The sequence below is a fragment of the Cupressus sempervirens genome, chromosome 2, assembly GCF_028749045.1.
Source record: "Cupressus sempervirens isolate cs-2001-9-10 chromosome 2, ASM2874904v1, whole genome shotgun sequence".
In the NCBI taxonomy this organism is placed as follows: Eukaryota; Viridiplantae; Streptophyta; class Pinopsida; order Cupressales; family Cupressaceae; genus Cupressus; species Cupressus sempervirens.
Genome location: NC_143119.1, coordinates 735,009,376 through 735,081,464, shown reverse-complemented (window position 1 = coordinate 735,081,464; position 72,089 = coordinate 735,009,376). Strand labels below are relative to the sequence as shown.

General features: G+C 34.3%; 2 pseudogenes; both read right to left on the bottom strand.

Moving 5' to 3' along the window:
- Positions 1–19,546: 19,546 nt before the first annotated feature.
- On the bottom strand, positions 19,547–26,309 carry LOC149575475 (26S proteasome regulatory subunit 4 homolog A pseudogene; annotated as a pseudogene).
- Positions 26,310–27,066: 757 nt separating this feature from the next.
- LOC149575474 (26S proteasome regulatory subunit 4 homolog A pseudogene) lies at positions 27,067–62,739 on the bottom strand (annotated as a pseudogene).
- Positions 62,740–72,089: the final 9,350 nt, after the last annotated feature.

Here is a 72,089-nt window from a genome sequence, read left to right as displayed (position 1 = left end):
TATCTGTATATTCCATACAACCTTAGAGAAACAATACTATTCTAGGAAATATAGTCACAACAATTTGTACAGAAGTGCATTAAACATGAAATGCAATCAAAACTTCCATTAACCTTCTCCAAATATCAAAATCATGATTATATCTCAATCATGGGTGGTTATAACCATTCTAACCAAAAAGTTGCTCTATACTTGCAAAGTTTTCAAAATTGCTTAGCAACTTTTGCACAATGAACATTTTCGCCCAATTTGACAACTCGATGGTTGAGTGTGAGCACCTTGACTCTAGAAAACATCCATAGAGTCCTATATCACCCCTCAAACTCATCCTAACTAAAAATAACAATATTCCTCTATTGTAAGCCAAAATGGCAACTTTTAGCAACTTTTTCCCTAGTGAGCACTATAGGCTCTTACAACATATGGTTGATCCATCATAAATCTCAACCCATTGTGATTTATTCAGCATAGCTAAACACACCGAAAAACATCTAAACCAACCCCCAAGAACACCTAAAAGCATAAAAAAAAGGGAAGTGCCTTGCACCAGTAATCAAAATAGCCCTTGAATCTATGAAATTAGATTATTTATGTTTGCTTGCCGATAGAGATTATATTCTTAAGGTTGTTGGAATATATGTTGATTAGTTGAATAGAGGAAATAATGAAATTATGGAACTCAACAAGGAGCTTAAGTATGCTCATAAGACATTGGATGAGACACAAATTGCTTTTCAAAAAGAAAAAAATTAGGTTAGGATCACAAACCATTCTCGAGAGCATGAGAGTGAAGAGAGGCGGGAATTTTTTCAAGAAGTAATTAATGAACTTGATAGCATTCAGCAGACTTATGACCTAGATAGTTGTTCCAAAAGACCAAGTACCAAAACTTCAGATCACATTCAACTTGTAGAGAACCCTTTGTTTGAAGTAGATGCTGATTGGATAATGGAGAACCCGCTAATCAAGTCCAACAAGGGTACACTCATTAATTTTGGTTAGGAGTTCTAGATTAAGAGTTGTTGCAACCAAGAGGTTGCTACCTTGACAGAGGGACATAACACTGATAACAAATCAACCTAAGATAGAGATGTAGAGAGCAATATAGCTAAAGTACAAATAGAGAGAGGGGCAACATTGTGATAGTTGTGCAGCTGGAGTACTCTACCCACTACGGGCACAAAGTAGCAACATAGTACAAATAGTTGGGAAGATGGATGGATCTTTTGTTTGTGGGATCCTAGAGGAACATTCCCATGGTTTTTAATGTTTTGAGGAGTTGGTTGGAACATAATTAAGTTCCCTCAATTATCTAACCACAGTGATGCTTGTGATCTCGATGAGAATACGATTCTCAACTAGATTGGGGATTTTCGTGTATATGATGGTAGCACATATCAGGTTGTTCTGATTGAACATGCACATGGGATGGTTTGGGATTAAAGTGTTGACCACATTTATCTATGGAATTTTGAGGATTTTTTTGTAGTTCTACACAGTTTGAGACTAGATGCAATGATAATCAAAGTTGTATGGCCTACAGATGTTGTGGTACTTCATAGATTAACAAGGGATCCAGGGATCTAGTTGATAGAAAGGTTGCATTTTGACACCTTGCTTTATAGTGTGGTAGGATTTTTTTATAGATTGGGATACAGAGCTACCTAAAAATTCATATGGGATTCTGGGACTGATTGCTTGAGGACAAGCAATCTTGAGGAGGGAAGATTTGTAATGTCCCCTTTTTGGGACATCAAAAAATTTTAAGATGTACTTATATAATATTACAATTGGCTATGAGAGCTTGAATTAAAACTATAATAGGTCAATTTGATATTATAAAGTAGGCTAGGTAACAAGGATGATGATGATTACAATGATCCCAAAGGGTGTATAAATACTTTTTGAAGAACTTTCCCGAAGGGGTCCGTTGGCTACATACAACATGTCGGCTACATAACAAGAATCTTCCCAAAGGGGCCTGTCGGCTACCTAATATTTACCAAGGACATACATTCTATCGGCTACACAAAATTTATTGACAATGAAGGAGGGATAAGAAAAAAGGATAGGATGGGATTCATAGAGTTATAGCTTTGAGGATTAAAAGGAGAGATACTCATTCATTCAGATATGTTCTTGATTTATGATTAAAACTTTAGTTCCTCTCTTGCAAGAGTTATTTGGAGAGCTTTAGCTTTCATTCAGCATGAGGATTTAAATCCTCATACTGGTAAATAATGGATGCAAACCCATTGTCCATGGAGATGTCACATCAAGTGTCTTGCGTGTGCTTACAGGTTCTTTCCTAGTATTCGAATCAGACTGTAAAACTGTGTTTAAGATTGGACCTTTGAATGCAAGTTATTATATTGCTATTGTATAATGAAATAACATATTTTAATGTTCTAAGAATTATCTTGAGGTAAAAATTGGGTAAATATCTATTGGGGATATTTCAAAGAGGCATTTTTTAGCAGGAATTATGGAGAGATGGATACTACTAAAAAAGAAGATCAAGTATTAATCACATCAACCTTCTGGAGACTGGTACCTTGTATTCAAAGAGATTGGTGTCTCTCATTCAATTGGTGCTTAGTTGTGGGATTGGAGGCTCTAGTTTCATCATGCCTACAAATCATCTAAAGAGGATTGATGTCTCGCACGGATTGGTGCTACAAAGATTGCAAGAGTTTCTAATACAAAAGTAATATTTTACAACGGTTTACTCTAGCAAGGGTTTCCACATAAATCATGTGTTCTTTTGTTCCTACTTGCCAGATATTGTATGTGTGGATGATAAAGTATTGAAGGAGTTTTGAAAAGTAAAAGTTTGATGTTATGCTAATTCATCCTAGTGCACCCCTGCCCTCTCAACATGACTAACTACTCTTCAATGCACTCCTGCTAATGGTACTCTGGACTAAGGAATAAACACAATGAGAATCCCCTTTCTATGGCACAAATGAAGTGTAGAAAAGGTCAAGTTTTAAAACTGAGTTATTTTTCTACACTTCCTTTAAACAAAAGTAAAATAAAATGAAACCAGATATTGGGCTGCACCCTCAAATGTCTAGAATTTTCACTGCCACCAAATCCAATCTCTGATAAACTGTCCTAGGTGTGTCAATACTACAAGCTGTGTAACTTGCAACTACCAATTCTATTTGCAAAAGATAGTGCCTATCCATCCCATAATGGATGGTAAGAAACTGGAGCTGATCTACACCTACATGAAATCAAGTCTTTTATCTCTAGGTCAAAAGAAAAATGATGAGCATACCCCACCATATAATGCCAGTAGGAACCCCCAAACTCTGCTATTGGTTCACCATCACTGAACTGGGCATCAATAGATGGCTCCAATCTCTGACTTCGAGTGGCTGTAGGCTAGATAGGACCCTGTGCAATCTGCTCAATAAACCCCACCTCAAAATCCCTGTGAGGTAGCATAGTAGAAAGGATCACTATAATCTCCCCAACCAATATGCGAATAACACTGGTACCTCAGATGTGAACACCTTTTGAAACTTTATGTGAGTCTAAATGAACACGTGCACTATCTAGCAAATACTCCATGAACGGTTCAATGCAGTAAAAATTATACGAGGAATCATCAACATAGTCCCCTGCACACCACAACTGATCCCTCTATAAAGGTGGCACAACCAACTGTACCACATTGTCATCTGTGTGAGAAGAATCAATCTGGAGACTCGACTCCACTGGTATCCCAAACTCATTAGGACTAGATACTTCCAAATCCTGAACATGTGTGTTAGCCCCAACAACATGTTCCTCAGTAACAACTATAGGGGTGTACTCACCACCAACCACCTCAATATACAAATGAACTGGGTCTGGGGTTGGTTTAGACCACAAATGCTCCAAATCCACAGTCACCTCCTTTAACTAAAACTGTGACTCCTATAGATCTCACTGTGTGTCCTCCAAATCCTTAGTAGTCGCTATGAGCTCCTGGGTAAGCTCACTCACCTCCTCCTCACGATCCAAGAGTGCCTCATAGGCTATACTCCCCCACTCAACTAGTTGATCACGGTTGGCTACCAATTGTAAGTAATCCTATCTCAAAACCCTGATAGCTTCATGCAAGGCATGAATCTCTGCCAAAGAAAAGTAACCACCACTAGACTCATCTGTCATAGAAGCACCCCAGCCAGTAATGGCCAACAACAGATGAGCGGTATCAAAATGCTCAAGAGTAATAGTGATTTCTCTCTCACCAAGTCTCAACTGGCTAGTCACATGGTGACTCTGCACTATGGGCCTCCTATGAACCATCTCGAATATGCTATCCACACTATGAGAGAAAGCTGAACCAAATGAACTCCCCTCAAGATCACCAACACTCAGTGTACTTACATTTGAGTACACCTCCACACCCTAAATGCAAGCATCGAACTCATCCTCATCTAACTTTGAAGAAGCTGCCACTAAAACTATCTCATCATCACAATCTCTAGCTCCCTCATCCTCTACAACTAACTGAGAGTCCAGATCCTAAAAAATATCATCAAGGGTCACTGACAAAGTAACTCCCTCAATGGACAAGGTAGCCCTAGCTAAAACAAACTCTTGCCACTCAAACTCTTCCTCATCCTCATTCATCTTTAGCTGGTTCCTCAAGCTGTATAAACCATGTGAAGTATCTCTAGCTTCATCCTTGAAGTCCTCTTGAAGTATTGTGTGCCCAAAATCTTCATCCAAGTTGGTCTAATTTTTTTCCTCCCTAGATTTAGCTATATGTTGGTCACCAACTGCTGCAAACTCCTTTTAGAGGTTTCTAAATACCTCACTTGTAGAGGCCTCTTGTTCCTCCTCCTCTTTGTTCTATGATGTAGTCCTCTTAAACATGGAAGCCATCAATTCATTCATCCTTTTCTACCTTTCATCCAAAATTTTCAAAAAAAAATTTAACTTCTTCATATCCTTGTCCCACTGCTTCTGGGTACTTGCAATAAACATGATTAACTAACTGATTCAATGTCCAATCTACCCAATAGGATGGTAGGTCAATAGCTCTGATACCACTGTAATGACCCTGCTCAAATCTGATTGAAAATTTTTGATTGAAGGCTCAAGAAATTTTGTCAAACAACTCACATGCAAAGGTCATATGACTGATATAGTATTTCAATTTTCTTTAATGACTCTTCTTCAATTTGCATCAATGAGAATCTTTTGCAAGAAGACTCAAAATTGACTACACAATGACCTAACATGAATGTGAAACTTATTTTGACAATATTCAATGCATATACATAACTAAAAACTACTTGCAATATGCTGTCACAACAAATAGTAATTTTGTCAAACACTTTTGATGCAACCTATGATGGTGTTAATGCACTTATAGCCAAGTGGTATTAACACAAACACTTGGTATGCAAAATTATAACATTATTTATGTCAAAAAGAGAACCTACAGCCAATTGACATTTTGTCAAACAATTGGTATGCAAACTAATAAGCTGATCATGAATGATAAACACATATTCAATTACAACTATATCAGACCTGCAACTTATGTCCCCTTTATTGCACATAAAATGTCAACTACAATGCTAGTATGAAATGGCCAAGACTCTTGGCTTACATCCACAAGAATAATGCTTAAATTTGTGACAAACTTTCACCTACAGCCATACCTTCTAATAGGCATCTAAATGATAAGAAAAAAATGCATGGAATATTCAAAGGAACCTGATTGTAGATGGCTGTAATAATTTTCTTTGCTTTTTCGAATTTTCTTTTTCAGATTGCTTTTCTCGGATTGCTTTTTTGGATTGCTTTTTTAGACTGCTTTTTTGGACTGCTTTTTTGAATTTCTTTTTTGGACTACTTTTTGTACTCAAATATTTTTTCTCAATGTAGTACAAATAGAAGACTGAAGTATCTTCCTCCCAACTGCAATAATTCAAGTGATATTTCACACCCTTAAAATTGTGTAACAATTGAGATTTTTCATTCTCGATGGCTAGTTCTGACTACTGTAGAAACCCTAGGCTCCATAACGCACATCAACATCAACAACAAACAAATCTACTTGGTGAGAATGAAGCCCAGGATGCCTATTTATTCTTTTTCCTCCACTTTCTCCAAAAACTTCTAGAACATTAATTTATTTATTAAGCGACTTTATAAAATATTTTATAATTCAAGTCACTTTATTAAATTAATTAAATATAAAGTTACCTTTTAATATTTGTTTATTTGATAACTTTATAAGTAATTAACTTAATACCACTTATTTATTTAATTAAAATAATTAATTAGTCATCCTCATAAAATATTCATTATTTTGGACAACTTAATTAATTAAATTAATTAAATCAAATTACCTCCAAAAATGGGACATGACAGGTGGTCTAAGGTCTTGAAGCTATTGAAGGCAAAAATAATGTTAATGCTCATAAATGCTAGTACTTCCATGGACAAATGTACCAGAACATGCAACCCATTGCCATGAAAATTTTATTAAGTTGCTAACTCTTAAGATTCTAATTTCTAAATTCTTATCAACAATTATATAAATTTATTTTAATATTTTTAATTTCAAAATTGTAAATCTTGATAGGTTCATAGTTCATCATCATCTAAGAGGAACTCGAGTACATACTCCATCCCCTCAGTTCATCATCATCTAAGAGGAACTCGAGTACATAATCCATCCGCTCAATTAAACACAATCAACCAAACTCCAAGAAGGTAGATAACTTGTTCTTTGTGCATTCAAACTTGAGGCTCACAACACACATAAGATACTTACCAAAACGATGAGGCAAAGCATTGGGATGTTGAAGAAGAGTCTGCGGAGTTCGAAGCACACTTTCATGCACTTGCAATTGATGATGGAAACCATGATATACTTAACAATGTTGAGGCCAATCCTAAGATTGGGCCTAAGGCTACTAGTACTAATGCTAGTGGAACTATTTGTGCTTCTAATCTGCAATAGCAAAATGATGACTCTTTATTTGATGATATGTGACTGACTTTTCTGAGAAACTATAGTCGGTAAGAATTCAAGGAAGTATCAATTAGCAAAATATATGTGTATGTGTGTTCATGCATATCAATTCACCATGTGAAGTGATATACATTCACACACATACACAATGACATGATCTACTATGCTATAAAACTCTTTGAGATTTTTCCTTGAAATTAATCTGATTGAATCAAGTATGAATATTTGATTATCTTTCTCTTAAAATCAGGTTGCAAATTCTTGATTATTTTGATCCTTAATGCATTTATATGGATCAAGAAAATGATCCTATTTTCTTATCAGATTGGGAGAGAGTGGGTGGGGCTAAATGATTATCTTATTGCACATTAACATGTCTAATAATCATAGGGCTTACTAGTTTAGTTGATGTATGCTCACATCTAATCAAATAGGTTCATTTGAATTAGTTAAGTTTAGACATTGTGCCTCTTCAATGAGACTCTTCATCAAACTATCATGTCTATTCGTGGTTAACCCCTTGAGTAATATATTTATGTTGACCGATTGTAAGAGGAAAGATATCAAAATTGATAAATGATTCTACCCTTGTAGATCAGGACATCAAGCCCAGTGATTGAATTGTATTTAGACTTAACTCACATATTTTAGTATTGATTTGATTCATATCCATTATGTTCTGATTATCACCTACAAGATAAATATAGATTACTATTCCCTAAATCTGCAAATAATCATTGCCATTACAGTCTTATCATAAGTTTAATTAACACAAAAATGGTATCAGAGCCTTGGTAAAAGAAGATCAAATTAAATTTGAGATATCAGGCTATTGTATGCTAACATTTCATTCAAAATAACTATAGAGAACTTCAATGGGTCACAAAGGATAAACATTGAGACCACAGATTATATATCCTATAATGTAGAAGATATATTAAGATTTTAGATTATAAAATATATAACAGAGATATACACAATGTAGACATTATAATAAACATTAAAGATTGCAGAGATTGAACTTTTGTGAATGGTCGTATAACTATTCATATTGATGATTATTGCTAAAAGAGGGAAATCTTATGGCTTTCTGATTATTGAATAAGCTGTGTGATCTATATTACTTTGTTATTTTGTTTGAACTCCTCTACTAAATATTACTTGGGAGAATAAATAATGGTATTTCTGACAGTGATTATTGATTGGTTTGGATAAAAGTGTTGACAACCTTATTCTTGATTGGCATGAATGGGAAACAGATATTTCTTGTCAGCAGGGAGCTGCATATTTTGATCACTCCAAGTAAAGATATTCTTCTGTAAAATTTGAATTTTAACTCTGAGTCATGCATAGCAATCCTCGAGATTGAAGAGGTGTAAGAGGCCCTTGCCATCCTACTGGAAATGATGTTGGAGGTAGAGGACAAGCGTCTTTCCTTAAAATGTGCAACTATTTCTAATAGACAAGGGTGGACATTTTTTCTCTCACATTTCATCCATTAGCTTTGAAAGGTTTTGGCTGCCGCTGCTTAAATAAACATTGTCTTGATTTGTCAAAATGGGTTGATGAAATAGATGGCTTGCCAGTGAGAGGCCATCATGGTGGGAATGAAGTGTAGAGCATGGACATAAAGATAAATTTTGATGTTATATGGATCCTGATCATGAAGGATGAAGGTAATAATGATCTTTATACTGGCAGTTTGGGGAGCTCATACTTGAAGGCTCTCTTCTTGAGAAGACCGTAGTTGTAATCAGATAATCTTAAAATTGGGTATTTGGGATCTTTATCATTGCTTATATCATAAGAGCCATACTAAACATAAAATTATCATGAATCCATACATTTGATTGTGAGGGGGAGTTGAATCCCATCACTGGTATGCATTAACAATGCTTGACACTTTTGTGTGATAGGAAGTTTCTTGCTAACTAAGTTTAATGCTAGGCTAAGCAGAGCCCCTGATGTTTAAATGATTCTTTGTAAAAGAGTCAATTTGAGTATGGGTTGGAAAGTTTGATCATTCCATGCTAGTCATTCGCAATACATTCCATACATGAATATTATCTATTTGAAGAGGTTGACTTCATATCAATATCTCCATGATGATTAAAAGTCTTGTGAAGTCTAATAATAAGGAATGCATAAGAAATAACATCTTCGCGAAGTATGACTGAGAAACTGCCACCATTTAAGTCAACATGAATTTTTGGATTTGATAGAGGCATGTCAGTCGACTGGATGGTCTCGACAGTGTTTCTATAGCCGACGAAATGATTGTCGTCAGTGTTTTGTATTTTGTAACCAACGGGTAAATAGTTTGTGGCGAACATAATGTTTGTGGCCGATGGACTCCTCTAGGAAGGTTTGACACATAATATTTATATCCCATCTGGGATCATTCTAAAGGATCTATCTATCATCTACTATTACGGATATTGTGAAGCATAACATATGTCTGGCATGTGCGAATATAATTCTGCTATTTTTTTCCATTGTCTGTATGCGTTGATTTCTTTACTAGTATGGTAAACATTTGGCGTCATTTCCTTATGAATCTGGAAGGTTGAAGGAATGAAGATTAATGCCAAATTAGCTTAACAAAGATTGAAATAAGGTCAAGGAAAAAAATGGAACCCATACTATGCAAGAGAATTTAATTCTAGCATAGCAAGCTGAACACCGACGAAGATTTTAGAAGATTTTCGACAGAAAATGGAGCGCCGAAGAATTGTTGGAGGAGACTCGGCAGTGGGTGGAATTGTTGGAAGAAGCACATGAGGAGTTCTTGAATTTGTGTTCACTATTGGAAGACAATTCAGATGGAAGAGCATCAACTCACAAGGCTTCCAGTGCCGAGGGAGCAGGAGCGTGGAGTGACCTCTTTGTTCGAGATAGACTTCCGTGGGAAACAACTTTAGAAGATCCTTCTTCTTCACCAAGGTTCATAGCTGTCAACACCTCTGGTGTGGGAGTTCAGACTGTCAGTGTGGGAGTGCCGATCGCTAGTGTGGGAGTGTCGACCGTTGGTGTGGGAGTGCAGACCTTCAGTGTGGGAGTGCAAACCTACGGTGTTGTGATGGCAGGACCCAAAGAAAAGCTGCCAAAGTTTGAGGGCAATGGTACAGTTGACCCCATCTGACATTGTAAGACATGTGAGATGATCTAGTGGGAAAATGGAATCATATATGCCAACAACTAGATCAGGCAATTTTTGGAAACCCTACGGGGTGTGGCGATTGATTGGTTTTTGGATATGGATCCACAAAAGATAAATAGATGGGATAACATTAAAAAAGAGTTCCTAGCAGAATGTAAACTCTTGAAGGATGATAATGAAATCATAGTAGAGATTTTCAATACTAAACAAGGGAAGCACAAAACTGTCCGCGTCTACATCAGAAGATTAAAATACTTAGTAAACAAAATGGAAAGCAAGTCAGTGGATAGATTGTAGAAAAGATGGTTTGTGGATGGCTTATGATCAAAATTGCAAAGGAAAATGAAAATTGTCCCATCGTCATCATATGTGGGTGCGTATAACAGAGCACTAGAACTTGAAAGTGAACAGAAGACAAAGAAGAAAACTAGCTCATGACGAGCTTGTCAAAGATGATAGCAGTGACGACGAAGGCAATAGCAAGAAGGTTCATGCCCTACAGAAGGATATGGTTCGCATGATGAAGGAGTTTAAAAACATGCAGAAGGAGCCAAAAGGCAGTGAACTGTGGTGCACAGAGTGTAAGACCAACGACCATACTAAAGGATCTTATCCAAAGAACCAATTTTGTGACATTTTTCAGATCATGGGCCATTCAACAAAGCATTGTCCCTTTAACATGAAGACAAGAGGATCTCTGCAGGTGCTTCTTACATAGTAGGCTTCCCCATCAGGCAGTAATGAAAATGCAAACATTGATGGTGCCACATCCGGAGGGTGCAAGAATAATAGCAGAGGGTAAAATAAAAACAATGCAGATAATATCAATAATAATGGGAACTAAAGTCAAACTCATTATGATGCAAATGGATGGCCAATCATTCAATTTCGTGCATGTAATTTGTGGGGTCATTTTGCATGGGATTGTACAACGAAAAACACACTGAAATTATTATGTAGATAGTGCAAACCCGGCGATCACAAAGATTCCAAGTGTCCAAAGTCTAGAGTAAACTTGATCACTATCGACATGGATGAAGTGGAGGTTCTGGAAATTACATGGAGGCAAGTGGAGTAAAAAAGAAAATTGGGGGAAGCACAGGAAGAAATTGCAAAGGCATCGTCGGCAGAGACATCTTGGTTGAAGGACATCACCGGCACCTTGGCAAGAACTTCGTCAAACGAAACATTGTACAATAGATCTTACAAACGAAGATATCGATCAAGATAAGTGACCTCCTTCTCACAATGCCCCAATTACGGATGGCCATTCTGAATCATACACCATTTCAGCAAGCAACGGAGGACACCGAAAGGGATAGTAGTCCGACAACAACAACCAACCCAATGCTTCTGGCACTCACAATAGGAAGGCATTCGACAGTCATCGAGATGGGGATTTTGCGAAAGGTTCTGACAAACACAATTTTTGATGGAGGATCCAGTATTAATGTGTTACCAAAGGATACTTGGAAGAAGTTGGGAAAGCTGACATTGTGGCCACCTACATTCCAATTGCTCACGACAGATCAACATGGAATCAAACCATTAGGAATCTTGAAGGCGCAATCGGTAACTATTGGAATGCAACCATTTTTATTGGACTTCATGGCCATTCCATTAAAAAGAAAAGGATATGATGCTATTCTAGGACAGGATTGGTTGGTGCAAGCAAAAGTAAAACATGATTGGAAATGAAATACCCTATCAATGGAGCATAGAGGAAAAAGATTCATAATTGACCTGCATACATAAATGGTCAATGAGGAGGTAGCATTGTTAGTTTCAAAAAGTAATGGTGAAAGTGATGACAAAATAAAGAGGAGAATGGAACTAGACAAAGAAGGAGTATTAAGACTTGACGAAGGATCGAATGACAATGACCTAGACTCGGTGAATGGCCTGTTCCACTGGTAGATAGAAGACTATGAACTATTTTCAAGTTGCAATATGTTAACAGTCGATGAACGTGAAAAAACACAAGAAAATGAATGTTTGGAGGAATGCAAGGAAGTGAAAGAAGGAAAAGTTGCCATGGTTGAAGCTGAGGGGAAGAACATATAGTCTGAACACAAAAAAATGAAAGATCCCACAGTCTAGTACATAGTGAATGGACCATGCGAAAAGAAAAGGTTACACTACAGCATAAAATTAGTGGAAGGGCACCAACAGCAAGGAAATAATCCAGTTATGCGATGACCATAGGCATTGTGGGCAACAGCGGTGGCACAAAATAGACGTAAGGCATACGACAGTCAGAATGAAATCAAAGTGAAAAAGTTTAAGGTCAGATGGGTTGGACCATATTAGATTTGAAAGGTCGGTGATAATGGAGCAATCAGATTATCAACTTTGGATGGGTAGAAAGTACCTCCGGTAGTCAACGGATCTAAATTCAAAATATAATGCCAAGCATACCCGAAAGTATGCGAAGCCAAAAAGTAACAATTTTTTATTTTTATTTTTGACTTTGTTTTACGTAAAATGCCCCCTTATTTTTTTCTCTTCACTCTATTTTCTCATCCTGCTCTTGCGATACGATTGTTGTAAACAATTGATACTTCTGTTATATCACTGTGTGTGAACAACTCTATTTTTCCTGTTATTGCAAATTTAAAGATATGGCATATGCATATTGTTTAGTTCATCTCTTTTAGTTCTTACATTACATATTCTATTCATTTGTGATTCTGCGATCTGTAATATCTGAGAATATATACCATTTGAATTATCCATTTTGTGGGACATTACTTGTAACATCTAAAAATTTAAACCATTTGAATTATCCATTTTGTGGGACATTACTTGTAACATCTAAAAATTTATACCATTTGAATTATCAGTTTTGTGAGACATTCCTTTTAACATCTAAAGTATGTGTTGATGGAAATAAAATTAGCTTGAGTTAGTACACAATTTAGAGAAAGTACACAGACTTTCTTCTCCACATTTTCATCAAGTAATGAAGTACTAAAACCAGTGGAAGTCAACTTCTAATCATCACTTTGTGCTTTCTAGTGACCACTAGAAGATAGCATAGGGAATTTTCCTTCTTCAACTATTTGGGTTAGCATTGATGCACATTCATATGTTTTTTGACTAACCTTAAATGTTGCCTCCAATTTACATCCATTCAACATAGCATTGATTTGATTTGAGGATCATAAGCCCCTAATTTTCATGCATATCATTGCTGCCCCCCAAGGCCACCTTCACTCCCAAATACCCACTAGTTGGTGGAATCTCTTGTTATATAAGAAAAATTTTCACAATGAGGGGGTCTAGTAGTGGATGGGGTCTGGGAGTGGATACCAAAATCAAGAACTTAGACAACTAAAATTATCACTATTAAATACCAATTGATAAAGATAAATATTAAATCCTTAGCTATCAATTATCGGGTGCCATAAAATATTATCTTAATTTCTACCATTTTGGCATTTGGCAATGATCAATGATGAAGTATCATGCTATTCAATGTATTTAGTTCTACTATTATGTACATTTGTTTAATATATATAATAAATAAAATTGTCTATATCCATGTATCTGGTTCTCATTTCCATCCATGCTTGTACCCATACTGGTGACTTAGATTTCAATGCATTTTTACTTTCCATAATTGGTTTGGCTCCAAGAGAAGGGTGGGTCACAACAAGAAAAATAATATTTTGCAATATTGAACCTAAAACTAAATATGCAATTTATCTCCTTCATGCTTGATGGCATCTCAATGGTAGTGCTGTAAATTTAGCACAAGCTAAGCTCCTTCAAATATGCAATGAAATGCTCTTTGACATCAATGAATACAATCCAACATGCATAAGGGACACCTTCATTCATTAAATTGTGGGCACATTGGGTGCAGTGAATGCTCATATGCAGGCATGGATTCATTCTTAGTTGGTACATTGGGATTAGCCTATGATTTGAGCTTCAAAGGCAACAATATTAGCCAATCGTTCTTGGTGGGGATGTTCAAAGTTGCCTGTGATCAGAGCTTCAATGGCAGCATTATGAACCATTCTTTTAGGTTGACTTTAGCATTTACATGGATGAATACCCTAATATCAGTGTGCTGGAACCTGCAAATCATTGTTTGACCGAGTGCATGACTTAAATGCCACTATGTAAGGAAAAATAAGCAATGAAGCTAGGACTTTTCTCTACCTTTCTATTGCATGGATAGATTGCACCATTTCATAGCTTAAAAAAATAACATTTAAATATCTTTGGACTGATCTTTATCTTAGAACTATAGTATTCACTATTGCATCTCAGATATTAAATATTCAAGGGTTTATATCTGCATATTGTTTCTTTACATCAGTGGTTTATCATATTGTACAGTTAATGAATGTAATTGATTGTATTTTATTCCCTGCAATAATTTTAGTTTGAGAATTGGAAAGTACATTACTGTTAAGAGCATATTTTATTTAAAATGCAATAACAAAAACTAAAAATTGCAAACAAAAAATACAGTGAAAGGAAACCATTGAATAAATTAGAAAATTATATAAACAAGATTTTACGGTCAATGGACAAGGGAAGAGAAATTTTTGGAAAAAGTGGAAAAAAATTGGGCTTTTGATTTTACGTTATAGTTTTAAAAGACTCTTGAACTGTGATTTTATCTTGAATTCTATCTTCTTCAAAGTTTTCTTAATACATGATCATTCCATTTTGGGGTCATGAGGTGACTTGATGACCTTAACAAGATATCCTTCTTTAATATCACTTTGTAAGTTATTGGTGGAGAGATCTTCTGATGTCAAATTCTACTACTTTTGGATGATAATGTCGATAACATCATTGTAATAAGCATTTTGTGATTTGCATACTTACTATATTTATTATCTCTAGTGTCTATATGTCTAGCAACATTGTGTGTGTTATTACATGCCTTATGGTAGTATCAATGGTGGTATTGATATCTGACTGGCATGTGTTGCTTGTTCTATAGTTTGACCGGAATTTATTGTTTTACTAAACTGCATGTGTATTTGCCTAGAAATATGTAATTTTAAGGCATTAGTCAATTTTATGATGCAAGTTTCTTCTCTTTGTTTTCAAGATTGCAATTGTACACTTTGGTGGTTTTATAAATATATTTTTATTTATTTTTTAAGCTTAGTGAGTCCTATAAACTTCTCCAATGTGGATGATTTTCTTTATTACATCCTTCTGAAGTGTTTCCAGTCTTCTATGTGCATCTATCTTTCAGGGGATGGATAGTTGATATGCAGAACATACTAAATACAAGAAAGCATGGTGATCTAGCTTTCCAAGATAAAGATTTTGGAGTTGCTATATTGTGGTATAATCGAGTATGTATATCCTCATTTGTTTAAAGTGATAGAGTAACAGAAAAAACTAGCTGCATTAGTATACCGATCAATGTGCTTTCATTTCAATAACATCTTAGGCTTTATTGAACTAAAATGTCTAACAATTAGGATTCTGTAACTAAGTTCATAAACTAGATGTTATAGAATTTATATTTAAATGCTAATAAGTAAATGGAGCCAGTATGTATCTTCTGTAAAATGAAAATCTGAACATATTGAAGCATGCAAACAAAACTACAATTGTGCACCTCATTGCTACTTATATAGTTGTCCTCATAGTAGCAAAAATCTTTCTTAGGAATAACTTGGAAAACCAAGAGATTAATTTTTTCTTTTAAACCAGCATTTAATCTGATAATGATTTGAGTTATGGAAATTGAAATTTGATTTGTTTTGGCAAAATAACTTGTGGAAAGTTTAAAAACACTGCAAAAGTGAGCAATATGACTGAAATGCATGTTTCATGGACAAAAATTGTAATCCCTTATTAAATTTATGGTTGTACAGGTACCAATGGTTTTTGATTTCATCACTGTGAAAAATGCATCCACAAATCAGGAAATGTGGCTATCCAAAATTTAGATTACTGCTTTGGATGAACTTGAATTAATTTTGATTATTTTATGATTTCTCCACCACAATACTTGTCACCATAGATATTCCCCCATTTTTGACAGCTTTTTTGTAAGATTTCTTTAGTGCTACACATTTTCTATTTCCTTCTCTTTTCGGACACCATTTTAAGGACACCTCGTCTAAGTTATCCCTCTTGGACTCTCTTGTTTGGCCAACTATTCTTTATGGCTTAGTGGTTTGGGGGCCTTCTCTCTTTGGATCTAACTAGGCCTCGATCATGTGGGTTCAAACATTGTTGTTATGTAGCATCAGTAGATGTCACAACCTCACTCCTCATAGTATCATATTTGCTGATTTTGGTGCCCATCACTTCACTCTTGCAACTATATTTGATTTGATCTAGTTTCTTCATCACCTATGTGGTTTTATGGACTTGGTTGGTGATCGTGATAGATACTCCTACCTAGCATATTATTCTTCTATTGCTACTGTGAGTTTAGATACTAGCTCTCATGCTCATTGCCGGTATGCTCAAGCATCTTCTCTACAAAGCTCTATAGAGATTGATATTGATTGTCTCCCTTCTTATTAGTTCTCATTGAATTCCCCTACTCATCTCCTCCCCTCTCGATAGGAGTTAAATGAGCATGTCAGACTTGATATCTACAAATAGTATATTACCACCACATGGACCAATCCTCAGGGTTTCTTATGCCCGAGGATGACCTTTTATGCGGAGCAAATTTCAGAGATCGAGATTGATCATCATAGAGGTGAACATATCTATAAGTCATGTAATCTTGCTAAGGTCGAGATGGAGACTCACTTTATTTTACATTGCCCTATCTTTTATGATATAAGAGGGAGATTCTATTGTTTGTTCCAAGACTGTTCTTCTCTTCAACCTTTTTCAACTATTCTGACTAGCGGTGTCTAGCGCTTTATCTTCAGGGGGCTACTTTGCTTTGTGACAATACTTTATAGTCACTACTTCCTCACTGGTATACCTGTTGGTGTTTGAAAATGTTACTCATTTCCAATTATCCCCATGAGAACCTGACATATCTAGGGGCAGCTAACTCCCATTTTAAACATATCATTTCAGGCACAGGGCCAACTATAAGGCATGACCCTTCTTCTTCTTCAGGCTCTACAAAACCTAGGTGGGTGGACCTATAGATTCTTTATAAGGTACCAGTTATCAAAGCATACACTGAATCTATTCAAAGCAGATAAAACCCTTATTTCTCCTAAGAACTCATGAAATAACACAGACCAACAAATGCTAGATGAAGATCTATGAACCTCATAAGCTGAGTGAGAGCATTCTATTTATAACTCTTCAACATGAAAGGGAAATTCATTTGATTAAAGATGTTGATTCAACAAAACCTCAAAAATGCAACAGTATAACTAGTGATCCTATAACTGATCAGTGCCTAATCCATTGGGCAATTTCATGAATTCAAAACATACATCTGTGACATTAGGACGTATCTCATGTACCCAGACATTAGATCTATCCAACCACCTTGTGATTCAGACATCAGTGTTCATTCAGGTCTCATTCTCAGAAAATATCCTTCTCAAACAACCAGTAACCTTGTTTGAACATATCGAGCATTTACTTGGCCCTTTGGTCCAATAGAAAAATACATCAAACATACAACCTGAAAGGGATGCAAATGGGTCTCAAATATTTGTTCCAAAACCACATAAGACTTACAGATTGCTGAGATAGGAGACAAGAACCAGAACAAAACTAGTGAAATTTTTGCTCATGTGTATTCATTTCCTTGAAACTATACATTCAGATGCATAAAATTAAAACATGAAACAACCTAATATCTCAGAACTATCTATGTTATCTCTACGATGCTGTTCACACGAGAGTTCTGCTGAAGAAAATGGTGTCACATTCATGGAAACATGTCAAAATACTAGAACCATTGGTCTCACAGTGCAAAAACTAGATTCCCTAATGGTATCACAGCAATGAACTTTTTCTTCCCCGAAACTGGAACCCAAAACTGGAAAGAAAGGGAAAGATATAGACAAGGAAGGGTTCCCAGATTGAATCTGAAACTGACATCTATCCACTGGGAATTCAATCTCTCTCAACTAAATCACCTTTTTTTATCTCTCTACCCATCTGATTTGATTTCATCATTGCCATGTAACTGATTTACAAAATATCCCCTCCTGAATGATGAAATCCCTTATTTGCTAAATATCTGATTTCCATCAAAATTCTAATAAAAATTTCTTTATCTCACTCAGAGATGCCCCCAATTGAATTCTCCTTGTCTTTTACACATATTCAAGCTATTTACCTTGCCAAAAATCAAATCTAAACTTCCTGATCTGAAAACGGTTGCAATCTGGAAACCTGGGACAAAACCCCCTGTAGCAGGAACACATTGCTACCTGTGCAAAAACTAACTTAGGAATTGAAAAGTTTGTCTTGTTCTGGTTCTGGTGATATATTTAAGTGCCCATTTTCGATATCAGAAACCCCCAGAATCTTCAATTGAAAAATGTCCTCTACTAGAAGTATTCAAATCTGCATCCTTAACATTTAAATTTTTTGAAAGATTTAAATGAGTCTAAAGTTTAAAACTTTAAAATATGACCCTTATGAATTTAAAATAGGTTGACATGCATTGTTTTGAGTATTAAAAGGAAAAAAATATATTTTTTATTCTTTCACATTTTCCTTTCCCCTTGGAATCTGGGGTCAACCTTCAGTTGACCAAGTGACACGTGTCACTCACTGATTCATCCACCTCTTCCTTATCTACCATGTCACCATCTACTCACTCTATCGCCACGCGTCAACTACCCACATTCTGCAATTCTTTAAACTGGGCGCAACTTCATATTGCAAGGAAGCGGGCACCCGTCGATCTCCGCCACCTAGCGTAATCTCGTGCATCTGCCCATCAGCTCGCCACATTAGCAAAATTATTTCTTTGTTCAAAATTATGCATTTTCACGATGATGTCACCTTCACTTCAATGGATTCGAGGATATCACACACGCATGAGCTTCCAAAAAATCTTTGTATTAAGACATTACTTAAGTCGTGTGCAATATTATTTAAACTTTTGAAAAAGTACCCACACTGTGCATATGGGATAAAACCTTTTTAAGGCTTTTCTCCTGTGTTTCGTATCTTTAAGCTATGGTTGCGAGTTTCATCAGATAGTGACCTCTAAACTTGACTCTCCCTGCTGCTTGTTTTCTTGCAGGTTCTCTCTCTTCAAAAGGTAGCTCCCTCATCAATGCATGAGGTGTTCTGTGCTGGTGTTATTCCTTCTTACTGTCTGAGTCAACTATATGCTGTGAATTCCTCTTACTGGTGTTGGCTGTTTCTCTGGAGCTTTGTGTGGAGTTCCTGTTGGGTGTGAGCTTTGAATGCATGGACTGTGGCTTGACTACTTCTTTTAAAAATGTGGCTTATGTCCCTCACACCTTCATACATCTTTCTCTCAATGCAAGCAATCCAGCTTCAGTGCTTATAGCTTTTATATCTGCCCCAGAAAATTCATCATTAGTCATAATGAATTCCTCTAGATTAACATCACCTGATAAGGTCATTCTTGAGGTATGTATCTGGAATATATGCCTCTTTTTTTTTATGTTTCGTAAGGGAAATTCAATCTTTCGATCTATTCGTCCAAGGTGCAACAAAGTAGGGTCAAGACTATCAATTCGATTTGTTGCCAGAATAACCTTCACATCACCTCTTGAATCAAAACCATCTAGCTGATTTAGTAACTCCAACATAGTCCGTTGAATTTCATGTTCACCACTTGAATGTGCATCATATCTCTTTGTTCCCACCACATCAATTTCATCAATGAAGACAATTGAAGGAGAAAGATCATCAGTAACTCGAAATAGTTCTCTGACCAACTTTGGACCATCACCTAGATACTTTTGTATAAGTTCACTTCCAACAACACACAAAAAGGTTGCTAAAGTCGAGTCAGCCATAGCCTGCACCAATTTTCAACTTGTCATTTTCATCCTTCTTGTCATTGCCATCGTATGGGACCGCCCCTTTCGAGTACTAAATCTTCTTTATCCAATGGAATCCCAACATACTGCGAGTTTTTTTTATAAAAGGAGGAAAGACCCTTCTTTTGAGATGAAACCACTACATTTGGCATGATAAAGAAGCAATAAAAAAAGTCCATATTTATAATCATGGAAATAGGAAGCCCTTGTATTTAGCAATTGCAATCTGAATGATTTCAACCCGCCACATAATTTCATCTGTCTAAAGTAATTAGTCGGACCCTAAAGTGGGTTCGACTAAAAAAAATTTCACATTCGAACAACTAAACTGCCAAATTAATCCATTGACCATCTCAAACTCATTCAAATTGATTTTGAGCATTAATTTGATCATTAAAAACTCATTTATCCACCTTTTGCAAGCTGTCAACCTGGTGCCAGGAGGTCCGTTGACTGGCCTTAAAAACTGACCAAATCATCTGATAAAGCTCTTAAAACTGGCATACTGAATCTTTGTTCCACACACTTGCACCCTATTAGATCTCGTTTTATGAAAAATTTGGAGTCAAAAGATATTGACCCTCAAAGTCGCCTTCTCAGATTTATCTGCAAACAAACATGTCAGAAAACAAAAAATTGGGCTCGAATTGACCTTGAAAACATGGGAAAGTGAAAAATGGGACACTCATTCTTTTTCATGAGGACATTATGGATCTATGATTTAGGCTCATGATGAATAACAAGGCACAAATGGCGATCAGTCAAAGTCGGCTACTCAAAATTTTGCAAACTGGACATGCTGACAGAAAGCATTTTTTGCGAATGGAATTGACTTGGAAAAGTGTGCAAATGGATTCTTCATAACTTGCAAACTAGCACACTTAAAGTAATTTCAGTATAGAACATAGGGAAACCAACCATTCAATCACACATATCACAAATCAAGAGATATGACATCCCGAACAGGGGTTACAATCAATCTACAATTACTGACACCAGTTAAAACTTATAAATTGTGTTTTGGAATCATTCTTGAAAAATTGACCAAACGGATTTGTCATAAGCTGAAGCTTGGAACATAACAAGTCTCTGATGTCTACAATACAATGCAAAAGGAATTTTTTCATTTGGGTCAACTAGTCAAAAGTTATTGCATGTCAAACAGGGCTTCCCAGAATTAGGTGCAAAGTGCAAAAGCATGAAAATAGTAACTAACCAACTTTGAAGGATTCAAAACCTATTCAAACGGACTAGAAACAACTCAAAATATGAAACATAGGTTCTCATGTATGGATATTAGATACTTCCAAAGCGGTGAATCACTAAACATTTTTGGGTGCAAGATATTCATTTACAAACAAAGCCTCTTGTCGCTGTTTGACACTTAGGTGAAAATGCAAAATTGATACTAGCTCAAAACAAAACTTTTCCAAATGACTCAGAAACTCAATTTAACTTCATGAAACACTTAGGCATGCTGGATGAAAGGTTCTAGAAGCATTAAACACCTTATGGGTCTCAAATGGACAGCCAGGTACAACTAGGCACATATGCATTTTAAAAGTGTTTAAGGGCTTGATTTTTCAATGGTGCTCAAAATCGGGAAGGCAATTTTGAGCACCAACAGTGGCTCTGTCTAGGGATGCATGTCCCTTGTGGGCATGGCAAGGATTCAGATCTCTAGAGAAGTAAACCACACACCTAAATAGAAAATTTTTATCGAATAGATTTATTTAAAACAGGGAAACTACTTTACTATGTACACATGATGACTCGGGCCACCGAAAAGTTTTAGAACTCCTTACCTCTGTCATAAACCTAATTCTCATTTACATCTCCTTGAGGTAAACTGAAATTCTCATCATCATTTGTTTCACCAATCATATCAACACTTTCAATTACTTCGTTAAGCAAAACAAAACTGCTATCATCATCTTCATAGTGCGTATAAAAATCATACATACTATCGACACCTTGCTTACTATGAAAATATGGATCAGCATGACCATGACAACTGATATCAAACTGAAAATGATCACTATTGACTAGATCATGGATTCTTCCAACTAGAAACACAAAGTGCTTGTATTCAACTTCATTCAACGAGTTACATGGAGCAGATTGTAACTCACCTTGTGCCTCCATAAATGAAGAGTATGTGAAATCTGATCATTGCCTACTTGCAACCATGTTACTCATCGAATTAGATTTATCCTTTTCTGAAACCTCTTCACATTCAAATAACTGATTAGTCACAAAATTGAAAACTCATTCTGACAGTACTGATCCAAACTATGTTGATGACTATCATCTTCTTCATCAAACTGAAAATCAAAATACACCTTGAACTTATCTTCACAAGACCTATCAGTGCATGAAGAAAATCTATAAGCAGATTGACAACACTCAGTATTTTCCACTTCATCATATGAAACATCAAAACAATGTCAGCAAGATCAACATGAAAAAAATCTGAAATAGCATTAAACTTACCTTCATCAACATTCTCTACATCCAATTAATCATCATGTGCAAAAACATTTGAGGTTTTGTTATATACACCTCCAAAGTCTAACGAAGATTGTTCGGATTCTACCTCTTTTTCCACATCAAACTTTGGGGAATTGATTTGACTAAATGAGAAAGTATTATGAGAGAACATATGAAGATCCTTAGAGATACTTACGTTCTTTTCAAAATCACGAGCCAACAAAACAGAGATTTCATCAGAGCTCAAGAAGATTTCCTCACAAATCTTCTCCTGGCTGTGATTGTCATCTAGATAACATGAAGAACTTACAAGAGGCAGATGATTAGTGTAACAATCTGGAAAATCAAAATTATTACAACATTCTTTCTTATCATGGAAATCATCCCCCTTACTGTTGTTACAACTTTCTTCAACTTCATATGTACTGTAACTTAATTTATCTTCTCTTTTATATCCATCTTTTTCATGCTGATTGCTATTACCCAATTTATTAACATTTGAATCCACCTCTTCACATTCGGAAGACAGATTATCTTGCTCTATAGACTCATTGTATTCATTACTACCTTGACTTTCAGCATACTCATTATCATCAAGAGACATAATATGAAATTTGTAATCATCATCTTCCATCTCCTGAATGAATCTTTCAATTTGTAAAAACTTTTGTAATCTTATAGGTGCTGGCCAATTGACTAAATCGGGTACTAGAAAATCAAGGAAAATATTTGGCAGGGAAGATTCCTTAGGTCTACAATAAAAATGCATCTTACTAATTACTGACTTAAGCCTTAAATAACATTGTTCGACACTTAGACCTTGAGTACTTCCTACTTGAATTCTGATAAGATTGATAATCCTTTTGTAGACCATTGTATTCAACATAGCAATGTTATTATTCACAGTTTCTAGACTCTCAAAATTTGGTAAACTAATCTCAGATCTGAGATCTGACTCCATTATAAAAAAAAAAATTTATCTCTTCTTTCTAGTGCTGAAAATCACTGAATAGAGGCAACTTTTTTAAACACTTAACTTCCATGAAAAGAAGCATGAAAATCAAAATACCTCCAGTGTTGATGCTAAACTTTGATCTGCTAACTTGGCATAGGTGCAACACTCGAATTCTTTACACCACTGATCAAACTTTGTAGAGTCGCCACCTCCCTTCAAGAGGATAAAGAGATCACTACTATGATCTACTTTTTACATTTCAATTTCTTTATAACAGCAGATTTGAAACAGCACTTTGAAACTTATCAAGGATTTAGAATTCCTTTCCAAAAGACATCAACAGTTTTAGATTTTTCCATACAATTGAAAGTCCTTCAAAAATTTGCAATGAAATCAACTAGGAACAAACTGGTACAGAGATTTGAGAGTCGCCATTCACACTTTGTGAGAAATGAAACATAATTTGTCACTCAACAAATCTAAACTAGACCTTCAATGCAGGAAAAACTTGCAGATCAATAACACCTTGAAAAAAAATATACTTTATAAACGAATTCTTGACTCTGAAACTTTTTTAATAGTATTTGCAAACTGGACTGATTGAAGATAGACCTATGACAGTCATAGAACACAATTTTCATCCAGTTTTACAACATACTGTTGTCTATGAATAAAGCTCAACTGGGGTGCATAATATTTGAATAAGAGACCTGGAAAACACATCAGATAACCTACTGCTGCAACTTTTTTATGCACTTCATCTGCTATATTGAATCTCCTCTTTTAAATTTTCAAGGTTTGTCTTACATCTGATTTAATACAGTCTCCAGTAGAGTCGCCATTTTGTTGGTGTTTGAAAATGTTACCCGTTTCCAATTATCCCCATGAGAACCTGACATATCTAGGGGCAGCTAACTCCCATTTTAAACATATCATTTTAGACACAGGGCCAACTATAAGGCATGACCCTTCTTCTTCTTCAGGCTCTGCAAAACCTAGGCAGGTGGACCTGTAGATTCTTTATATGGTACCATCTATCAAAGCATACACTGAATCTATTCAAAGCAGATAAAACCCTTATTTCTCCTAAGAACTCATGAAATAACACAGACCAACGATAACTAGATGCAAATATATGAACCTCATAAGCTGAGTGAGGGCATTCTATTTATAACTCTTCAACATGAAAGGAAAATTCATTTCATTAAAGATGTTGATTCAACAAAACCTCAAAAATGCAACAGTATAACTAGTGATCCTATAACTGATCAGTGCCTAATCCATTGGGAAATTTTATGAATTCAAAACATACATCTGTGACATCAGGACGTATCTCATATACTGAGACATTAGATCTATCCAACCACCTTGTGATTCAGACATCAGTGTTCATTCAGGTCTCATTCTCAAAAAAATATCCTTCTCAAACAACCAGTAACCTTGTTTAAACATATAGAGCATTTACTTGGCCCTTTGGTCCAACAGCAAAATACATCAAACATACAACCTGAAAGGGATGCAAATGGGTCTCAAATATTTGTTCCAAAACCACATAATACTTACAGATTGCTAAGATAGAAGACAAGAACTAGAACAAAACTAGTGAAATTGTTTCTCATATGTATTCATTTCCTTAAAACTATACATTCAAATGCATAAAATTAAAACATGAAACAACCTAATATCTCAGAACTATCTATATTATCTCTACGATGCTATTCACACGAGAGTTCTACTGAAGAAAATGGTGTCACAATCATGGGAACATGTCAAAATACTTGAACCAATGGTGTCACAGTGCAAAAACTAGAATCCCTAATGGTATCACAGCAATGAACTTTTTCTTCCCCGAAACTGGAACCCAAAACTAGAAAGAAAGGGAAAGATATAGAAAAGGAAGGGTTCTTGGATTGAATCTGAAACTCACATCTATCCATTGGGAATTCAATCGCTCTCAACTGAATCACCTTTTTTTATCTCTCTACCCATCTGATTTGATTTCATCATTGCCTTGTAACTGATTTACAAAATATCCCCTCCTGAATGATGAAATCCCTTATTTGCTAAATATTTGATTTCCATCAAAATGCTGATAAAACTTGCTTTAACTCACTCAGAGATGCCCCCAACTAAATTCTCCTTGTCTTTTACACATATTCAAGCTATTTACCTTGCCAAAAATCAAATCTCAACTTCCTGATCTAAGAATGGTTGCAATCTAGAAACTTGGGAAAAAATCCCCTATAGTAGGAACACATTGCTACCTGTTTAAAAACTAACTCAGGAATCGAAAAGTTCATCTCATTCTGGTTCCGGTGATATATTGAAGTGCCCATTTTCAATATCAGAAACCCCCAGAATCTTCAATTGAAAAACGTCCTCTGCTAGAAGTATTCAAGTCTGCATCCTTAACATTTAAATTTTTTGAAAGATTTAAATGAGTCTATAGTTTAAAAATTTAAAATATGACCCTTGTGAATTTAAAATAGGTTGTCGTGCATTTTTCTAAGTATTAAAAAGAATAAAATATATTTTTTATTCTTTCACATTTTCCTTTCCCCTTGGAATCTGGGGTCAACCTTCAATTGACCAAGTGACACATGTCACTCATTGATTTGTCCACCTCTTCCTTATCTACCATGTAACCATCTACTCACTCTATCGCCACGCGTCAACTACCCGCATTCTTGCATTATTTAAATCAAACGCACCTTCATATTGCAGGGAAGCAGGCACCCGTCGATCTCCACCACCTGGCGTCATCTCGTGCGTCCACCCATCAACTCGCCACATTAGCACAATTATTTCTTTGTTCAAAATTATGCATTTTCATGATGATGTCACCTTCACTTCAATGGATTTGGGGATCTCGCACATGCATGAGCTTCCAAAAACTCTTTGTATTAAGACATTACTTAAGTCGTGTGCAATATTATTTAAAATTTTGAAAAAGTACCCACACTGTGCATATGGGATAAAACCTTATTAATGCTTTTCTCCTGTGTTTCATATCTTTAAGCTGTGGGTGCAGGTTTCATCAGACAATGACCTCTAAACTTGAATCTCCCTTCTGCTCATTTTCTTGCAGGTTCTCTCTCTTCAAAAGGCGGCTCCCTCATCAATGCGTGAGGTGTTCTGTGCTGGTGTTCCTCCTTCTTATTGTCTAAGTCAACAATATGTTGGGAATTCCTCTTACTGGCGCTGGCTATTTCTCTGGAGCTTTGTGTGGAGTTCCTTTTGGGCATGAGCTTTGAATGCATGGACTACGGCTTGACTACTTCTTTTAAAAATGTGGCTTATGTGGGCTTCCTTGCTCGGTGAACACTACCCCTCCAAATTTGCTTAATAATCTTGGTAGTCCATGCCCCTCAAAAAGAGTGAAATAAATACTAAGTAACCATGCATTCTCCCATACTTGTTGACGCTTGCCTTCAAGAACTACATGTTGCATGGGTAGTCTGTTAAGAGGCGTGAGTTTTTTTTTTATGGACGTGGGCTCTTTGTTATTAACTAGAGTCCCTCACACCTTCATACGTCTTTCTCTCAATGCAAGCAATCCAGCTTCAGTGCATATAGCTTTTATATCTGCCCCAAAAAATTCATCCTTAGTCATAACGAATTCCTCTAGATTAACATTACCTGATAAGGTCATTCTTGAGGTATGTATTCAGAATATACGCCTCTTTGTTTTTATGTCTAGTAAGGGAAATTCAATCATTCGGTCTATTCGTCCAAGGTGCAACAAAGCAAGGTCAAGACTGTCAATTCAATTTGTTGCCAGAATAACCTTTACATCACCTCTTGAATCAAAACCATCTAGCTGATTTAGTAAACTCAAACATAGTCTGCTAAATTTCACATTCACCACTTAAATGTGCATCATATCTCTTTGTTCCAACCTCATCAATTTCATCAATGAAGACAATTGTAGGAGAAAGATCATCAGCAACTTGAAACAGTTCTCTGACCAACTTTGGACCATCGCCTAGATACTTTTTTATAAGTTCACTTCCAACAACACGCAAAAAGGTTGCTGAAGTGGAGTTAGCCATAGCCTGCACCAATTTTCAACTTGTCATTTTCATCCTTCTTGTCATTTCCATCATATGGGACTGCCCCTTTCGAGTACTAAATCTTCTTTATCTAATGTAATCCCAACATACTGCGAGTTTTTTTTATAAAAGGAGGAAAGACCCTTCTTTTGAGATAAAACCACTACATTTGGCATGATAAAGAAGCAATAAAAAAAGTCCATATTTATAATCATGGAAATAGGAAGCCCTTGTGTTTAGCAATTGGAATCTGAATGATTTCAACCCCCCCACATAATTTCATCTGCCTAAAGTAATTAGTCGAGCCCCAAAGTGGGTCCGACTAAAAAAATTTTTGCATCCGAACAACTGAACCACCAGATTAATCCATTGACCATCTTGAACTGATTCAAATTAATTTTGAGCATTAATTTGATCATTAAAAACTCATTTATCCACCTTTTGCAAGATGTCAACCTGGTGCCATGAGGTCTGTTGATTGGCCTTAAAAACTGACCAAATCACCTGATCAAGCTCTTAAAACTGGCATGCTGAATCTTTGTTCTGCACTTTTGTACCCTATCAGATCTCGTTTTATGACGAATTTGGAGTCAAAATATATTGACCCTCAAAGTCACCTTCTCAGATTTATCTGCAAACAAACATGTCAGAAAACAACAAACTGGGCTCGGAATTGACCTTGAAAATTGGGCAAATTAGCACATGGGAAAACAAAAACTGGGACATTCGTTCTTTGTCATGAGGACATTACAGATCTATGATTGAGGCTCATAACAAATAATAGGGCCCAAATGGTGATCAATCAAAGTGGGCTACTCAAAATTTTGCAAACTGGACATGCTGACAGAAAGCATTTTTTGCGAATGGAATTGACTTGGAAAAGTGTGCAAATGGATTCTTAATAACTTGCAAACTAGCACACTTAATTTACTTTCAGTATAGAACATAGGCAAACCAACCATTCGATTTCACCTATCACAGATCAGGAGATATGACATCTCAAACAGGGGTTACAATCAATCTGCAATTACTGACACCAATTAAAACTTATAAATTGCGTTTTGGAATCACGCTTGAAAAACTGACCAAATGGATTCATAATAAGCTGAAGCTTAGAACATAACAAGTCTCTAATGTCTAAAATACAATGGAAAAGGAATTTTTTCATTTGGGTAAACTGGTCAAAAGTTATTGCACGTCAAACAACGCTTCCCATAATTAGGTGCAAAGTGCAAAAGCATGAAAAGAGTAACTAACCAACTTTGAAGGATTCAAAACCTATTCAAATGGACTCGAAACAACTCAAAATCTAAAACATATGTTCTCATGTATGGATATTAGATACTTCCAAAGCAGTAAATCACAAAACATTTCTGGGTGCAAGATATTCATTTACAAACAAAGCCTCCTGTCGCTGTTTGACACTTAGGTGAAAATGCAAAATTGATACTAGCTGAAAGCAAAACTTTGCCAAATGACTCAAAAACTCAATTTAACTTCACAAAATGCCTAGGCATGCTGAATGAAAGGTGCTAGAAGCATTAAACACCTTAGGGGTCTCAAATGGACAGTCGGGTACAACCAGGCACATACGCATTTTAAAAGCATTTAAGGGCTTGATTTTTCAATGGTGCTCAAAATCGGGAAGGCACTTTTGAGCGCCAACAATACCTTTGCTCATATTTTTACTACCTTTTTCACACCTTTATCTCCTTTTCTCAGTATGAAAAGACTATCTAGTTCTACCAATTCTACTGACCATTCAAGATCTATCAGACCCTACAATGGTTTCTTGCATCAGCGACACCCTTCCACAAGTACACAGAGACAGTATAGGGCTCCTCCTTGCTCACAGTCTTATCCTTTTGTGACTGATTTCTTTTTACCAAGATAAGACTCCTAGTCTTTCCTTGGCCTCTCTCTTCTTGGTTCTTGTTATTTTCTTTTCTCAAACACCGTTCGGTGCTCTTGATGTTGTCATCTATCTAGTTGTAAACGCTCAGTCCCATAGACCTTTTTTTTTTGTTGGACATTAATAATTTTATCTTATCTCATCTTATCTTTGGTATAATGGGAGATACATGTTGATCTTGTTCCTACATTTCTTTTGGGTTGTTTATGCATCTTTTTTTACTCACTTTAGAGATAACTATTTTCTTTTTGTGTTCCCATTATGATTAGGAATATTTCGCATTGAGCATGCCCAAGCTCTCTAGGCCATGCAGGTAGTAAAGGATGTGGTATGATAGGTAATAAAAACTTTGGCAAGTAAAAATTATGGTTCTTCAAATTATTGATCTGTTGAAGGGCTTGCAAGAGATTCATCTCTATCACAATAAATATGGATCATTATTATTGTATTGGACCTTTGAAGCTTTTATAGACCAGACTTGGAGATGTTGACTTTCCCTGCTTGTTTACGACGAAAAATGATTTGTGCTCCCAATTATAAAGAATCTGATTGTCACCCCCAACCACTGCATCTTCTTAATAAGGCAGATTGTATTTTTCATTCCCTCTATAATCAAGATAGGAATATTAATCTTCTTTTAAACAAATCAAATGAGATTCACAAAGGGACACCAGCCTTCCAAAGTTTGGTCCCCCAATTAATTAAATATTATAATAAGGTTGCCCCGCCCCGCCACAATATAATATAATAATTATTTTATTATTACTATATAATAATATGATAATCAAGGTTTCATGGGTACTGGGTTACTTGGGTACTTTGTATATGAGTATGAGTGTGGGTATAGCTATTTTTCAAAATAAGGAATGGGGGCACGTGGGTATGTCTAGTTTTTTTAATATAATTTTGATATTTTATAGAATATCTTAAAATATGAGTCATGAGTCATAATATATATGCTGAATATTTAAACTTTAGATGCATAGCAAAATATGGACAGGAAAATCATAAATCATATAATGACATGATTTTTAATGATAAACTTCTAGTTCTAACTTGAACAATGAAAATCAGAAAAGTTTAGTATTTTACTATTAATCAATATTATATTAAAGTTTCAAACAGATTACATATTGAATTAAGCTAGATAAACAACAAGCTGATATGCAAATGAAAAATTGAAACAAAAATTAGACATCTTAATCTACGTAGCATTTTTTTAACATTTTGCAAAGGGACAAATTTGTGAGCTAACATGGTGTTTCTGGCTGCATCGTATGTACCCACCCAAGTACCTGGTACATGTACCATGGGTCTAGGTGTGTGTACTTGTGCCACCTTGATAATAATTGTATATTATAATATAATTATAATATCATATAATACAATAATCTAATAATTAAATATTTTTATAATTATTGTATTATTAATTACAATAATCAATATAATTATTGTATCACAATAAATATTTTTATTACAACCTTTATGTTAACTATGTCAGTTTGAAGGAATCCAACCATAACTACAATAAAATTAATACTCCCTCTTAGTTGTTGAGTAACATGGATCATTTTCTACAAATGTACTAACATTTCCATTGTAATTGATATATTCCAAATGCAGATTTGAAGACTCATAAATATGAGAGAAGACATGTCTCATGAAGAGACATGTCTCTATGGTTAATCATGATTAGTTAATATATTAATAATATAAATAACCATATGTATAATATATATAAGAAAAGTTATTTAATGATGATTTTCCATCAAGAATATATCGCATAATCAAATCAATCCAACTGCAACTACAAACTTAACATAACTAGGAGGAATCCTTCTCGATAACTTTAGAGTTACAATGTCTAACTTGGCTAGTCTCATAGGGTGGCTCCATGATGTCTGTTCTCATGAATTCAAAAGTAAATGACCACAAGTGCTCATAATGGAATTACTCAATGTGATGTCATCATGATGTGCAACATGGCTACTCTTAGAGGGTGAACATGTAATGGGGACACAACTCAACAATAGAATAGACACAATAGAAAGGGGGAATTATATTAACTGAGAAAATATGCTAGTACAAATAGTGCAGAGAAAATAAACTTCAAAACATGCCCTATGGGCTTACAATAGCATAAATTTGGAGAATATTTCTCCTTGTAGCACCTCCTCTCAAGCTCCAATCCGAACTGCCCTTTACAATGCCAAAAATCTCCTTAAATATACCACGGAGGGTTAAGGACTAGGAGTACATTCTAGAAAGTGCTAGTAGGCATCCACCAACAAAATAGAAGGTTCCAAAAGCCGCGTTAGAAGTCGGTGCAAATTTAGAAGAATCCAGAAATGGTAGCCAAACTTTCAGGAGGCATAACTTTTGAATCGTAGCTCCGATTGACGAACCGTTTACATTTTCAGAAAGCTCTCGAAGCGCTCTATAGCCCTATGGAAAAGATTCACTCGTCCCCCATTTTTGACCCTTTTCAAGGTCATTTAATGCCCCAAACCTGACTTTGAAGCATTCTTAGGAGGTCTCCAAAACCTGAAAAACTGCAATAACTTTCAAACCGTGGGGCCTTTTGACCTGATTCTTTTCTGGAATGCTCTAAATCTCAATTACATTCATTTGGCCAAGTCACACCTTCTAGGTCACCAAAATGATGGCCAAATTGCATGCTCCTATTTTTTTGGGATTTTCAAATGCACTGATAGTTGAACTATGAGAGTTGGAACCTTTATTTGAGCCCTATGGGTATCCAAAAATGTAAAGACATGAAACAGAAACTAAGTCTAAGTACATTTTTTTTTGGGTGACACAGGATTGCCCTTATACCTCTAGATGCTCCTGCATCAACATGCACAAACATGAAATTTCTTCCATGACATCCACCATACCTACTCGCAATGGGTGGATTATCATGCCTACTCGTAGAGGATGGAAAAAGGTCTTAGACCTCAAAATTCTCCTAGAGAAGAGTGCATTACCACCTTGCCTACTCGCAGAGGGTGGCTTCACCTACTTGTAGAGCTTGGACAATGAGGTCTTGCACCTCAAACTTCTCAGAGAATAATGCATCACCACCATGCCTACTCGCAGAGGGTGATTCCACCATACCTACTTGCAGAGGGTGGACAATAAGGGCTTGTACCTCATACTTCTCCCAGAGAATAATTTATTACCACCATGCCTACTTGCAAAGGGTAGAAGATATAACTCAGTGTAGCACTGATGTTGAGACTCCCTCTCAACCAGAGCTTCATTCTCCACAATTCCAAGTTTCTCTTGGAAGTATGTGAACTTCACTTGAGCAAGAGGGTTGGTGAGAACATTTTCTGTCTGAACATCAGTGCTAATGTATCTCAATTGAATACCTTTCCTATGCACTATATCTTCAATATGATCTTCACATGCTTTGACCTATCATGAAATACCAAGTATCCATCTATTCAAGAATATCTACGTTTCCGCATAAAGGCTTTTTGACTTACACACATAGGACCATCCAATGAATCATAGCCCTCTACCACAATTTCCTAATCACTAAAGAAGCCATCACAACATGGTCTATTCCCTTTCATTCAATATGACCAAGATCTTCAGAAATCAAATGAAGCAGATCCTCTATCTGCTCCCTATGAAGCTCAAGTTCTGACCTCTTGACACTATCATGTCCAACAACATTTAGGTTCTTCTCAAGATGTACCACAAGGATCTAGAGTCTATCATTCACCTTACAAAATGTTTGAAAACTTGTATGCTTTGCATATCTAAACTTATAATGCATTTACCACAATGTCTTCTGGATTGAGACATAATGTTTGCACATGGAATATTGTGTGCATTGTTAATTTTTGACCTACAAGAAGATATAGAAATATAAATGCAAGACAAGTGCACAACACAATCAAAATATCCTAGAAAAAACAAAAAACCTAGCCCACTCAAAATGTTCCTTTTATTGAAGTTTGCAATAGAATCAAATACAATGCCTTAGTTTCTTAAAATTCAGAGATAGAATATATGACTTCACTAAAATAAAACCGATATGAAGATCACTGTAAAGCTTATGCAGAATACCTAATCAAATTTTTAGTAAGAAATAGAGTTGTAAATGTATAAATTACTGATGATCATTAATACTTCAGACATGAAGCCAACACACACAGAAGAACTCAAACAAGAAGAGACCACATAAGCAAAATAACCCTTTTAATCAAATATGTTGGAGAGAAAGGAAAGCGATGGAACCAATTCATAACTCCTACAAGATAAAATATTCAGAGTCCATGCACTATCGTGGTCTCTTAATAATATGAAGTATGCCCTCCATGGTAGCATAAGTAAATAAATCTGACTTGGAAAATACATATGACGAGAGAGAGTCAATACTGAATAATTCAACATGAGTTGGCTGCCACGACATCACCCATGGGCAAGTCGGATATGCAAGTGACATGCTATTTAAATATGTTGAAAACCATCAAAGATAAAAGGAGATATAAGGAACGGACTACCTTGAAGCAAGATAACAAAAATTATAAAATTGGCTACCACGGGAAGAAATACTAACAACCCTAGTGACAATCAAAAGAGGACCATTGGGTGCCTTGATTGTTTCAAAAAAATTAAAGGTAATGAAAGGTTGAAGTTGAGGTTTAGGTTGAACATTTTTAACTTGATTAAAAGTATGATTGACTTCAACTTTCCCATCATAAGCAATGTTTGTAGGAGAAGGAGGTTCCTTAGTAGTGTTGGTTGAATGAGATGGTAAAGGATTAGTGTAGATTTGAAAAGTCTGATTAGGAGGTGCAACTAAATTATTTCCATGATTAATATCAACATCAAAAAATATAGGATTAGAAACAATAAGCTCTTGAACCACATTCTTCAAAGAAAGATATCTTTTAGTATCATGACTGGTTTGGCGATGGAATTGACAGAAAGATTTGGGATCAAAGAATCGTGAAGGTGGTTTAGATGAGTCAATTGGTTTGATAAGAGGAAGTTCCATCATGTTTTCTTTCATTAACTTCAAAATCACATTATGCAAAGATTCAAAAAGTGGAGTAAAAGAACAAGAAGGCCTGAAAACAAAGAACAAAGGATCCACACCTTTGGATACTACTACCACTTGTTTATCTATAGTGCTGGATGATTAGTTGATTTTGATATTCTTGTTAGGTTTATGAGATGTTTTAATTGCATCCAGCACCACTCTTATGAATGGAAATATGAACCATTTGAGTGTTTCTCTCAAATTGACTCACTTGAAGTTGATAACAATGAAACACTGCAAACAATTGTGAGAAGGAAGAGAACTTAGTAAGCAGTAAGGAGAACCTTATCCCTAATGTCTTTTTGTAAATTAGAAACAAAATATGCCATATATCAATATTAGGAATAGGATAAAAAATCTAAGCATGAAAATTCTTAAATCTACCAATGAAGTCACTAACTTTTTCTTTTACACCTGATTTACACTGCAAAAAATCTAGTAACATGGATCTTTTCTACAAATGTACTAATATGGTCATTGTAATTGATATATTTCAAATGTAGACTTAGATCTCATATAAATATGAGAGGAGACATGTCTCATGAAGAGACATGTCTTTAAGGTTTTAATCATCATTTAATTTATATATTTAATAATAATAATTTGTATAATATATATGTATTAATATATAATATAATATAATATTATATATATATATATATAATTACATGAATACGTATATATAGAAAGTGATGATTTACCAATAACAACAATGTATCTTAGATCAAATTAATTTGACTGAAGCCACAACTTTAACACTCTATCTTAGCTAAGGAGGATTTATATAACATGTTATGCTCTCAAGAATATGAAGAGAGATTATATATCAGCATGATATTCAATTCACTATGAGGCTAAATATCTCAACACTCCCTCTTTAGCAAAGAGAGAATTAAAATAATTATAATACAAGACTTGAACACTACCTTAAGTTTGGTCTATGATAGATTTAAGTTATGGTGTCTAGCAAGATACAACCTAAAGAATCATAACAAATTGATTTTCATGGTGTTCGAAAAAATCCGGCCTGAAGAACCATGATAGCACTTGCTCCAACACATATTGGTGTTAGGAGATAGACCAAATATTGATAAGGTTGTCACCTTACAATAGTTACCTTCTAGTTGATATGTTTGTTATCATGACTTCCAACTCTCTAACACAACAACTTAACGAAGTCTATCATGATAATAGGTCTATCATTTATAAGATCATCACCTTACAATGGTTACCTTCTGTTTATATATGTCAATGAAAGATCACCACCTTTAATTACATATCATATGTGAAATAGTAATCACCATGAACCTATTCAAAGGGTGGTACAAAGGCTTTCACCTCAATTTTCTCTCATAGAGAAGAGTGCATTACAAGGAGTTTCACTTAGAACTTCTTATAGAGAAGATATCATTTAAAAAAGATTGTACCTCAAAAATTCTCCCTTTGAACAATGATTTTGGGAAGTTAGGTCCAATAGCTACTTCTTTAGAGGCTCTCTTCCGCCAAGGAAGCCTGTCAGACTCACTTTGAATCTGATATGAGTCTTCTAATTTTCTAGTGATAAGTAAATACTTCCTCATGATGCACTCAAGAGTAGGCCCATTCAATGCATGTAGTCACAGACATGCATTTCTAGACTCCCTCTAAGTATCAATCTTGTAAGCTCCTGCATTTCCTTAGAAGAAGTGTCATACTCCCTCTTAATGTAGAAGGATCTCAATAATAAAAAATATTTTCTTCAAGAGCCTCACTTTATCCATCTTGATCATCAACATCTTTGGAGCTACTATCATAAGATTGAGTTTGTACAATGTTTGCTAGCACGTGTAGAGTACCAACCTTCTTTTCCTACAAGGACATCCTTAGACATAAAGGAAAAGATCAAGGCAAATAACTCTTATAGTATGTATAGGATTACAATAAATGAATATATAAATGTAAAAGATACGAGTACCTATCTGCCCATGAGGGTCATGGAAACATCTCCTTTCTAAAGATGGTTCAAGTGGGAATGAAACATTGGTTATTATTCCCCCCACAATGTAAAATTCCCACTCTTATATTGTTTGAACACTTTTGCATCACATCAAATTATTTCTAAGTTCCAACTTGCTCTTTTCATCCATTTAAGGTCCAAACATTCATTAAACTTAATAGTAGAAGCAAACATGTCCTTCCATTTTCTTAAAATTTTCCAAGATACTCCAATATCTTGATTGAGTATGATTGTGCCACATGAATGAATCTACAACTCATACATCAAGCGTCATTCATCAAAGAGAGACTCATAGATGGTTCAAATGCTTGGCAACCATAACCATATGATTTGGATAGTTTGCCTATGTTGTCCATCATATAACACATTCATGATACTGGAGCTTTGTTAGACATTGACATAGGCTTCTTATCCTCGATCCTTACATCATTGATAACAATCACAACCTCTTTTTTAGTTGTCCAAAAATGAACAATACAATGAAATAAGGAAAGTGATTCTTTCATGCCTCAATATTCATAACACTTTAGATCATCTTTTAAGAATCTTCTTTAGAGTTTGTAAAGCATGTTAAAAAATTTAATTGTGTGTATATCCTTCAATAGATGCCTTCAATAGAATCATTGTATGGTAAAGCTTCAAAATGTGAATTTGGTTTAGAAGTAGTTCTCTATCTTGGTCATAAGATCTATGTGTAGAGAGTATGTGTGGATGAGGAGAAAATCAAGGCTATAAAAGAAAGGCCAAAACCAAAGACTAACTCATTTAAGGGGATTTCTGGGCTTATGTAGCTATTGCACAAGACCTGTAAAAGGATTCTCAAAAATTGTGCCCCACTTACCGATCTAATGAATAAGAGAGTGTTCTCTTGGAATCAAGTAGCCCAACAAGCCTTTGAGAATCTAAAAGAATTATTGAGTTCTTGTCTCATTCTTACATTCTCTATTCTACGCTACTATTTGAATTGGAATGTGATGCATCTAGAGAGGGCATTGAAACAATTCTCATGCAAAATAAACTTCTATTTGAGAGTCACAATCTCACTACAATTGAAAGACTTCGTTTAGTACTCATGATAAATAAGTGTTGGCTATTATGTACACATTTGCCAAATTTAGGCAATGTTTGGTTTGTAGAAATTTGTGGTTAAAATAGGCCATAATAGTTTGCAAATTTTCCTAAGCAAAAATGTTGTAATAGTTGCATTGTCTCACAAGCCCTACTTATGTACCATAGTGGGTATTGCAAAAGATTTCAAGAACACCATTATTGCTGAATATGCGAATGATCCACCTACAAATGATATCTTTGAGAGAAACCTACAAAATGAAAAATATAAAATAGTAGACAAATTCATTCTCTATAAAATGAAACCTACCCGATTGGCTTCTTCTCAATTCTGACTCTCTCTCTCTCTCTCTCTCTCTCTCTCTCTCTCTCTCTCTCTCTCTCTCTCTCTCTCTCTCTCTCTCTCTCTCTCTCTCTCTCTCTCTCTCTCTTTTATTTCTGAGTTTCTTTCTTAAGTCGATAACCTGCAACTTCAATTGGAAAATTATTGTCGCCATATCAATCAAGTTTTATTTATTATCTCAATTTCAGATTATGTGATTCATATATACTCGGGATATTGGTACATGAAGAATGTTTATGGGAGGCTGAATCATAGCAGCCAGCTAGGCACATACTACCTTATTCATGCTACGATTTTTCTATGATCACTTTCACTTTCTACCACAACACTCGAATTCCTTCTTCTTAATATCGATATCCTTTCCAATACCAGTCTATACCTTTCAATAAATTCTTCCCACCATTTCATGCCCATTCAGATATTCTATCAAAAATCATGAAGTACTTTTATGTTGGAGCTGTGTTATTTACTTTGAAAGTATAGGTGTGACAAGTAGCTGAGAATTCAACAAGACATCATCTAAAAATTATCTAGGTTATGTGGAACACTAAAATCCAATGTTTCTAATCTATTTTCTTAAACAAATGGTGCAATAGCACTAAACTACAATATTTATCAGGATGATAACTTGTTGATATCTTGTTTTGATATTACATAATTGATTCTCTTTTAAGTAGATTTATTCATGGTAAATGAAAGACAAATAACCATAAAATGAATCCATAAATCATTATACCACTGGATATTATAATTAAACAATCAATTCTGAAATCTTTAAAGAACATAATCATGTAATCATAGATTGTGAAATGTTGGATGTATGTAATCTTCCTGAATAAATTGATAGAGCTTTTTTCTTTGAGATTCCAATGCCTGGGACTCACTTGACTATATAGCCAAAGAAAAGGGTGAAGAGGCGAGAGAAATGAATTTACAATAACATGAAATAGAATCAGATATGACATAATAATGTTTATCATTTTTAGTTTGAATTATTTAATAGCTCATGCATGATCCTATTTATTGTATTCTCCCGTTGTCAAGTCGAGTGATGTGTTTAGATACCAGGATACTCAGTGGGTAACTAGATGTTCCATGCCTATTTTGGGTAGGGAGGACGTTTCTCGTTAGATATTGTGTGGGGATAAAGTTATGGTCCAAAGTTGGGTGGTTAAGTCCTTGACAATGTTTCACCTCTTCCTAAGTTGTTGAACGTACAATATACAAAGATAAGCTATACATTCAATTGTTTATCGAAAATAGGTATTTTTACTTTTATGATGAATATGCAAGACTTAAGTACAATTAATTAAGTTATATCAAAGTTACAATTATTTTACATTTAGATGGGAGAGATAGAATTATCTAATGGATTGTCATATCAATCTTTCATATATATGAATGATAAATTATGAGCATATCTTCTAATCTTATCTTATTTTCATAGTTAAGCAATCAGAAGGAAAGGAATGATACCGTGTTATCTAGAGCCCCAATTGATATAGTGGTATTTGATGCCCTAAATGATCCAATGGTAATTGAAGACCTAAGTGATATAGTGGTATTTGATTCCCTAAATGATCCAATGGTAATCAATGCCCTAATTGATATAGTGGTATCTAATTCCCTAAATGATCTGATGGTAATTGATGCCCTAATTGATATAGTGGTATGTGATGCCCTAATTTTATATAGTGGTGTTTAATGGTAATCATCATTGGATTATGATATAGTAGTATTGGATGGTAGTTGTTATTTGATATTGTTATAGTGGTATTTTTGGACTAACTTAGGTGGTTGCAAAAGCATCCCTACAATGATTTCTTGGTTCAAATTCCATGATATGTGGATTTTAATTTCTATAGTAAATTCATTGATAGTGTTTTAAGTTCTTAATTAAGAAATTTTGTTTCATTGTTTTTAACTGCCAATCTCTTTCATATGAACAAAATTGATTTAACTATCTTCTTATGAAAATGAAGTAATAACTATGTTTCTTTGAGTATGTTTGTTGTTAATTAAGACCCGGGAAAAGTGGATGTTACAAAAGAATACCATGATAATCTACTAGCAAGTCACCAAGTTTATTTTAGAACATATAAACAAGGGAAAAGTACTCTTGGAAGGGACTTAATAAACATATAGTGAAATATGTTCAAGAACGTATGACATGTTAGTGAAACAAAACATAGAAAACATATCTAGTTGGCCTCCTTCAACCTCTTTCTATATTGAATGAATAGTGGGGTAGTATCTCTATGGATTTCACAATAGGGATTCCTAAAGTTCAACGAAAAAATTCTATATATGTAGTTGTGGATTATCTAACCAAGCTCATTCATTTCATGGCCATATCCATAGAATAAAAGGCACCTCAAGTAGCTGAAGTCTTCTTTAATCAAGTGATTAGATTACATGGCCAAGAAAGATCATTAGCAATAGAGGAGACTGATTGATTAGCCAAATTTGGCAAGAGCTCCTCTTTGATAGGAATTGGATTGACACCCATCACAAGTTATCACCCCCAAATCAATGGTCAAACTTAAATTATTTGTTGATGAAATAGCATTAGTCGGATTATATATGATTTGATGAATATATGTTGATATCTTAAATATGTCATTCCAAGAATATCATATTGAGATGATATCTCTCTATAATCCTCCCTAGCTAAGAGGGAGTGTTAATATTGTAGCTTCATTCGAGTTGAATTGATCTAGAGTTAATTCCCAATGGTTATTGGTTTTTGATTAATCATCAATTAGACAAATATCTATCTATCTATCTATCTATATATATATATATATATATATATATATATATATATATATATATATATATATATATTTAAAATTGTTAATAATGTCAATACATTTGCAGTGATCCTAAAAATCAACATGGTATCAAAGCAAGGCTACAAATGCAAAAAAGAACTAGAAACCAACCAGACATAGGACATAGAGAAATGTAATGGAGAAGGAAATGTATAATTTTTATTGATTGTAGAAGACACATCAAAGTAAGAAAGTTCTTAATGTTCTTTATATTGTATCGGGTTAAATAATTGTAGAGCCCTATTTGAGTGGTATTGAAGTAACAGTTCCTATCGAGGAATGTTGAGACCTCCCAAAACATGGTGTCTTTCATATCAAATAAGCTGATTAAATTAATGGAGGCATGATAGAGTCTATGTAATGAAGTGAATTTATGTTTCCTACATTTGAAATATGTTTAGTAAATCATTATGTTTCTTGGTAATCGATGTATGAGTATTTGAAGATAATACAATCAAAAGTCCTTCCTATTATCATGGAATACCCTGAAGAACCATAATGATATTTTGAAGTCCATTGTAGCTAATTTTTCTCATATTGGTTTGATGGAATGGTTATATGGTTGATTTTGATGATAATGTAATGGAGGAGAATCTGGTATGACGAGGGAATGTAGACATGTAAGCTATATGCTTATGCTAACATAATGATAATACATTTGTATGAATTTTTATGCAAATGGTAATACTTTTGTCTATGTCTCAATGGTAGATATTTGGATGCTCACATTTCAATCTCATGATTATGTTGTTCTTTGCAATCATCAAGGTTGGATATCACTACCATATATGTTTTAAGGAGGAGATGAAATGTGAAGGAGGTCACATCATAGTGTCTTAACTCCATTAGCACTAAATAAATAATATAGAGGGAGTAATAATCTAAAGGATTTAATCCATATGAAGGTTGAAGATGTTGAGCAAACAAAGCATGGGAGGCACAAATATGAACATAGGCACACAAAGCCTACACACACATGCAGATGTAGACAATAAAGTATAGAAGGAGTGATTGTTATCTGGGCGAAGGAGGATGGATCAATGAGAAATTATATATAACACTTCATCAGATAATTAAGTTCCTTATCTCCAAGAATTTTTTTTTATCGAGCATTACAGTTATGGGCCCACTACATTTCTACTCTACATTATGGTTATCTCTAAGATGCTCTAAGAGTGAGAGGATGAAATCAATCCAATGACAAGTACACATAAGTAGAAGATATAGAGACTGGGAGTTAGTTAGATCTTTAAAGGCAAGAAATCATCTAAGAAGTCTAAAATGCAAAGAAATTTTAGAGAATCTCTTAATATCTTCTCTAATACATCGTGTGCATCTTCATTTCTTACAAAAAATTATAACCTACAGATCTAAAGAACATTTTACATTAACCAGTAATCATGCCTTTAATTATAAAAAAGAAGAAGATAAAGAAATGTGCTTATAGGAATTAATGTAGTCAAAGTCATTGGAATTGAGACAAGTTAGAATTGATACAAGCTGAATAGGGGTATCATTTTATCATGCCATTTCCATAGCCTATAAAGGTTACTTTGTGGCATGATAAATTCTTAATATAATCATCCACTATCACTAATCTGGTTTGCTGGAATATATCTTCAGATAATTTTTTTTGTTGCCACACCTGTTAGTAATCCTAAAAGACAAATTCTAGGTTGACATCAGGTCTTAAATATATGGCACAACATGACAAAGACGCTTTAAGAAAATGAATATGATCAGGTTGAATACTGATTACGAAGATTTTTTTTATTTGGAGCTCACAAGATTAAAGTATATTGTCGAGGCTTGAATTAGTTAATGGATTTTGTTAATAGAATGTAATTATGCATGAGGAAGTTAAAGGTGGTTTGGAATTGTAGGAAAGAACTACATATTCTAGGTATAACAAATGCTATGAAATTGATGTCTTCATAAGATATCTCACTACTAATATTCTACATCTATAGAAATCATAATATATATAGAAATGGCACTTGAAATTGATAGGAGTAGGGTTGGGTATGAGAATACATAGGGACACATCAGTGAACTTGGAATCAGTGGTGTTTGTTTCAATTATCCAATCACCTTTCTATATAGTAATGCCTCATTAGCTCTAGAAATATAATAGAACACATATGCCAACAAAGTAGCACATTATTCAAATAGAAGATCACATCAAATAGAGTGGGTGGATCATCTAGTGAAATAGGACTCCAAGAAACTATCGAGACCTTATTAAGTGCAGATAAGGAACTGACAAGGAGTTAAGACAAATTGATAGAAGCTACATAGAATAGTTTGGGAACTATATGTGTTTGTTGCTGGAGTTAACATTAAAAAATGCAATTTGATTCAGAGCCATTATTAGCAGACCCTAATCATCTGTAATGATAATAATGAAATTTGAAACAACAACTAATACATTATAGTATTTTGAGATGATTTATTTGTGCTTTGAAAAAGTAACAATGATATGTGAAGAAAGCATAAATTGTTCACTGAGTACATGAAACTACTTAAATATAAATTCACAATGAGGAGGAGATATAATGAATTTATAAATAAATGGTTCTAATAGTGCAAGAAGGGGACATCAGAGTCATACCTAACCAATCTTGGAATTCAGTGTCGTGCCTTTGGTGATTTTTGCTTCTTTGTTCCATATCATTTATTAAACTATTGACTTTGAGAGCAGACCCATCTATAAAAACAACATGGTGTCCGCGACATGGACAAAGATTTCTCTATTTTGTAGAATTGGAAAATGAAAAGAATTAGAAATGATAAGAGGTTGGTGCAAGAACTTAAGCTTCAAAGGGAGAAACTCGAGGATTTACCTCAATTGAGTGTCAAATAGACTAAGGTTTTGAGACCTATTAAACAAAAACAAGTCTATCATATTTGATGTGATGCAAAATTGTTTAACAAGATAAGAATGAAAATTTTACATTATGGGGGAAATAATAATAATGTTACATTCTCATTGTTTGACAAATGCTTATATAGAGGCATTTTCAAACTTGATGCATATGAACCTTCATTGGAGCAACTTGTATTAAGAATGTTGATATGCAGGGATATTCTTCCAAGAAAAGAAGAATGATGCATTAGGAATGTTGTTGAGTGATAACATACAGGAGTATGAAATAAAGAGAAGACAAGGGTCTCTTTCATCAAGAGGGAGAAAACTGTGATGGAATTTTGTTCTAAGATCAAGATTGGTCATTCAGATGATCTTATGGCAGTAGTTGAAGGGTGAGTAACTAGAGGATTTACTTCAGTTGACATCGAAGGATCTTGGACATTTTCTTTAGAGAGAGAATTTCCAAGTGCAATTCCTTGTTAATTAGTTCTTTATGAAAGAAAAGTTCGAAGCAAAATTCCTTGTAATACATTCTTCTTTGTGAGAGAGAAGTTGAGGTGAAAGCCCTTGTTCCGCCCTCTGACTTGGTTCATGGTGGTTACTATTTTGCACGTGTGGAATATGTCATGAAAGGTGACAATATTTCATTGTTCTATTTGTGAGGTGGTTATTGAAAGGTGATGATATTAACAATAGCTTGATCTATTATCATGACTGACTACATTAAGTTGTTGTCCTGGAGTGTCAGATATCATGATAGACTTTATTAAGTTGTCCCAAAATGTCTCGGAGATCATGATACTACATTTGTTGTTCTTGAGTTCTTGATCTATTATCATAATAGACTTCATTAACTTGTACTCTTAGAATGTGCCGAAGATCATGATAACTAACAGATTACAATAGACTTTATTAAGTTGATGTCCTGGAGTGTGCTAGAGATTATAATACTTGTCATAATGGAGACTAGTTTGTCATCCCTGATGGAGCCCAAATTTGTATCTCCATGTGTGAAATTATGTTTGGAAGTTATTTTTTTGTGAAGAAGAAATGATAATTAGGAAATTATGATCCGATCATGGAATGAAGGATACTAGACTAAATGCATCCAAGTGTGCAAATACTTTTGAAGAACTCATTGCAAATTTATAGTAGACATTATGCTAGATGCATAGTAGATTGGAGTCAGAATTTGGAACAATCATAAAAAGCATTCATCTCATCAATTTGGTTGCAGACTTTGATAAGACTCATATGGAAAATTTGAACATTCTAACATAGCAGATATGAGCCAAAAAATGAGGTACTGATTACCAAATTTATCAGAGCTTTCAAGGCAAAATTTTGAAGAGTGTTTGAGTAGATAAGTGGCCTTTTGATCAAAGTTGAGGAAGCTTCACCCAACGTGTAAAATCTAGAAATAATTAGAATATTTTTTAATATATTTGTGAGAAAATATGCAGGCTATTTGACAAAAGATATGTTATTGTATTTGCAAAAGAAGATGGGTAAATCTCTAATTATACTAGAACCAGTGTTCTTGAGGCCAAGCCACACACTATTTTATGCTACAACAAAGAAAATGAAAAGAAGGCAAAAGCCACATTTCAGAATAATATACTCACGTATAAGTGCTATAGAGAATGTTTAACCATGTAGAACAAGAACAAGTATGTATTGTTGAACCCAACAATTTTTTTGCACATAAAATGGAAGAAACATTAGACTTTTAAGATGGGAAGGATTTTCATCATTTGATATGACAAGATGTTTTCTTTGCGAAGGCCTAGATAATGGTTGCATGGTTATAAGATTTCAAAGATATCCTCCATGCACTCACAATGTATTTCAAGTATGAAAAATTATCACATCATCTTGCATATTGCTTTGAAAAAAATGAGAGCATCAAAATAATAGTTTTTACATAGTTGTAGCAGCTTTGTACAATCATGATGAAGTTAATTGTTTGGTGGTGCTACCAAATGTTTGGTATAGAGTATATATTCTTGAAGTCTATTCTTCATATGGAAGAGGCTACAAGAGTTTCTGCATTATCTACTTCCAATTATTAATCCAAGTCTTGCTTAGAAAAATCTAAGTCTAATGATGTTGTGTGTTTGTCGCAGGTATGCAATGAAGAGGAAGCGTACAGAAGTTGATGGGGACACAACCCAAGAACATAATGGACACAATAGAAAAGGGGAAATTATATTAATAAAGAAAATAAGCTAGTACAACCAGTACAGGAAAATAAACTTCAAAACATGCCCTAAGGGCTTACAATAGCATAAGTCTGGAGATAATTTCTCCTTTCAGTACCTCCTCTCAAACTCCACTCCGAACTGCCTTTTACAATGCCAGAAATCTCCTTAAATAGACCCCAGAGGGTTAAGGACTAGGAGTACATTCTAGAAAGTGCTAGTAGGCATCCACCGACCAAATAGAAGGTTCCAAAAGTTGCGTTAGAAGTTGGTGCAAATCTAGAAGAATCCAGAAATAGTAACCAAACTTTTGGGAGGCATAACTTTTGAACCGTAGCTCCGATTGACGAACTGTTTACATTTTTGAAAAGCTCTCGAAGCGCTCTATAGCCCTATGGACATGCTTCACTCATCCCCCATTTTTCAGCCCTTTTTGAGGTCATTTAATGCCCCTAACCTAACTTTGAAGCATTCTTAAGAGGTCTCCAAAACCCAAAAAATTGCAATAACTTTCAAACCATGGGGCCTTTTGACCTGATTCTTTTTTTGGAATGCTCTAAATCACAATTACATTCATCTGGCCAATTCACACCTTCTAGGTCACCAAAATGGTGGCCAAATTGCATGCTCCTATTTTTTTCAGGATTTTCTAGCACACTGATAGTTGAACTATGAGAGTTGGAACCTTTATTTGACCCAAATGGGTTCCAAAAATGAAAAGACATGAAATAGAAACTAAGTCTAAGTACATTTTTTTGGGTGACACAGGATTGCCCTTATACCTCTGGATGCTCCTGCATCAGAAGTGTTATCTATGGAATTCTTTCAAATCAGATTTCACATCTAATCCTTATGAAGGAATTATCTTGTGTGAAGAAGACCACTATGGAACCAAGCAGAAAACATCCTACTTGAAGATTATATGAGAACTCAAGAATTGCCAATATCTTTGTATGAAAATAGGAACACGATGATTTAGTGATAGGAATCTATGCATAGAAGAAAGAATGGAAGGCCACACGTGAAAGATGAAGACAAATTTTTGGATGCCATTACACAGAGAATCATAAAGCCAAAGCATGATTAAATTTCCTGCTGTACTCGGTGACACTTCTAGTCATTGAAAATTTTGATTGCAGAAAGATTGCCATGAAATGATTCAACTTATTTATTGGTTTACTTCTAAAAATATATATATACTTATAGTAAACCCTCATTATTAACAGGGATCGATTATTCAAGATGAAGGGGTGTGATGCTTTGTAAGGCACCTGATCCCCCTCCAAAATCTATAAATTTAAGATGTAAAACCTTACAATTCATATTGATATTAAAAAATTTACGTACCCAAGTTCTATATATATATATATATATATATATATATATATATATATATATATATATATATATATATATATGCACTTTGATATATTTTATTCTTTCATTGTAAAGAAATGATTTTTTGAACTAAGCCCATGGATTGTGGAATTGAATGAGTTTATATGCGATTCTAGAGTCAAACTATATTGGATGAATAATTCGTAAGGAGTGTCTCCAGAACAATTTTATTTTCGACATGATTAGCAAGAAATATTTATTTTATTTTATTTGCATGAAGCTTTAGAATTAAAATATTATATAGTTTTTTCCTTAATAATTATTATTTTAATTTTATAAATAATTTATATGATAGATAAGTGGACTGGATCAATTATAGCATTTTAAAATCGAACATCATAGATATTGTGAAATATTTACTTGTTTCCAAATCTATGTCTGGTTTGTCTTCAAACCACAGGAGTTAAAATACATTCTAAACTATTTTGAAAATGTGTCCATATATTTGATCTGTTACATCTTGATTACTAATTTTTTAATAATTAATGTGCATAGAATTTTATTAAGTTGTATGTTTTAAGCTTATAATATTGACTCTATCACCCTTCAGCATTGGTATTTATATTTTTCATAATTTGTAATCCATATGCTGGCAATTATTTCATATCTTTCCTTTGAAGAATTAATATATTCATTTGTTGCATTAATCTATAATTATTCTTTATTTAAAACATTATCACATTCATATATTCATTTATTATTCTTAATTTATAAATTGCAAGTTTCAAGTTTTCTATAATTCTTGCCATTTGGAAAACTTTTGTTCATATTCTAACCAATCTTCTATAAGCATCCTAGGCTTAAGTGTTTTATTCAGGAGTAGGTAACACCCGCTTTGGTTTTGCAGAGCTAGAAGTGTAGGGGATTTGGATCCCATCGATCAATTCCATCAAGTTGGCCATAATCAGTTTTGATATAATGAACACTCCAGGAAAATCTTCACCATGCCCAATGTAGATCAAAATTGCATTGAAAGAACATTTGATGCTGGAGATTTTATTTTTTAAGGCCACAATTGTATAAGCATACTTGAATCAAGGCAAATAAAGTATAAAAGTTAAAGCCCCAAGTTTATAGACCATACAAGATCCTAAGAAAAATAGGCAAGGTAGCCTATGAGTTAGAATTGCCTGAGAACAATAGAATTTCCAATGTTTTCCATTCATCTCAACTTAAGAAAGTCCGTGGACAATAAATTTCTCCATCTATAGAGTTATGTCCACTTGATGACAAGGGTAAGTTGATTTGGGAACCAGAAAAGTTCTTACTACTTAGCATGAGGTGAAAGAGATTGAGGAATAATACCATTCTCAAATTCCTATTTAAATAGAAGGGCTTACCTAAGGAAGACACTACATGGGAAGGAGAAGAAATCTTCAGTCATCCAAACTTGAAATTTCTTGTGGAGAAGCAAATTTGGGAGAGGAAAATTGTTATGACCCTTGATTTAACCTAGTGCAACAACAATCATCATATTTGTATAAGCCCAATCACTATCATTCAACAATTAAAAGAGGGAATTATATAAACCTTACACCAATGACAACTAGTTATTAGTAGATGATGACATGAAACATCTGACTCTCACAAGTAGCATTACCAAAGATTTTTGAAATGACTATTATAACCTTCTATTATAGCAGCATGCTACAAAGAAATTACTGATAGTTGATTAAGATAATCAACAATTGGTTAAGCCATTGATGCAGTCAGTGATGGAGTGTGCATCAGGAATGGAAGGAAGGAAGTTAAGGTAGAGAGAGTTAACAATGATGGAAAATAAATATGTTGAGGAGTTATGAAATTACCAACAATAGTGCTTATAAAGTGGTTAATCAAGATTACTATTAAAATTATTTTCTATGCAAAGGTAGGATCTTTAGGAATACTATCTAATCATTGGCAACCGATATAACTCTTCCCATAAGTTGTAAGCATCCAAGTAGATTTAATGGGCATTTAAGTCATTCCATTGGGCATCAAGGAGAACTCAAAACCAAATATGTATCATCTGTAATCAGAAATCAAATTGAATTATGTCTAATTGCTATCAAGTACTGAGTAATAGCAAGGGGTATACTGTAACATATGCATCACTAATGATTTGTGGAATATTATGTCAGGATTTTATTACTGTATCATTAATATTGGTTTTAAAATGTATATGTATAAATATGTTGTGTGTGTGTGTGTGTGTGTGTGTGTGTGTGTGTGTGTGTGTGTGTGTGTGTGTGTGTGTGTGTGTGTGTGTGTGTGTGTGTGTGTGTGTGTGTATGTATATCTATGTATGTATGTATGTATGTATGTATGTGTATGCATGCATGCATGCCACATTTTATTTTATTTGTACATAATACATAATATATTAATAACTATTCATAGTCTATTTGAAGTTAATGCACTCCTAGCCTATTCCATAATCACTCACTATTGTTCCTTAAGAGGATAGCTTAGTGTTGTTTAGGGAAAGGTGGATTAAATCCTTGCAAGGTAGGTGAATCCCAAGGTAGGATGCAGACAAAGTCTAGGAGTGTTGGGGAGCCTGCCTGTAGATTGGTGTTAGTCACACTATGACAAGTAAATCCCATTCTCTTTAGGGTTGATGATTAGTGAATCCCAAGGTAGGATGTAGACAAAGTCTAGGAGCCTTGGGGAGCCTGCCTATAGATTGGTGTCAGTCACACTATGACAAGTAAATCCCATTCTCTTTAGGGTTGATGATTAGGAGAGAAGTAAGGAATTGGGGCCTAAGTTTTTTAACTATCGAATGTATAAGGAATCCTTAGTTGTTTCTATCTATTTATCTATAATATAGCATTATACCTTTAGGTTTTTTTTATTTTATATATATTATAATTTGTTTATTTCATACATTAGTTTTCTACTCATTTTTGTTTATTTTAAATATTATTTGTGGTCTTAATTTTGTTTTTATTTTATACAATTTATAATTAGTTTTCTTTCTTTTATGTTTCTAGTTGACCTGGAGATTCTCTTTTACTTTTGTCCTAGTTACTGATTCACAGCATCATTCTTGGATTCATAAGCAAATTCGTTTTGATGCAGACACTGCTGCCCTATAGATGTGTGCAAGATGTGCATCCTAGGCAATTGGATGCTTTGATGCATGCAAGAAGTGCATCTTGGGCACCCAGATGCTCTATATGCATCCAGAGAGCTCCAGGTATCGAGGCTGTGCTTCTTGCATGCACTAGAGGGCAGCCATGAGCTTCCACAAGCATCCGTGTACCCAACATCCAAATTGATGTTTTTTTATTAGGAAAAACAACTTAATAGAATTATGCAATGTAATTTTTTTTGCAATGTAGAGTTTGATAACCTAAGATGTTGAAACTTGTCAACTTTGATTACTGTTTATGTTCAATCTAGTAGCTGCTTATATTGAAACTAGCCTGATGTAAATCGGTTGCTTACATTTTGGAGCTTGTCAATTTTATCGCTCAACTTGGAAAGTGTTTATATGTAGACAAGGCTGATGTAAACAACTACTGGAATGAGTACAATGTCTTCAATTTAAGTTGTTCTAGATAATTTCTACCATTTAGATGTATAATGAAGAGTGGGAGATCGGGACGGGTATTTTGTATAATTCAGAATCATATATCAGCCTGATTGGATTACTTCCCTTGTGCCATTTATTGCCTTTTCATGTTATTCAGTTGTGCTAGATCTATTACTTGGCTAAAATAGCATATTTGAATCTTTGACTTCTTTTTAGCGTCTAAATCTAGACATATTGTGCTTTATTGGAAGTTGATTCATAATCTATAGTTCAAGGTTTAATGCCCATTTAGCCAATATAAACCTTCGATAAAAGGTGAACCTTATAATTCTTTATTAATGATAATTTATGATGTTGAGCAATTTCATAACCATTGTAAAGGCCTATTATTGTTTCAAATCTAACTTGCTAGTGTGGTTATGGTATCAGAACCTAGTATCTATGTATGGGCAATTTTCTTGGGTTTGGGTTTGCATGTGTGTATGTGTCTCTGACTCTATATACAAATGGACAAAATTTAAATAAATCTTTCGAATTGTAGAACTAAATCATTTGATTGTTTGGTACTTCATCATTGATCTTTGCCAAATGCCAATGATAAATATTAAATGCCAATCGATAATTCATGTTGAAAATTGATGATCACATTTATTTTAATTTAAAATTAAATCCTTAAGTCCTTGTATTAGATTTATATGTAAATATATATAAATGGTCTCAAAATATGTTTTCAATCAATATGTAATATGTTTTCAATCAATATGTATATTGAATATGATTAATATTCAACACTTGCGTAATTGCACCTTACACCTTTTGATGTTTATTATATAATAATGGTAATAGGTATTTTTGACTTGTAAGCTACCAATAATAATCTACAAATCGACCTACAACACAATTGTTGTCGAGAAATTCTATATTGTAGCCGATGGGTAGAATTGTATCCAAACAGGTGCATGACAATTGAGTCACCCCTTCGGGAAGGTATATGTACACCATTAGGAATGGACTTTGGATCAGAAGGAGAATCATAATCATCAATGTAATAAATCATATTGAATATTGTAGTATCTTTTGTATACATGCTAATAATAAAAGGAATACTTTTGTGTTACATGTTCTTGTCTATTGTCTAAATGAATTAATAAATTGTTTACCCTGTATGGTAAACAACAATGATACTTGTAAGCCACTGATGTCACTGTCTATTGTTTCACCGATAACAATAGAAACCCTTTTTTTTGATTTGCTTTGTATATATATCCTTGAAGTAACCGGCATGTATATTGAATATGATTAATCTTCAACACTTGTATAATTGCACCTTACACCTTTTGATGTTTATTATATAATAATGATAATAGGTATCTTTGATTTGTAAGCCACCGATAATAATCTGCAAATCGACTTACAACACAATGATACTTTTAAGCTATGGATGTCGTTGTCTACTATTTCACCGATAATAATCGAAACCTTTTTTATTGATCTACTTTGTATATATATCCTTGAAGTAACCAGCATGAACTTTATTATGTAATAAGTGTGTGAGAGGAGTGGGGAGGCAAGTACTATGGGGACGTGACCTCTACGTGCATCCCTACATTCAATTGACACACCAATTACTAACAAGGTTGGGTGGATACAATCATGATGCTTTAATATCAACAATGCTCGGTCAATGTGGGTTCAATGCACATCCCTTGGCCACCTGAGGTCTAGATGGCATGACATTTGTACATTGAATATTTGATCACAAGTAGAACAAAGAAAACATCCACTCAACTTAGCTGTCCAACAAGGAGATGATCAGGTGAGCATTTAATCAATTAACATCTCACACATAGGCAAGCCCCTTATAATGTACCCAAGCCTATGTCTTATGTCATAGAGAATAGTGCTAGAAACTATGTATAGTTTAATTTTTATAGGTATAATGTATATATCATTTATTAAATATTATAAATATATATATATATACACACACACACACACACACACACACAACATAATAAACTATATATTCATCTAATTAAATCAATCATATTGAATCATCATTCGATGAAAGCTATATCATTAACAGTCCCTCTTAGCTAGGAAGAATGATACTGAGATGATTCAAACACAAAAGAATGTCATAAATTACCTCAATTGAGAGGATATCTCTAATTAGAAGTTTTCTACCATTTGATATCACATTTGATATCAAGAGCATTGGCCTCCTAGGATATCGACATTCGATATTCACCAATTACTCAAAAGTTTTGATATCATATCTAATATCACAAATTACTCAAATTTTTTTATATCACATCTGATATCATGAGCATTAGTCTCCTAGAATATCAATGATATTAACCAAACACTCTTTGAGTAATGGCCTTCCAAAATGTTGAGATGAAAGATATTCACCAAGTACTATGAGTAATGGCTTTCTAGAACATCAAGTCGCATGATATTCACGAAGTGCTCTGTGTAATAGTCTTCTAGAACATCAATTTGCATAACATTCATGATGTAGTCAAAAAAATTTTACAAGGTATGGGCATACCCATTGTCATAATGCTTATTATAAACATCCACCATGCAAAGTATAATCTATCATGATCTTTATAGACATCGTAAGATTAAGTTATTGTAAGATCATCACCTTTCATTAACTTCTACCAATACAAGTAATGATCATTTGGAAGTTGTCACTTCCTCATGATGTACATAGGGGTAGGCCCATTAAAATCACATGGTCACAGGGTATATTCATGAATCACACTCCTCTTGACTACTACAATATATTTATCATTGAAGAATCCATCTCAACATGGTTTACTCCCTCTGAATTAATATGACCGAGATCATTGACGGTTGACTGAATCATATCCTCTATATGCACCCTCTCTTACAAGGTCGCCTCTAATGAAATGTCAGGCTCCTTCTGAATTTTTCTACCTTTTCCTACAATAACATTCTTTGAGGAAAAGATCAAGGCACATAGCTCTTATAGTATGTATAGAAATATACACAAATAAATGTGATTTTAAATTTTGATTTATATGAAAATATATTACAATAATTTGGTATTTTGAGACTCCATCTTAGAAATTGTTACCAAGGCAAATTTACTTTAAAAACATTTCACATTTATTTTGCAATTTTGATGACAATGGTAAGAAAATAGAGAACTCCCGCTCAATCCAATATTTCACGTGTGATGAAAATTGAAGTTTCTCTAGAATGGACATCTTTTTGAATCTATATTCGAATTGGTGATTGGCAAAGGATGCTTGATGTTTTAGTCTATTAGGACATTAAAATGTCGAGTGACCATAGTTGTCACATCTAAAACACTATATTTTAGAGTAATCTATCTGTTTCCTTTTCCCTTTTATTTTAGGTTTCTTCCTTTTATCAACTTGGTTTGTGAGAATTTGAATATCACCTTCAGTAGAAGCATCATCTTGAGACATTAGCATGCATTCCTCTTGTAGGCAATCAACCTTTTTGGTTGAGTAAGTTTAGGAAGCTTGGATCGAGTTTATATTCCCTGTCTAATAATCTTCCATGATGATGGTAGTCCTTTCAATGCTATCATGGTTAATTTTGTCATCATATATGTGACCAATTTGTAGAGAGTTAGTTCCTTAGTTTAGTTATCCTTGCAAAATATGAAGCAATGGATTGTCCTTTATTCATTTTAATGTTGGAGAGTTTGTCTTTCAATGTGAGAATATTGGTAGTATTGTTTATGTCAAACATTTCTCTAAGTGTTTTGAACATTTCATGTGTTGTGTCTAGTTCTGTAATAACGGGAAGTAGATGATCCTTCATCTCGTCCACTAGTGATTTCATAGCTCTAGTGTTGTTTTTTTCCATTTATTCAATTTGTCACTCCCTTTGGTTGGTGGATCTGATTTTTCCATAAAATATTTTAAATCATGCTTCTTCAATATCAACATTATGTGCAATTTCCAAGCTGCAAAACTTGAGTCACCTTGAGTTTGTCTTTTAGTCTCATACCATTCACCATTTTGATAGATAAGGAATTTTGAGTGCACTGGATAAATAAATCTGATCAGGATTGTCTCTTAGACCCGCTTTGATACCATGTTGAAAATTAATGATCAAATTTATTTTAATTTAAAACTAAATTCTCAAGTTGTCATATTAGATTTATATGTCTATATATATATATATATGGTCATAAAATATGTTTTCAATCAATATTTATATTGAATATGATTAATATTTAACACAAATAACACATGCAACTGCACCTTACACCTTTTGATGTTTATTATATAATAATGGTAATAGGTATCTTTGAATTTTAAGCCACTGATAATAATCTTCAAATCAATCTACTACACAATGATACTTGTAGGCCACCAACATCACAGTTTACTATTTCACCAATAACAATAGAAACCCTTTTTGTTGTCTATTATATAATAAGTGGGGGGACAAGTACTATGGGGATGTGACCCCTATGTGCATCCCTACATTCAATCGACACACCAATTACTAACAAGGTTTGGCGGATACAATCACAATGTTTCGATATCAACAATGCTCGGTCAACGTGGGTTCAGCACACATCCCTTTGCCACCTCAGGTCAACATGGCACAACAGTCATACGTTAAATACCCAATCACAAGTAGAACAAAGAAAAAATTCACTCGACTTAATCATCCAATGAGGAGATGACTAGGTGAGCATTTAATCAATTAACATCTCACACATAGGTGGGTTCCTTATAATGTCCCCAAGCCTATGTCTTATGTCATAGAGAATAGTGTTGGAACTATATATAGTTTAATATGTAATAAGAGATAATTAGTATAGGTATAATGTATATATCATATATTAAATATTACAAATATAAATTTATAATACATATATGATACAAATATATACAACACAGTAAACTATATATTCATTTGGTTAAATCAATCATATTGAATCATCATCTGACAGAAGCTATAACATTAACAGTTCAGAATTTCAATATTAAGTCATATGTTATATAATAAATGTCTAGGTTAATGATTCAAATAAAAATCATTACAATTAGAAAATGGAGAATTGAAAATAGTAATTGTCCTCTATCTTCATCGAAAATCTAAAGGATTTAGAAGAAAATCATCATCCATTGCATTTGCAACTGTTGCAAACTCAACATCATTTGATTCCAAAATAGTGCCATTTTCCTTTTATGCACTCATTTGCAAAAGAACAGGATACAACTGAAAACCACTATCAACTGTCTTCAAGCATGTATTAAAAAATTGGCCAGTTTTTGCATTATTTTTAATATCTATATTTACAAAATTACTATATGCAAGAGGACTAATTTAATGTGTGTCAACATTGCAATTGTGTTTAAAAAGGAACAGTTTTCAGTTTGTGGAATAATTCACCACCATCCATGATTTTTTTGATTTAAAATAGGGTACAGCAGAGGTTGATGGAGGCTATGTACAAATTACAAATGACCAATCTAACCATCACACTATGGTTTAACATAAGCAAGAACAAATGAATATACAAAGTCAGCAAAGTGTGAGGCCTTGCCCCGACCCTTCGTAGCCTTTGTTGTTACTTTATTATTTTGATACTCATGACTCGAGATGTCGAGACATTATCAGATACTCGAACATATCATATTATTTCATGTTGTGTGATGTTATTTTTAGATAGTTGATGTTCATCATTTAATGCTTTATGTATATGTATGTTGATGAATTAAGTAAAATGTAGGATTAACACATTAATTTTGGAATCCTTATGATGAAGGATATAAGTAGGATGCAAGAAACCCTGATTGATGTATGTTTCAATTTATGTGAATTTCTAATATGTATATATGTGCATGTGATTTTCGGGACTACTGATGTGTGCAATGAGTATGTAGATAATTTTAGCCAAGGAAACCGACAGAGGAACATAACTGATCTCTATGTGCTAATTTTGGAAACCTTTTTGTTCATAATTCAAGTATTGTACTGTGAGATGTATGTATTTTATTTCTGTGTTCAGTGAATGTTAATGTTCATAACTATGTTCTTTTAGTGTCGCTTGACATTTGTAAATTGTTTATGTTCTTCAGTGTGCTGATTAGGGTTAGTTGTGTAACCTTTGGACCCAAGTTGGTTTAAGTTAGTGTCAATTGCTAATTGGGTTCTTAATCGAGTTTAGTCATCCCTAATCTAGATTAGTGCTTAATTTGCATTTTTGAGTTGTTAAATTGTCCTATTTTATTTCCTAGCTTTTGTTTGGCTCTAAACCTATTCCTAAGGCTTTAAATCATGAAATTATTATACCCAAAGGGTATGGGTATGGGTTGGGGGTCTTTTCCAACCCCTAAGCCCCTTTTGTTGACTTTGGAGATCACTCAAAAAGTCTCATTTTACCTTTGTGCGAAAATTGCAAGTGGTTACCATGAGTTGCCTTACCTCACCTCCTTCTAGTGTTTAACCATAGTGTGGGTTGTGTTAGGAGTTTCTAGAATTGTTAGTAGGTGGGACAAATTATTGATCCTTTTGGGTGGTTGAGTTTGAGGCTTATTTAGAGGCCTTTCTTGGACTAGTAGAGGTTGTTACCCAATCTCTACATTTAGAGAGGAGTTCTTGAAGATTGAAGGAAGGAAAGGGAAGCTCTACTCAAACTTATTCATTTGCCATCACCTCTTTGTGAAGGTAGGAATAGTCATCTCCCTTGTTCAGATTTCATTCTTGTTTCATGCTTCTGCTACCTTGTTGTTGTTTGAATGTTTGTATGTTTGTGGGTATGTTGGAAAGCTTTGAAAACCATGTTATTTTTGGATGATTTCCTTTCATGTTTATGCTTGCAATTTTGAGATTTTTCTTGCATGGGTGTTTTGGTATTACTTACCCTTGGAGAGGGCAGAAGTGACCAATTTTGGGAAAGGTCTGTTTAGTTGGACTCCAACCAGTGTAGAGTCTCTTCTTAGGATGAGAAGAGGGAGAAAGGGTAGGGTGTTATGGGCCCCTACCTGTCAACACAAACCTTGTATGATTATGCTATGTTGAAATGGAAGAACGGAAGTTCTTGGTATATGGCCCTAATTGGGCATCTGTTTGGTGTTGTGCTTGACTTCTCCTATTGGAAGAATCCACCTTTCCCTAGTTTTGATTCATTGTGAATCCTATTGTGTAAACCATGTATGATTATGTTTGTTTGCTTGTCTATTGGTTATGTTTGGTTGTCACCCAATCAGATATTTGTTTCCTCCACTATTCGTAGAAATGTGTTGTTGAATTGGATATGGAACCCTTGTTGAGGGTCATGAAGGAAATTTCTTTTAAGTGTTGTAATTTAGGATTGAAATCCTATGTAATTTGTATCTCAAAACTTTGTTGGTTTGGCAATGAAGCTGAGTTTTCTTCCTAATTCTTTCCTGGCTGAGCCTTTGAATCAGGTTTACCAATAAAAATGGTGTTGAGTATAATTTGGTTATTATGTGATTTAATCATAAATTTAATTTAGATGGATGCACATCAAGAATAGGATGGAAATGATTTTTTATTTAATTAGGAAAATTTTTAGTTTCCTTGTATGTTGAAAAATGAAATTTATGTCATGAATGTAGGTTTAGTTTCGGGATTATTGGAAGCAAAACAATTCTTGCATTATAGTAAATGGATCATTCATATTCTTGGAATATTTAATTTTGTAATAGCTCCTATTAGACTTTTAAAAAAAAAAGGATAACCCCTCTTGGTAAATCAATCAATTTCAAAAAAAATAAAAATTGAGAAAATTTATTCTTAGAGCAAAAATGCTCACTACCTTTTGTATGAGGAGCAAGATTTATTGTCTTTTGCCACACAGCATCAAAAAAGATTCTATTAATATTCTCTTGAACTTGTTAATTTTAAATGTTTAAATAAAATAATTACTACCATCTAAAGAAATAAAACCTAAGCATTATAAATATCCTTTTCTTACCTAATAAACTTTATAACTTAATGTATTAACTCTTAGTCCTTATCTACCCCTGCATTAAACTCCTAGGCGCCATCTCATAGTATGGGGTTTGTAAGAGTTTGTTTTCATAATCATATCTCATTTTAGTGTGATGTCACCACCGTACCCTTCTCCTTTTGAAGTTGAGCGCTCACCTTTGTTTAAATTATCATTGTGGTGGTCTTAAAACATAGTGGGATTGCTTGTGTTTTTATTTTCAATTTGGGGCTTGCGTTCTATTTGGGTGGCCCTTCACCCATTACAAGATGGGTTGGATAGGCTTTGATTTAACTTGTTGAGTTAGAGTAAGTTTGTATGTTTTAAATTAAGCTCTTAAAATATCTAGTTAGTCTAAATTGCTTAGGAAGGTTAAGAAATATGTTTTTGTCTAAATATAAGTTATGTAGTATAATTAGTTGTAGTTTAATTTTGTTATAGTTAGCTTTAATTTTAAGTAATTATTATGTCTTATAACTTAGCTTTATTTTAAAATATATAATTATTTAAGTTAAAGTTTTAGACTTAATGATAAGATTAATGAATTTTCTTCTTTAGAATTTGTATTAAAAGCTTGAGTTAATATTAGTGTAGAATACTAATTAATTTTGGAATATTAATTAGTTTCAATATAGATATATGTATAATTGAATTTAGTATTTAATTTAAGTTAAATTTTGTTTAAATTTAAGTTAAGTTTTTAGATTTTAGAGATGTTAGTATTAAATAGTATATATAATTACCAAAGTGATAAAACTCTTAAATTAGAAATTTGATTGTTAAAATAATTAACCAAGTTAATGATGAATGATAAATTAATGATTCATTCATGCGGAAGATTATAAACTTAAGATGAAATGTAGAGCACCTTAATTTAAACTGTGATCACAACCTTATCGAACTTAGAGCATTTTAATTTTGAATTAAAAAAATTAAAAAAAAGATTTGTGTGTTTTTTCCCTCGTAGTTTGGGCATGAAACAAAGCACATGATGAATAGGGGGTAATGCCCCGGTATGCACTGGGTGCACCTTGGATGTGCTTGTGTACACCCTGTGCAAACCCAGAGTGTCCTAGGCTTGCGAACCTGAACACATGCATGCCCACACGTGGTACACGGGTTCATACAGCATACCCTACAAGTAAGATGAAAACATATATAACTCACTCTAAAATGATTTGGAAGAAACTATCAATTTAATATTTGGTTAATGAAAGTAGTCCTAGGCTGTAACATCCAATCTAGGGCCATGTCTTAAGATAATACATAAATGAATAGAAGAAGAAAAGCATACATGTTTCCTACATAAATAGCTATGGACTAATAACAGGGGCATTTATTATCCAAAGTTGTATAGCTATTGAGCTCCTAGCTACCATAATTCTCCCAATATATTTTAGAATTATTTACTAAAGACGTGGGACTCTCTTACTCAGTCTTTGGGCAAAAGGTAAGATCTTGTTTAAAATGAAAGTGTTGAAGAGGTAGTTGAGGAAAATGGAGATGCCCTTTTATAATTGTTTTGCTTACATTTTGCATTATCAATATTAAAGGAATCTGTGCAAATTTGGCATATCAAAATTTGTAGAGAATGTTACTTTTCCTTTGAGAGATTATATTTTCTGTCTTGTTTTACTACAAAAAGAGGGACGAGACTGAAAGGATATGCGGGTTTTAACATGGTTTAACCACACTTTTGTGGGGTTTAAACTTTATACAAAATAGAAATAATAATAATTGATATTACAAAAATTATCATATATTACAATCTTTTCTCTTTCAACAAATAACATCAGTAGAACTGCATAACTATTTACTACATAGATTAATTGATTGATGTACACAAACAATAGATGGAAATAGTAGAGCTTATTATTATTCGCATATGCCAAAATAGTACATTATGCTCCTATGATGATAAGATGCTTTACAATGACCCAAGAGGGTGTATAAATACTATCCGAAGAACCTTCCCAAAGGGACCCGTCGACTACATAACAAGAACCTTTCCGAAGCAACCCATCAGCTACATAACAATTTCTACCAACGACATCATCCCCCCCAAAAAGAAAAAGTTGCCTCCTGATGACTACAGAACAAAACTCAAACAACTAACTACAACAAGATAGATCTGCCACATCACTTTCACATTCGTTTTGTGCCTGCATCAAATTGGTCTCCAACCCACATTGCATCTATAGCCACAATATTGTCTCCTTAGTCAAGCTGACCTTGATAGCCACCTATTCTGCTTTCTTTGCTTCCAACTCTGGGTCCACTGAGCCAAGTTTCACTACACTGCTTTCAACTAGATGATCAACTCCTCCCAAGCTCTCCATGTATCCACCAAGACAGCTTCACATCCAACACCTACTCCAAGTGCCTCTAGTGCACAAACACTCTATGCTTGCAGTAGCTCCAGGTCTTATCAATTGGTCAGACTTCCCACAACTAATATCCGCAATGACAGGGGGTGTAGGGGGCAACACCCTCGGTAGGTTCAAGGGGCAGCACCCCTGTGGGGTCCTGGGGTTGATGCTAAGACCAAACCAGCACTCTGAAACTCACACAAAACTGCATGGGAAACTCCTCCTTCAATTTTTTTGTGTTCCTAAAGACATTCATTTCCTCCTTTGACTTTTCTGTGTTCTTTTGGAACTTCATTTCCTTCTTCTTTCATACCTTCATTGACCCTTAACATATTAAAGCTTGAAAAGAGCTCATAATCCTCTATTTGCTAATGAAAAAGGTTGTTCAATGAGTCTAGATTGTCCTCACTCAAACCTCCTTCAAGTCTCAATACTCCCTCTTCATTAGGTTCCATTCTCTTCTTCCCTTCATCATCCCCTTCCTCTTCACCTTCACCTTTGCCTTCAAAATCTGATGACAGGGCTTCTTCACCAACTATTTGAGTGTGTAGATCGATGATAAATCATCGGCCTTTACTTTCAAGTGACAAGGTGTTCTTCTTCTAGTCATGTCTAACTCTAGCCTGAATAAGCCATCCACAGCCCAAAATGGCATCATATCCTTTTCTCTTCAATGAAATCATGATGAAGTCTAGCAGGAACTGTTATGTGCCAATCGTCACTGGCTGTGCCATCAGGACGCCGAGATGTTTAATGCTATGTTGGTCTGCTGTGAGAAACTAAAATTTAGTGGGCCACAACATTGGCTATCCCAACTTCTTCTAGGTCTCCTTGGGTAAGAAATTTATGCCAGACCCTCTGTCTACTATTGTGTCTATGAGAACATGTCCGAGGATCCCCATCTCAATGACTGTCGGATGCCATCTGGATGTGAGGGCTAGCAACATTTGGTCTTCTCCACCTGCAACAATTTTCTTCCCTTTACCTTGTTCTCCTAGTATCTTCGAAGCTAGCACCATATTTGTGAGAGTGGATCAGAGCTAAGGCATCGTAAGAAGCAAATCATTTATCTTGACTGGTACCTTTGCAAAAAAAATTGTACGATATTATGTTCTACGTAGTTCTGTATGGAGGTACAAGGCATGTCCTTTAGGTGTGCCATTTTTGCCTGCATTGCTTTTTGGATCTCTGCCCATGCTTCCTCTAGTCTTTTATTTTCTTTCCCTAGGTTGGGGTACACTTTTGCTTGCTTCTGCATAATTGCCAGAACCTCTTCTTCATCGATCTTGAACCTAGCATCTTCATGATCACCAGGTCCACACCATCTGCATAACAAGTTTAGTATGTTCACCATTTTGCACTCTCCAGCAAAGTGACCCCACAGATTGCATGCATGGCATTGGACTATCGACTGACCATTCCCATCATACTGGATTCGACTCCTCCCACCATTATTATTGTTGCTTCCATTGTTTTTGTTATTGTTTTGACCGTGCCAATTATTTTTGTATCCACTTGATGTAGCACTTTCCATACTATTGTTCTCATTCCCTCCTAACAGGGAGGCCTCCTGTGTCAGAAACATTTGCTGTAGTGTTCTTGTTTTCAAATTGAAAGGGCATTCCTTTACCGAGTATCCCATAATCTGGCAAATCTCACAAAATTGATCTTTCGGGCATGATCCCTTCGTATGGCCTTCTTTCTTGCACTTCGTGCACCATAGGTCATTGCCCTTAGTCCCCTTGTTCATGTTTTTGAACTCCATTTCTGAAGCATGTCCTTCTGAAGAGCGTAGAATTTCTTGTTGCTACCTTCATCATCGTTGCTATCTTCTCTTGAAGGATCATTGTCATCTGAATTGGATGATCTAGTCTTCTTCTTCTTCTTTGTCTTCTTTTCACTTTCAAGGTTCAATGGTCGATTGTCTACTTCAGTATATGTTGATGGTGGCATGATCTTCATCTTTTTTTGCAGCTTCAAGTGAAGGCCTTCAATGAACCATATTTTTTGGAGCCCATTTTCTGGCTTATTCTCCATTTTACTGATTAAGCCTTTTAACCTCCTCGCAAAGACCCATACTGTTTCATTCTTCTTTTGCTTGGTATTGAATATCTCGGTGACAATCTCATTATTGTCGCACAATATTTGAAATTCTGCACAAAACTCCTTAATGTTATCAAAAGTGTTTAACTTCTATGAATTTGTGTCAGTAAACTAATCAATCACAACCCCCCGTAGGGTGGCTGGAAACTATCAGACCCATTCATTCCTATTTGTTACACCATTTTCCCTCTAGATCATTTCACATGTTTTATAATATCAAATTGGATTGGCAGCTCCTTCACCATCAAATTTAGGCAACTTTTCTTTTGGACCTGCGATTATCACTATATGTTGTGGGTTTTTTTGTGTATCTATGTTGTTTTGCACTCCCACGCTATTATGAGCTCCCGTGCTATTCTCAACACCCACGCTATTTTTGACTTCCACCCTATTTCCAACACCTGAGTTTTTTTCAACACACTTTTTTTAAATTCTACGCTATTTGGTGAAGAAGAGGTTTCATCAATCAAAGTTGTCTATTTTGGAAGTATATCTCAAATGAAGAGGTCACTCCATGCTCGTGCTCCCTTGGCACTCCGAGCCATGCGAGTCGATCTCCTTCTATCTAGATTCTCTTCCCGTGGTGTATGCAGGTTCAGAAACTCCTCCCTTGCTTCTTCCACCAACCCAAGCCGTGTTCGAGTCTCCCTCAACAATCCCTCCACACTCTTGTTTTCGTTGGCAATATTCTAGAATCTCCTTTGGCACTCTGTCTGCTATGCCTGAATTAAATTTTCCTGCGTGAAGCGTATGTCATCCTTTTCCTTCAGCTCATTCTTATTCTTGTTCAATTGATTAGGCATTTAATTTTCATTATCCTACCTGCATACCAGGTCCATCGAGCAATAGAGCCAAATGTTTACTACATAGATTAATTGATTGATGCACACAGACAATAGATGAAAATAGCAGAACTTCTTATTATTATTTGCATATACCAAAATAGTACATTATGCTCCAATGATGATAAGATGCTTTACAATGACCCAAGAGGGTGTATAAATACTATCCGAAGAACCTTCCCAAAGGGGTCTGTTGGCCACATACAACATGTCGATACATAACAAGAACCTTCTCGAAGGGACCTGTTGGCTACATAACAAGAAACTTTTTGAAGGGACCCATCGACTACATAACAAGAACCTTTCCGAAGGGACCCATCGACTACATTACAATTTCTATTGATGACAATAATAAGACTACATGCTTTAAGTTATGGATACTTCAAATAAATAGATGCTCCTTTCTTAGCTCTTAAGATCTACTTGACCGATGCTAATGTTGGCAAGAGTAAGCCTATTTCACATCATGATACACAAACTTTTAAAGTTGGGATGTTTATCAAACTCTAGTAGTACAGGTGGATATTGTTGCTATGTCAAGCTCTGTATAGGTTCCTGGTATGGAATGTATCTTGGGAATATGAAAGAAAGCTCACAAAAAATTGTAGGCTACTTGTGGACCAAAATTCTATGGAATGATTTCACTGGCATAGGAAAGTCAGAGATAACTACTAAAGATGATAATTAAAAAACTAAAATAGACATAATAATAATGTAATTAGTATCTGATCTACAAGATAAATTTAGGGTTAACTACTAACGAGCACATACAACTTAATGAAGAATCATTTTATACCTTTAAGGACATAAAAGTAATTTGAGTGAAACAATACCACAATGGTAAGACACAAGAACTTAACCTGGAGAACCTGAATTCTGAGATAAAACTCCAGCAATGGTGCAGAGTGCAGCATCCATAGAGAGCAATATAATCTAAGGAATATTGGGAACACAACTAGCTTGAAATTTCATCTTATCTATTCTTAAGATCATTACAACCACTCTTTGCTACACATTTTCAAAACTATATTTTTTTGTGACTTATTATTGAACCCATGAACTGATGCAAGAGCATTCTTGGGTCATTGGCAATATTGCATCATCCAAACAAAATTTCCTTTTGATTTGCATGTTTATTGTTCATTTGGACAATTTTCTTTTTGTTTTAGGTTGTGATCGATCCTCCTAGCTGGTTATTTTATACGTTCCTTATGGGGTGGTCTCAACATCATGGAGATCCTATGTCTAGCTTCACATCTTGTTCCGAGATTTCTAGATAAAGTTATCTTATGATTGGTCTGGTCCTATATTCGCTTTCTTGTTCTAGTGGCTAGGTTGGATAGATTCGGCTTGCAATGGGATTTCAAAACATGTGATGCTTATTGGTTCATTGTTCTATGATGTTATACATGTGGTAGACCCTCTTGTATGTATGCATGACATGATTTATCTTTTTGAGGGTGTTCGCATGAATTTGGTTCTTGACCTAAGTGTTGCAATACATCTCCATTCTCTTGTGGATTCTTCATCGGTAAGCCAACTTGTGGCTACAAATCTTGTATATAAGTAACGTAGTTGTTCTTGTTTAGGGATAGGGAAAGAGAGAGAATATCTTGAGGGATAGTTTCAAATTTTGTGAATAATCAGGCCTGTATCTGTGAAATGTAAAAAGGTTCATGTCCTAAATCTGTAATCTACATTTGCAGGCCAACTTGATGAAAAATGAAGTTCCTATTTCCTTATTGGTTGGTGTTATTATAGCTTTGTGTTGTTATTTGTGTTGTGATGTTTCTAGCTGCAAGATTCGACATCTCCTTTTGAGGGTTCTGCGAGCTTGATTGCATCATGAACTCTACAAGAATACAAAAAATTCAACTCCAATCCTTCCCATGTGATTCCATAAATTTTTACATATGTTCAATAAACTTGTAAATTCTAACTAAGAATCCCCAAAATCATCAGAAACTGAAACCAAGATGTACTTGCAAGTGTTCTTGGGCATTTCCTGCTTTTCCAGATACATGACAAAATCACCATGTTGTACAGTAAAAAAACCACCTTTTCTATAGAAAATTCCATCTTGATGAACAATTTTTTTTCCACAAAGTTGATGAAATTTTATTTTTTCTTCAAATTACTTACTTCTGAGACGTGCACCTGATTTTTGTGTTTTCCTAGCTATTTTCCACTTATCCTATGAAATTAATGGACCATTTTTTTGATTAGTATAAATGACCACAATGCTTCTCAAACACTTTGATCCTAAACATGTTGAGTGTATATTTTTTGTTTTAGGGTCTTTAATTAATTAAGTGAGCTACCAACCAATTTAATTTTAGAAAAATATTCAACAAGACACCTATGCAGAAACCAACTAGTTCTAGGCACAATTGTTTCTAGAAATTATTTGTGTCGTAAAAGGATTTTCATACCATATTTACTTGGTTTGGAATCCATTAGTGGGGTCTTGATTCATTTGCATTCCTGATGCTTGCCTACCACAGCTAGCAGTTATTCTATATGCTTCTATTTTCCCTCAGTTGTCATTGAAGCCATTGGAGTTTACAAAAAGCTTTCCTCCATTTGAGTTTTGGTTTCTTAAGAACATATCTCATTCTGAAAAATTGAGTGATTTTAATATGAATGCTCATGATTTTTGAGTCAATTTTCCTTGCCTTGACCTATTTGAACCATCTGACTGTTAGTGTGAAAAGGTTATATTAATGTTCATCTACTTCAATGGTAAAGGGATCATACTGGAATTTCTATTTTTAAATCTATTTCCTTTGAATGCCTTTTGTTTGTGATTTTTTTTTAAATTTTTGCAATGTTAGTACTTGCCTGACATTGTTATTAACTTTGCATTGAGTTAACATTGCATTGTGTTTTTTCGTATTTTGTTTTTTCAATTGATTTTGCATTGTTATTTCCACGGCATTAGGTTTGTTCTAAGGTCAATGTTTAATTGTTTGAACTTTTATTATTTTTTAATATTTTTATAATTGCAATTATTATATTGTAATTATGTTATAGTAGTTCTATATTTTTATTAATATTTTTAAAAAAAAATTATTACTTATCAATAGTTATATTATAATATTTTATTAATTATGTTTTAGAGAGAGAATTTTCATAGAATGTTGTTTGATGCTTAACACATAGTAATGAGGCTTTGTGATATTAATAGAGTGGATTTTTTATGTTTTGAGACTACTATTATAATGTTTTATTGAAACTTATAATGTTGTTCTACTACCGCTCTCTTATAAAAATAACCTAGAAAATGTTTCTAACCATGTCCCCTGCCATCTCCCATCCCTATCCCGAAACATCATGGAACATAGTATATGTTACATGTTGTAAAGGTGAAAAGTGAAGCAATAGAAAGGCTCTCAATTACTTCACATTTTGTAAGGGAGTTGTGGCCTTATAACTCAAAGGGGAACTAAGGGGATAGATTCTTTCAAGTCCAACTTTGAGGTTATTAGATTCATGTAGATTAATGCAATCCAAATGATGAAGGAGCACTAATGCAAACAAAGATCTAATGGTTATAGAATTAGAGAAAGAATGCAAGATCTTTAAAACCCTAATTGTAGAAATTGCAAGTGATTTGCAATTAAAGACAATTGATTTTAGAAGGTAAATTTACTAAAATGAATGAAAAAAATAAAAGACTAACCTTAAAAGGTGAATGGAAAATTGGACTTTGAGTTTTTAGCTTCCGTATTGTTTTTGATAGCAAACAAACCATCTTTTGGACAAGAAACTTTGAGATATGCAAAATGTAGAAATTGTTCAGCTCCAAGATAAAGATGACTTTTAGGGACAGGGAAGAAATGCATCCCTTTTGAGGAAAAAGATTATTTTTGGGACAAGGAATAAATGCCTCCCACCCCTTCTGTGTCCAATCATGAAATTGGTTTCAAGTCTCTAGTATTTGACGAAATGGGTATCCAAATCTATACTTTGTTCTGCTTTCCAAAACTTGTAACTTGCAAGAAAATTGTTTTTGTTTTGTTGATAGGGGGTTTGCCTTGGTCAAACCCTAGTTTAGGAATTAACCTTGAAATTGAATTCAAAATAGTAATTGCGAAGCTGAAAATGTATAGCAAATGAACAAATTAACCTTACAAGAGTAGGATTTCTCAATCGAATGCAATGAACTCACTTTACCAAGTTGATTAGGTTAAGAGGATGTGAATGTACTCTTGAATCAAATCAGATGTAGAAGAATGGTGAATGTTGAAACCCTCTCTTGATGACAAGCTCCACTATTACCATTGGAGGAAGCTAGATCTTGAAAGGTTGTGCTATGAGCATGGAAGATTGATGATGAAACCCCCAAATGAACTACTTTGAAGCTCCTTGAAAACATCTTGAATGTAAGAAATCTCCTCTCCAATGGGTTGCAAAAGGATCTCCTTGAATGCTCTTGAAGATGGTTTGAACCCTTGACTACTTGAAGGCTTGAATGCTTGAGCACAAGAATGCTATCAATCATGGATTATGGATTTTCAAAATAAAGAGGGAAGGCCTCCTTTTATACCAAATCTTGAGTGTACACTTGAGAGAGCTGATCCAGAAAAGTATTTTTGATTCCTTTCCACCACGGATCCAGTCACATTAATAGAAATATTTACTATGGATTGACTCAGAGAAGACTTGAATCTCAACATGTATTGGAGAACCTATGGATTAGTTCTGGAGGCACCCAACCTATTGTGTAAAGGGCCCCTACTCTCTATGGGCTGTTGAGACCAAAGTGGTAAACAAGTGTGTAACACATGGGAATCTGCTAAATAGTTGAGCCCATTCTTGAGTTCCATTAACCTTTCACATCCTCACACCATAGAAGTAATAGTAGAAATCATTCCTAAATTCATACAAGAAGATAGAAAATTTTCTTAAAACCTATTAAAATATTTAAAACAAATATATCCCATCTTTTTAAAATAAGTCTAAATCATTTTGTTTTTTTATAAAAAATATTATAAAATAGAATACTACATTTACACATAATAAATTTTTGTGCGTATTAATATTTTAGAATGTCATATATACAAATTTTTAAAGATAATAGTATTTTTGTAGCCTTTTTGTTGGAAACAATTCTTCAAATTGTATATTGCCATTGATGTTACACAATGTCAGTATTAACCAAGCAGTCGGGAAACAAAGAACTTGCAATATGAACCAAGCATATTCAGTATCAACCAAGTAGTTAGGCAATGAAGAGTATTCAGTGTTAACCAAGCAGTCGAGCAATGGCAGATATCCAGCTTCCAGTATTAACCAAGTGGTCAGGCATCAGAGGACTTCCAATATTAACCAAGTGGTCGGGCATCAAAGGACTTCCAGTATTGATCGAGTGACAAAAAATTACACTTGTTAATTATTTAACTAATTGAGGTCAACTTGTTAGATGTTTAATCATTATGTGAAAAGGTATTGAAGCTGACTTGACAAAGCTTATGATATATAAGAGAGATCAAGAAGTACAATATAAAATGTGAGATATGTATGATGCGGAATAAGATGCATATGTGATTGAAGAAAAAGGAAGAGCAGACAAGTGTGGAAGATAAGCTGCAAAGGATATTCTGATCAGTATGGATCTAGAGGTCAAGCCAAAATAGAGATCTGAATTTGCAAAAGAAGTTGCTTCATAAATCAAGTCAAATTAGTGTTACCTTCTAACCATTGTAGTAGTGAAGAAATCTCTTAACATAATTCACTTAATAGTGAGACTGTAAATCCTTTAACAAGGTGACATTCAAGATTGAAGTGTTTGAAGACCTCTAACTAGGCCACTCCTAATAGGGTGATCTAAATCCTCTAACAAGGTCATACTTAATAGTATATAATGTAACCTTTAACAGGGTTGGTGTAATATCCTCTCTAAATAAAGATTTAAGATTAAATCATAAATTATATCCATTTTTATTTATTAAGTAAATGGTCAATAAAAGATATATATAAACTATTACTCAATATATAAGATTTTCCAAGTCGCTAAATAAAAACATTTATAATAAAATTTTCTTGCCACTTTAAATAAAAGGAAACATAATAGGTACAAATCATTCTAAACCATTTTTCAGCCCACTTTATAACTAAACACCATATTAAAAGATGGGCTTCCAAACACGTCGAATGATGATAGGGCACGACCTATCTTGGTGTGTTGGTACTATAATGCCAATCAAGGATATAAGTAGCAGATCAAAAAGTAGAGAGGAGATATCATCATCGAATAGAAAATAAGGAAAATAAATGCATAATAAAAGGAGGGCAAGCAAGATATAACCCCACCAATGGGCAAAAGGGAAATAATTACCCAATGAAGAAGAAACTATTTAAAGGGAAAACTATATGGAACGATTTCAATTCAATTGGTAATATCCATGGCTATTAGAATTGTGCTCCAATTTTAAAGAATCTAACATACAAGGTTCTCCTACGTGGATTTAGAAGGAATTATACAAATAATATAAGTAGTAAAGTATTAATGCTAAAAAAACCAAAATTCTTGGGGGAGGCTTAATTTGACCATAGAGGAATAAAAGTGGTGTTAAGGAGTACATAATTAATGCCAAAAATCAAGCTATATATTGATTTTCATATTGTATATTGATGGTAATATTAATAATATTATATATTTAGATAAATAATACTAATATTGAGTATTTATATGAATAAAGTTGAATCTTTATGTTATTTTTTAAAAATGGGATTACTATTATTAATTACAATATTATTATTAGCATTAGGGATGATTTTTTTTTGTAATATTATTATCTTGTATTTGAGAGGAGAATCAAGGATGTAATTAAGGAGAGGCTGGAGTAAATTCCAACCAATTGGATGTATCCCAATAGAAGGTGGGGGTCAATGTTCTATAAATCTTTTTGAAACGGACTTGGATTTGTAAACATTGAGGGAACACCTATTGAGGATTGGTGTCTAAGCAACTTGATTACAACTGAAGTCTCCTCCTTAAATATAAAAATAATTTCTAACAATAGCATTATCTGACTTTTTGACTAAATAATTGTCAATTATGACTATCCCAAAAAGTGGACATTACAGTTGGCTCCTAACAAGGCTCACTTCAGAAGAGTGAAAATATTGTAACTAGTTGCATGGTGGTTTTCCCAAATTAGGTTTTCATGTTAAATCTTGGTGTCATCTGTGTTGATGTTATTTGCTTTATGGTTTATGTTTCTTCAAGTAAGTTACTAAAGTTAAAACAGATTAATTTTCATAAGACTGCTTTGTTAACCAAGTTACAACAAGTTCTTAGTTTTAACCAAGCTGGATAAAGAATTGCATTATCAGTGAAAAGTTTGATTTGACATTTGGGGACAAGGAATTGTTTTGTGGTAATTGATTTACCCCTCCCCTCTAATTACTCTCTTCATTTCCAACACTTTTGACTTGTAGTGTATTGGAATTTGACTTAATGTTTGTGTACTTCAATGCTCAAAAGATCACAACGCAATTCTATTTTAAGCTTATTTTTGTGACATTTCCTTGTTTTAGCCTTTTGACTTGTATTTTCTCCCAAGAAGAAAGCTCTACGAATGTCACCTCAATCCTTGTGCAAAGGTTACAAGTAGCTGTTGGGTTTTAGAAAGAAAAATTCCATAACTAACTGTTGAAATAAATGAACTGTAATAACAACCATTTGACGCTAGGTGTATGTAGTAGAACACAGACATGAATATCAATATTCTAAAGATAAAGACATTTTGGCAACTTTTACTCATATGAACAAGTTTTGATGAGCATTTCTTGAATAGATAGCTCATTTTGTTTTGGGATACAGGTCATAGATTCTCACCTTTTGGAGTCACCGACAGATAATGCAAGACGGAGTCTAGCGTATCTTTACTGTGGTCTGCCAGAGCCAGCTCTTCTAGATGCAATGAAAGCACATTGGTTAAAACATGATTGGCCCACTGCATTTTACTTGCAAGCTGCTGCC